The sequence below is a fragment of the Vigna unguiculata genome, chromosome 10, assembly GCF_004118075.2.
Source record: "Vigna unguiculata cultivar IT97K-499-35 chromosome 10, ASM411807v1, whole genome shotgun sequence".
Taxonomy (NCBI): Eukaryota; Viridiplantae; Streptophyta; class Magnoliopsida; order Fabales; family Fabaceae; genus Vigna; species Vigna unguiculata.
The window spans coordinates 23,759,632-23,831,720 of NC_040288.1; the positions used below are offsets into that span (position 1 = coordinate 23,759,632).

General features: G+C 31.9%; 3 protein-coding genes across 17 annotated transcripts; 1 reads left to right on the top strand and 2 right to left on the bottom strand.

The window, feature by feature from the left end:
- Positions 1-10,603: 10,603 nt before the first annotated feature.
- Positions 10,604-16,494, bottom strand: LOC114166913. Of its 15 annotated transcripts, none has more exons than XM_028051793.1 (12): positions 16,246-16,494; positions 16,028-16,093; positions 15,902-15,931; positions 15,402-15,440; positions 13,540-13,594; positions 13,335-13,442; positions 12,315-12,565; positions 11,936-12,157; positions 11,601-11,842; positions 11,316-11,522; positions 11,152-11,244; positions 10,604-11,066 (listed from the first exon to the last, which is right to left on the bottom strand). In XM_028051793.1, exons 6-12 carry the CDS (start codon positions 13,379-13,381, stop codon positions 11,007-11,009), a joined length of 1,122 nt encoding a protein of 373 aa, XP_027907594.1. In that variant the 5' UTR covers positions 13,382-13,442; positions 13,540-13,594; positions 15,402-15,440; positions 15,902-15,931; positions 16,028-16,093; positions 16,246-16,494; the 3' UTR covers positions 10,604-11,006. The 15 variants fall into 15 exon arrangements, with proteins under 15 accessions (XP_027907594.1, XP_027907590.1, XP_027907593.1 ...); XM_028051789.1 differs by having other exon boundaries at positions 13,540-13,674; XM_028051792.1 differs by having other exon boundaries at positions 14,963-15,440.
- A 9,882-nt stretch (positions 16,495-26,376) lies between these two features.
- Positions 26,377-29,893, top strand: LOC114166457 (receptor-like protein 7). Its single transcript, XM_028051194.1, has one exon. It carries the CDS (start codon positions 26,406-26,408, stop codon positions 29,601-29,603), a length of 3,198 nt encoding a protein of 1,065 aa, XP_027906995.1. The 5' UTR covers positions 26,377-26,405; the 3' UTR covers positions 29,604-29,893.
- A 20,591-nt stretch (positions 29,894-50,484) lies between these two features.
- Positions 50,485-54,311, bottom strand: LOC114167119 (receptor-like protein 7). Its single transcript, XM_028052080.1, has one exon. It carries the CDS (start codon positions 53,876-53,878, stop codon positions 50,513-50,515), a length of 3,366 nt encoding a protein of 1,121 aa, XP_027907881.1. The 5' UTR covers positions 53,879-54,311; the 3' UTR covers positions 50,485-50,512.
- Positions 54,312-72,089: the final 17,778 nt, after the last annotated feature.

The following is a 72,089-nucleotide window of genomic DNA, read 5'->3' on the forward strand; positions in this document are numbered from 1 at the left end:
CAAGACATCATCCTTGTGTGTTAGGTGTCCAGTGGAGGTAGAGCGATGCAGGTACAAAGTGAATCTGATCTGCCTACCTCTACAGGAGTTAGAGATGATCTTGGAGATGGATTGGCTCTCTACCAATCGCATTCTTATAGATTGCCGAGAGAAAAGGTTATTGTTTTCCTCATAGGAGCCTGAGTTGTTGACATCTCACGGGGTTATGAAGGAACTACAAGACGGTGCACAATGTTTCATGATCTTCACACATCTAGGGGTGGAGAGAGAAGGAGAGACATCAGTTATATCGGTAGTGCATGAATTTGAAGATGTGTTTCCGGAAGAAGTACCAGGGTTGCCTCCAAATAGAGAGGTGGAGTTCTCAATTGACCTGGTGCTTGGAACTAGTCCAGTGTCAATGGCTCCATATCATATGGCCCCGACAGAGTTGGTGGAACTCAAGAAGCAGATAGAGGAATTGTTGGGAAAGCAGTTCATACGACCCAACACTTTGCCTTGGGGAGCGCCAGTGTTGTTGGTGAAGAAGAAAGATGGAAGTTCACGTCTGTGTGTGGACTACAGACAGCTGAACAAGATGACAATCAATAACAAATATCCTTTCCCGAGAATAGATGACCTAATGGATCAGTTGCATGGGTCATCGATATTTTCGAAGATAGATTTACGGTCGAAATACCATCAGATATTGGTGAAGGCTGATGATGTACAGAAGACGACCTTCAAGTCCCGATATGGCCACTACGAGTATGTGGTTATGCCATTTGGTGTGACCAATGCTCCGGCTGTGTTCATGGACTACATGAACCGGATCTGCCAACCCTTCTTGGATAATTTTGTCGTAGTCTTCATAGACGACATACTTATCTATTCCAGAACTTAGGAGGAGCATGCCGAGCACCTGAGACTAGTGTTTGGTGTCCTGACGGAGAAGCAACCATATGCTAAATTGTCCAAGTGCAGTTTTGGATGGATGAAGTACAATTTTTGGGCCATGTGATATATGCACAGGGCATTGTAGTGGATCCAACAAAGGTTGAGGCAGTGGTTAAGTGGGAGAGTCCCAAGTCGGCAACAAAGATCAGAAGCTTCGTGGGTCTAGCTGGATACTATAGGAGATTCATAGAAGGATTCTCCAAGATAGTGGCACCTCTGACGCAGCTTACCTGGAAGGACCAACCCTTCACTTAGACGGATAAATGTGAGAAAAGCTTTCAAGACTTTAAGCGGAGGTTGACGAGTGCTCCTGTATTGGTTATCCCTGATGTGGGTAAACCTTTTGAAGTTTATTATGATGTCTCTCATCTAGGGTTGGGTTATGTGTTGATGCAAGAGAAGAAGGCAGTGGCATATGCTTCGAGGCAACTCAAAGTGCATGAGAGAAACTAGCCCACTCATGACTTGGAGTTGGCGGCTATTGTGTTTACCTTGAAGATCTGGAGGCACTATCTCTATAGTGCCCAGTTTCGTGTATTCAGTGATCACAAGAGTCTCAAGTATTCATTTGATGAGAAAGAGTTAAACATGAGATGGAGGAGATGGATGGAATTCTTAAAAGATTATGACTTTGAGCTACTATATCATCCGGGGAAGGTAAATGTGGTAGCAGATGCCTTAAGTAGGAAAACAATGCATACAACACATCTTATGATAAAGGAGGTGGAGCTACTAGAGCAGTTCAGGAATATGAAGCTATAAGTGGAGTTGGGATCCGAGTTCATTAGGTGTAGTACTTTGACTATATCTAGTGATTTCTTGGACTCAGTCAAGGAGAGGCAGTTGTTAGATGCCAGCTTGAATAGGGGGAGAGAACAACTTGGATTTGATGAAGCGGAGGATTTTGCTTTGGGTAATGATGGCATACTGAGGTTTCAAGGTAGGGTTTGTGTACCAGATGACGTAAGAGTAAAAAGGTTGATCCTTGAGGAAGGGCACAAGAGTCGTCTTAGCTTGCATCCTAGCATGACTAAGATGTATCAGGACCTCAAAGAGACCTTCTGGTGGCAGGGAATGAAGAAAGATGTAGCTTAGTTTGTATCATTCTGTTTGACATGTCAAAAGGCAAAGGTGGAGCATTAGAGACTCGGTGGAATCCTACAGCCCTTGGAAATACCAAGGTGGAAATAGGATAACATCTCGATGGATTTTGTGACCCATTTGCCATGAACTTTTAGGGGGCATGACACCATCTGGGTTATAGTGGATAGATTGACCAAGAGTGCTCATTTTTTGGCGATGAACTTGCGGATGCTCATGGCTAAGTTGGCCCAATTGTACATTAAGGAGATTGTGAGGCTGCATGGAGTGCCTTCGAGCATCGTTTCAAACAGAGATCCGCGGTTCACTTCCCAGTTTTGGCAGACGCTACAGAGTGCTTTGGGTAGCAAACTAACCATGAGTTCATCTTATCATCCCCAGACCGAAGGTCAGTTTGAGAGGACGATTCAGTCGCTTGAGGACTTGTTGAGGACGTGTGTATTAGATCATCTGGGTGCTTGGGATGAAGTTTTACCATTGATAGAATTCACCTACAAAAATAGCTTCCATGCGAGCATTGGTATGGCACCATACGAGGCTCTATATGGCAAGAAGTGTAGGACCCCTCTGTGTTGGTATCAAGATGGGGAAGCAGTGCTTGTCGGACCAGAGTTGTTAGAACAGACCACCGAGAAGGTGAGAATGGTGAGAGACAGAATGCAAGCTTCATAAAGTAGACAAAAGGCTTATGCAGACCGTAGAAGGAGACCCTTGGAATTCACAACTGGAGATCATGTATTCTTGAGGGTGACCCGAACCATTGGTGTGGGAAGGGCTCTCCTCTCAAGAAACCTCTCTCCTAAGTTCCTTGGCCCTTATCAGATCTCGAGGAGGATTGGGCCAGTGACTTATGAGATGGTCTTGCCTCCTTAGTTGGCAAATTTTCATTCGGTATTCCACGTGTCACAGCTGAGGAAGTACATGTTTGATCTGTCTCATGTGTTGGAAACAGAGGATGTACAGATCAGTGAGGATCTCACTATGGAAGTACCACACGTGGCTTTAAAGGATAGTCGAGTAGAGGAACGTCGAGGAAAAGTAGTTCGTCTTGTCAAGGTCATCTGGGATCGGAGGATAGGTGACTCTACTTAGGAGTTGGAAGAGGATATGAGGAAGTCACATCCGCATCTGTTTTCCTGGTAAGTTTTTATTTTCGAGGTCGAAAATTTTTCTTGTTGGGGGGAATGTAAGGCCTAGTTATTATATGCCTTATTTTAAAGGAGCTGCCCCAAATCAGTTGGGCCTAGGGTTGGCCCATAGGGAGTCAAACACCCTAATCTGCCCTAACCCACTCATTCATCTCACTTTCAGAAAAACATGTCTCTCTTACTCTTTTCCTTATAGCTGTTGTCTTTTCTCTACTATGGTTTGGTACCACCTTGGTCAAGCAAGTTCGAACTTAGTTCTTTCTCCACATAAATTGTCCCTCATCCCGTAGTTACCTATTTTCCAGCACTGTTGTATTGGTTCCAGTTATTGTTCGTCTTAGTAACTTCAGTTCCTACTGTTCCTTTAATTTTTCCAACTTCTTAAGTTGTTCCTTGAGCTGTCGTGCCCCACTGCTTAGAGTCGAGGCCCTTTTCTAGCTATTTCCAAGTAAGCGAAGCTAAGGTTCCTTGAGTTTTATAGCATACGGTTGATTTTATTGGTGAACCGTGTTTTAAATGTCTGATTGATGTTGTGTATATAAGAAATCTGAGTTGGGTATGTCTTTACTGTGTTTTTTGGAATGGTCCTCGCATGAAAAAGGGGAGAGACCTGTTAAACTCGCCTAGGCGAGTGCGTCTTTCTCCCAAACGAGGAGCTCTCGCCTAAGCGAGGAGCATCTCGCCTAAGCAAGGTTAACAATGGCTCGCCCTCTCCTCTATTTCGGGTTTTCACTTGAGCGAAGGCCTCTCGCATGAGCGAGAGCAATCTCGCCTAAGCGAGATGGGCTTGCTGGAGCGAGAGCTCGAGGTGCCCACTGCTCGAGAACTCGCCCAGGTGAGGGCTTTTAGCTTGAGCGAGGGATCTCTCTCGCCTGAGCAAGAGCATCTGGCTTGAGCGAGATTGACAGCAGTGAGTTTGGAGGATTGTATATTTCTATTGTTGCAGTTGTTGATTATATGATTTACTTCATTAGTTCCATTCAAAGTATGAAACATATGGATATGCATGAAATCTCTGATTGTATGGACTGGAGTAATAAATTTGGCATGATCTTGGCATGTAATGACTATAAAATGATTGGTTATAAGAGTGGCATGAAATTGGTATGGATGATTTTGTTATATAGGTTGTTGGAACAAGTTGTGGTTATGGTTAGGACGTAATTCCCTAATGGTGTCGTGGTGGTCCCTCATTGGTTAGGACGTAATTCCATGAACCTCTAGGTGATACTTCATGGTGGTGCCTCAGTTGGTCGGGACGTAATTCCATGACCCCTGTTAGTGGGAGTTCATGGTGCTGCCCCATCTATATAATTTATTAAGGATTCAAGGTAAGGTTTCATCCTGACACTCTAAGGAGTCAGTTAGTCTCACATAGAACGGACTGACTATTGTGGTAAGAGTAGCAGGAGGCTTGAAACCCACTAAGGGCTAACCTTGTGTGTGGGGGTTGAGACATTGTAACACTTAGCTCGGGACAGCAGCTCGGTAGAGCAGGGAAGTCCACCACAAGTGCAAGCATCCGCTGAATCTGACTAATTATATATATCTGGATGAATTGTGTCTCGAGTCTTAGTGTATTGTTTGGAAGGTCATAACATGATTGGATGATGTATGTATATTTGACTGTGAAAATGTATATGATCGTATGATAAATCCTTTTTCGCTCTAACTTAACCTTTTGTTTGGTGTATGTTATGTGGTGTGGTTTTTCTCTCTTTGCGATGATAATCAATTTATTGATGTGAGCATATGCGAGAAATACTCGTGGTCAACAGGGAGATGGTGGTTCTGTTGCATAGCTTGTCTAGGCTGGATTCTACTGTTTTGGGCTTTCTTATAGGGCTATGGCCCATGTATTGGCTAGTCTTTTAAAATCTCATTTTGATCACTATTGAACCTTGTATCTTGTCTTGTTTTGGCATCGTAGTGTGCCTTGGTTATTGTAAGAAGTAGTGTTTATACTTCAAGATTGTGCTACTATATTATTCTGTGTGACGCTTGCTTTAATTAGGATTATTAATTAAATGGGGTGTTACAACGGTGATGTATTGAATTGCAGCTATTTCTTTACATAGTTATATTTACAAAATTTTGAAAAGTAATTATTTAAATCTTTACTATATTAATATATATTTTATATTGAAATGAATGTTAATTAATTATGATTATTCTTTGTTAGGTATTAGGGAGTGTTTCTAATGAAGAAACAAATGATTCAGAAGAAGATTGATAATTGAAAAATATTATTAGACTTTCTTATATTTGACTTTATAACTATAAAAACAAAGATATTGTAGAATTTCACTAGTTCAAATATTTAAATTTTATTATTTACCTTGAAGTTATTGACAATATTCTTTGTTTTTATGAATTTTATATCTAGTTATAAATAAATGTCTAAATGTTAGAATTTTTGTTTTTTATATCACATGTTTTAGGAATTATATGCATTAAAAAATTTTAATAGATAAAATTAAGGGAATTTGAAACATAAGTAAAACATCAATAAATAATGAATTACATTGTAGGGATCAAAACATGGACAAGGGGATTTTAGTACTGTCATCGAGTATAAAGGATTTAAAATTGTTAACAACTAGTTGGGTTTGTAAAACCCTCCTCAAAGTACTTGGGGTTTCAGAACTATATGTAAATAAAGGCATATAAAACTGCTGGTTTAGGCGTTTCAAAATCATCGATAAATATCCGAGGTTCCAAAAACCATTGGTAAATACCAAGGGTTCCAAACCGCCACTAAATACCTGGGATTTTAAAACTGCAAGTAAGTATTGCTTTATCCAGGGTTAGTCAAAATTGCCGCTATATGGGTTTGTAGACCCCCAACTCACTCATGAAGGCAACAAGTTTGATGACATCCAATCATATGTGACCCGATGCTTTCAACGCGGAAAAGAATTTTCTTTTGTCCATTATGTTGCTGGGTAAGTCATTTTTGTTAACTTATGAATATAATCTGTCATTTTAATGCATAACAATGAATTTATTTTCTTCTCAAGCGTTATTGGCAGTTACTTGTGGTTTCCTTAAGGGAGAACCTTGTTGTGTGGTTTTGCTCTTTGCACCGCCCTCCCCCCAACCATCTTAGACAAGTGATAGATTGGTAAGAAACCTCAATCTCAATCTTATGAATATGACATGCTATATAAAAGTATCCTAACTTATTCCCTTTATCATAGTTCAATTGTTGGACATAACATGTTGTTAGGGAGATCAACAGCTAAGGCAAAATGTCTTGCATGGTATTCCCTCCAGGTTTTATATTTCTATCCATATATTTATAATTGTTTGATTTGATTTTCTTCCTTAATTAATTTTAATATTGTTGATGTAATGTAGTGTAATAGACAGACCGGCTCATATGAGTGCAGTCATTGACGGAACTACATGGTGACAGAGGGGAGCCACGGCTCCCCCAATTTTTTTTTTAAATTTTTTTTATATATATTTATATATTTTTAAAATTATATTTATATATTATTTATATTAAGTTTATATTATGAAAAATTATAATAAAAGATAAAATAAAAAAATTTAATGGAGACATTGATTTATAAAAGAGATTAGAATTTTTTTTTCTGGCTATAAGATTTTTCCACCATGTAAATTATCATGAAAGTGTGTGAAAATAAATAAATACAAAGAGATAGATTGGGAAATAGAGGTTGAGAAACACATATATTGATATTGAAGTATACATTTTGGCATGATCTCTCACATATCAAGGTTAATATCTTATTATGATTTATGTATATTAAATTTATGATTCTTTTTAGGATGTTTCTCCCAAATTAAGTTTATCTTAAATTAATATAAACCCTAATTATGATTTTAGGGATTCTTTTATGAAATTGGTACGAACCCTAATTATAATTTTTCCCAAATTATTATAACCCTTAATTATAAAATTTAAGGATTTTATGTTTTTTGTTGCCTATGGTAATTTTTTTTTAAGTTTTGAATTTATACAATGTTGCTTATTTAATTAAAGTGGTATGAATTTTGTTATGTTTTGCACTGTGATAATTGTGATTTGTGAATATAAATTTTATTTTTTCTAGATAGGCGAGAGGTGATAAATTTATATTAGAAAGATTATGATAAAAAGTAGAAAAATTGATTTTTTTTAAAGAGGAAGGTGATAAAGATGAAAAAAAAATGCATTTAGTTAACTAAACTTGAGAAAATTCATGAAAACCAAGAATTCAAGATAATAAAAAACAAATCACTAAAGTTCTTAAACTTACATTTAATTAATTTAAAAATTCATTAGAACACGAGCTGGGAAAAACAACCTCAAATTTGACAATACAACCAAATCAAATTGATGAAGTACAAAGGACTTATCTAGAATGGTATTCATGGTTTGGTATCATGATATAATAACGAGTGATAGTAATATTTTTTTGAATTTTACTATTATATGTGCTTGTTTTAAGTAGAGGAAATGAAGAGAAAAGATGAAGAGCTTTTTTTTTCTCAACTAAAAACAAATTATATATAACAAATCTAATTTGGCACCCCTACAATTTTTGTCCAAGTTCTGTCACTGCTTATATAAAATCTTTAAATAAATACACATTATAAAATATTTTTCTGAAAAAACTTATAACTTTTTTAAGATTTCGATGATACGGTCTTATTGTTGTAACTTATAATTTCTTTTAATTTATACACTTCTAAAAAAAGTGGGGTAATAAATAAATAATTTTTATTTTTATTAATTACCGAAAATATTAATAAATAAGAGATTAATCTAATGTGTTTTTAATGTTTAATATTAAGTACCAAAACAATGAGTATTAAGTACCACAACTGTCTGTTTTTAATATTCAGAAGAGGATATTTCAAAATAACTCAAAAAAAGACCGCAGACTTGATATTTGTTTATCTAAAATTTGGTCAATATTTATTAATTTTTTAATAACAACAACTGATTTAGTTACTAATTTTTTTGACTGACAATCTTATCACCACTAAATTGATCACTAAATTAAAAGAAATTGTAATGTTAAATATTTTAATACGAGAAACTTAACAAAAAGTCCACTACTATATCAATAAATCAATTGCTTATTAAAACTTCATCTTTTGATTCTAAATTTTTGAAAATTCATTAATAGTTCACCTCTCTCTTGAACATGACTATTCTTTCTAACAATAAAGCTTAATGCTGAAAATACGACATATTTGAACTCACTTATTTATATGTTAAACCCATCATTTTATATTTTGTAGTAGAAAAAATTATGATAATATGAATTGTTTATATATATAATCATAGTCCCAACAACCTATTTTTCTTTTGTTCTTTTAATGGTGTCTTGTTCTGTCCCAATATATTGTTATGCTATCATTGTATCTTATTTTATCACATCAGATCAAATCTATTAAATTAGTGATAAGTATTTAACAAGGGCAAGAGACATGTTTCCATATCTAAAACTTGTTGTCGTAAACAGTGACGGAACTAGGATTAAAATTGTAGGGGGCCAAATTAGATTTGTTATATATAATTTTTCTTTAGAAAAAAAACTATTCATTTTTTTCTCTTCATTTTCTCTCCTTAAAACAAACACATATAATAGTAGAATTCAAAAAAATATTACTATCATTCGCTATTATATCATGCTATTATATCATGATACCAATTCATGAATACTATTTTAGATAAGTCATTCGTATCTCATCAATTTGATTTGGTGGTATTGTAAAATTTGATGTCGTTTTTCCAGATCACGTTCTAATGAATTTTTAAATTCATTATATGTAACTCTGAGAACTTTAGAGATTTGTTTTATATTGTCTTAAATTCTTGGTTGTTATTAAATTTTTGGTTTAGTTAACGTAAATGCATCTCTTTTTCATCTTCATCACAAACCTTCCTCTTTGAACAAAAGGAATCATTTTTTTTACTTTTTATCATAATCTTTCTAATATAAATTTATCACCTCTCACCTATTTAGAAAAAATAAAATTTATATTCACAAATCACAATTATCACACTGCAAAACATAACAAAACTCATACTACTTTAATTAAATAAGCAATATTGTATAAATTCAAAACTTAAAAAAAAATTACCATAGGTCGCGAAAAACACAAAATCCCTAAATTTCATAATTAAGAGTTATAATAATTTAGGAAAAATTATAATTAGGGTTCATACCAATTTCATAAAAGAATCCCTAAAATCGTAATTAGGGTTTATATTAATTTGGAATAAACTTAATTTGGAAGAAACATCCTAAAAAGTATCATAAACTAACTAACATACATAAATCATAATAAGATACTAACCTTCATTTGTGAGAGATCATGCAAGAATGTATACATGAATCTCAATCTATGTGTTTTCAACCTCTATTTCCCAATCTATCTCTTTATATTTATCTCTCTTCACACACTTTCATGATAATTTACATGGTGGAAAGATCTTATAGTTAGAAAAAAAAAACCCTAATCTCTTTTATAAATTAATGTTTCTGTTAAAATTTTTTATTTTATCTTTTATTATAATTTTCCATAATATAATCTTAATATAAATAATATATAATATAATTTTAAAAAATATATAAATATATATAAAAAAAATTCAAAAAAAAAAATGGGGGAGCCGTGGCTCCCCCGTCATATCATAGTTCCGCCGGTGGTCGTAAATAAATACACATTTTACATGACAGCATATAACATTTAAATCAGTAACAAGGACACGAGATTTTAAATTATTATCCCATCACACTTTTCATATATATGATAAGTTTAAGTTTGAAATAATATACGGTCTTATCTACCATGAATTTGAATCTGTAATAGTGTAAATTTTTCCACAGTAATAACAGAAATGAAACTCATCCAAATTATAAATAGAAACCTTCTAATTTGTCACGCGTTGTGAAAATCACGTAATCATTCTTAAGACATTTTTTTCATGTTTTCACATTTAAGTTCAACCTAAGATTCTGTCCTTTGGGAAGACGATAAGTTTTGAAAAACTCTACATCAGAAAAATGAGACTTTTCACATTATTTTAAAGAAAAAGAGCCTTAATAAACAGGTTTAGTTATCATCCCATTGGCAAGGGAAAACCTTTAAAAATTAGATGAAACTAAACCAAACAAAAGAAAAACATTCAGACGTACAAAAACACTAAGTTAAATTTTGGGGAAATAATTTTTTGACTACTAAATTTTGACAACTTTGTCTTACAACCTTAAATGTCATCTTCTAAATAGTTTTTCATTTGTCATTTTTCTCATTTTCAATATTTTAAAATCACTTAAAAAATGATACTTCATGTTATAAAAAAAAGTTGTCAAAATTCAATAATCAAAATTCAGTAGTCAAAATATTATTGTCCTAAAAATTCTACATTCATATAATGATAATCCAGAAAGTGAGACTCAAACAGTGTGGTGACACTACAAAAATAATTGTTTTTAGCGGGGGTTATATATGGTGTTTCTGGGGGTTTTAACCCCCACTAATGGTTTTACCAGGGGTTTTAGATTCCCCTGGAAGTGCAAGCGTGGCTAACGGATTACCGGAGGTTTTTAGCAACCCCTGGAAGTAGCGCAATTTACTGGGGGTTTCGAAAACCCCCATTAATACTTGGGGTTTCGAAAACCCCCATTAATACTTGGGGTTTCGAAAACCCCCGTTAATGCTTGGGGTTCTGAAAACCCTCATTAATGCCTGGGGTTCTGAAAACCCCCAGTAATGCATGAGGTTCCAAAAACCCCCAGTAATACATGGGGTTTACAAAAACTCCAGTAATGCTTGGGGTTCCAAAAACCCCCATTAACCTTGTGTTGCTATCCATACCTCTCCTCTACTAACCTTGTGGCCACACTCTTTTTCCTATAAAATTAAAGAAAAAAAAATATAACACATAAAGCCAAAAATTGAAACAAAAAGTTCACATCAAGATATGTAGTATTATCACCATTTCATCTCTTTTCCTTGCAATGCTCTTAGATCCACATGTGTGAGCAATGGTTTGCTTTGCCCTATTATCTTTATTTTTCAGAGCATGCTCCTAATCATCAACGTATAAAAATTAATAATCATTAACTTGAACGATGTTGATGAAAAATAGTTTCAATATACCTTTGTTTTTGAATTTAGTCGATAATCCACAAAAGAAGCCCAATGATCTCTATCTATTCCTGCTGGAACCATTGTGATCAATTCATCTCTAGTACGTGTTCCATCATTTCTAAGTTGCCACAATTCCTGTCGGTGGTCTCTCCACTTTATGTTAAGTGATTTGAGGATGTGGCTTATATGAACATCAGAATGGACATCAAACTTAGCCTTCAAAACATAAAACAGTTAAAATTAACAAGAGTTATAGTATAATTAAATCATACATTAAGCTTTTACAATGCTGACCTGAATAGTATTCTTAACTACGTCTTCTTTATAATCTTTAGGAATCTTCTTCCAACTAGAATAACTAATAGGAAGAGAATTAGAGTTTCTTGCAATGCTACCCAAGAACCTATTCAATAATGCTCCACCATCTGCAATTGGTTGACCCTCATTATTCCACTGCACAACAATCCTTTCACTAGGAGGTAAATGCCACACATCATTGGTTCGTAGTTGTTTTGTAATTCTCTTTCCTTGATCATCTACGGAATGTGAGAAAATAATTGTTACTAATTTATTATAAATACAAATATATGTATAATATATTATGTAGTACTTTGTATATAGTTCCTTACCAATGACATTAACAAACCATGCTCTTTTTCGGGTTGCAGGCCTTTGTTCATCTACTTGCAACTCAGTCTCCTCATTTTCTTCCTCTTCATTTTCAGAATATGAATGTGATGTAGTTGGTATTGTTGGTTCAGATACAGGAAAAGATTGATGTGGTGGCTGAGAATTACATTGAGGTGCAATTGGGGGTTGGCTAGTTGAAGATATCCTCACTTTCAAGGTTCCTGAAAATACATTGGTTAGATATTTTTAAAAATGAAGATAAAATCAAATTGATATATACAGAATCTAATGTATAATAAAATATATACAAAATACATAATATAAAACAGAATATAGAATATATACAAAATATATATAGAATATGACAAAACAAATTACTTGGCTGAGGTGCAAATGGAGGTGGAGGACAAGCATACTTAGGACCTTGTTGAATACTTGCTTGAGATGCAGATGGAAGTGGAAGGGAAAATGAAAATGAAGGACCTTGTTGAATATTTGCTTGAGGTGTAATTGGGGTTGGAATTTGTACTTCAAGTCTTGGAGGTTGAGTACTACGAGGTGAAGAATGAGTACTCACTTCAGGTTTTGACTTAGACTTACTTGAGGTTGAAAAGTTTATCTTCAAGTCTCTTGAGAATGGATAAAAATTGATAAAGTTAGAAAAATCACAAAGCCATTCAGAAAAGAAAAGATTTCAGAGCAGCTAATTAGATTTTCAATATTCAAGCTTGTCTTAATACATTTAAGTTAATGTGTGATCAGTTATGGTTAACAAGAGGAAAAGTAAAAGACACATTTAAGTGTTTTGGGAAGCATGATAGAATCTTTCGTTTTCTTATTCTTCATATATTCTGGAAATTAAAACTAAATTATCATGGTGCAGTGTACATTTTGAAATCATAGGCTATGCAAGTGAGAAAGTCTTGCACAATTATCATCGTTGTTAATTTTCAAATGAAGTGGATAATAGTCTTAATCTACGAACATGGTTTTGGAAAGTGCATGATATGGAAATATGAATATAGTAGTAATGGTAATAGCTCCTGACAAAACTCAGCAATGGTTGAACCATGGTAATGACTTGAAATAAATAACAGTGTCGGTGATTTAGAAAGCAACAACACCACTTTGACTCAAGTAGAAGTTGAAATCAGCATGACATCAATCAACTGCTGCAAAATTTTCGTTGCAATATTTTTAAGTTTTATGTTTAATACAGAAAACTGAAAAAAAGAAGAACCGAGAAAGAAAAATAGAAGTTGAACCCCATTTTAGATCAATTAAACATTTTTTTTAAATGCGATTACAGAAACATTTAATTTGATTACACACCTAGTGAATGTAGAGGACCAAAAAACCATACATAGACTAAGCCTATTAAGGAAGTGACATAATTACCTGAATGAGATTGATGATGACCTGCAGGTGTAACTACATGTCCCCATGTAGAAGATTTATTGGTTGACATTTTCTTCTTGGTTGATATTTTCTTCATCTTTAGGTGGTCTACAAATAAGATAAACACATCAAATTAAACAATGAAGGATAATAATTTAAGATGAATCAGTAAAATGACTCAACAATTGAAAAAAGAAAAAAAAACCTTGCTAGTTGTATATTTCCATCCTCAAAACAGAGAAGAGAAGGAAAGAATTGGCCTTTAGGTGTTTGCAACAGGAAAGAGATATGAGACCATGCATGAATGCAACAGGAAAGAATTGGTGTCAATTATAAGCTTCTGTAAAACAAAGGCGACAATTTAAAAAAATTGACTGACTAAAGTAATATTAACAAAAAACAAATCATAACATACATTTTAAAAGGATAAATTTTAAAGAGAATTGTGAATCCTTAAAATGTCAGCATTTACAAATTTAAGATATTTGATTATAACCTAAAGTGATAAAGAAACCAAATTAGAGGAAATAAATAGATAATATGATAAAAATAATTAAAGCTTTTCTGATTCTCCCACCTTTTCATTTAATAGTCAAAATGAGACAACAGCCTCATTCGTAGGTCTGACCTCAACTACTTTTGAACTCCACATTTTCGTAGTATTCAAAGATGTTTATTTGGATAAAATTAATGTATTTGATCACAGCCAATAGAAGTATGAATGCATGTTCGAATCACTCAAGTGAAGATTAAGAATAGGTAATGCACCGAAGATGTTTAATGAAATATTTGAGAGCTGATATTTTACTGTATAATACATAAAAAAACAGACCAGATAAGTAACACTATAACAACATTTTTCAAATGTTATAATTTCACTCATAACTTAGGTTAACAAAGAATAAACATTCAATTTGTTATCCCATCATCACAGTGGTCCGAAACACAAATAGCATTTCAAAAAAAGGATTTGGGAATTTCAATCACCCCAATTTCATTAAAGTTTACCTAAATTATGCTTTGAACAGAACAATATAAGACCTGCTACATAACATTTGCAGCAAAACAGTTTGCAATGGCTTGTTTATTTATTGTACTTAATACTCAATAAACAATAAAAAAAATGTTTACAAAAACTAGAAAGGTGAAAAGATTAGTAGATCAGACAATTGCCACTGCTACAACCATTTCCAAAGAAATATCAGTCATATTGTCAGGATTCGTAATTGTGTTTTTCTTGTTAAATAAGATGAATATTAAATGTTCTTCCGAAATCATTAAACACTCTACCAGGAAAACATAGGTCTATCACACAATCCAAAACTTAAAACCAGTGAAAACATACATGCAAACATATCACCTGATTAAATCATTCAATCTTATTAATTCTTATTAAATCATTCGAATGGGGTCATCCCTGCATATTATTTCCCTACAGATTCAATCTTTCTAAACACAATTAAGTCTCCAATAGCATTAGGTTTGCAGAAGCCTATGTCCAAAAGAATCAAAGAGATCATGGATAAAGAAATGAAAGACTGTAAGGACAAATTAGTAAGTTGAAAACAGACAGAGAAATCTAAAGTCTGAAATGCTTTCATGATATTACTGTTGCTAGGTATACTAACAAGGCTTATGCTCAAGCTCAAGAATGTAAGCTTTGCAAGGACTCCAATAAAATCATTTTCTCCCTATTATCACCCTCTGCAATCAAAGTTATTAGTTAATATAAACTACTTGCCTATGACATAATTTAAAATATAAACTAAAACTAAAAGTAGAAACTAACCACCTAAAAAAGAACCTTCAAACCTCTATGTTTGTTTCGTCTGTCAAGAAGTTTTGTCCTAATTCAGAAAATATACAGTAAAATCTATAGCACGATCATAGAGTCAAATTAATACCAACGCAATTTTTTATGAAAAATATTCTATATTAGTCTTATAGTGAGCACAAAATAACTAAACTAAACAAAAAATATTCAATATCTAAAAACTCCTAGTGAGCACAAAAAAACAGAAGAATAAAGTGTTTGATCTGAACACAAAAAAAAAGGAAAGAATATACCTTGCAACATCCATGAAACCAAGTGATGTCATTTGTTATCTGCATTTCACAAGCTGATAAATAATGTTTTCAATCACCTGATCATTATGCAAGAGAACTACCCACTTTTCCATATCCACCTCATTCTAAACTAGCATACTAGATAGAATTCTTCTTTTGTTTACTTTTTGTTTACTTCCTTAGAATTTGAACTACTCCTAGCTTTAGAAATGCTTAGGGGCATATAGCCAACTCCATTCTACGCTAGTTATTAATGTGTTTTTTTGTGTCTGGATGATTTTGGTTTTTCTTCTAACTTCCTAATAAAAAGAACTAGTAATGCAGAATAATTTTTGAAATGAGTCAATTACTTAAACAAGAAGACCAATTTCGACTGATACAAGACAGTGATGAAACAAAATCAGGAAAGTCAAGAAAATCAGTAGAACTCCAAAACAATCAGATAACTATAAAACAAAATCAGGGAAGTTAGGGCAAAATCAAGAGATAAATAAATAAACCTGTTCGAGGTGAGAACGGTGAGAAACACGCTGAAATCAGAGAGACGAAATTGAACTGAGACGAAATCATGGAGATGAAATCGAAAGAATGACAAAATTGAAAGCATGGAAAACGATGTTTATTACCTGAACTGATTTCAAGGAGAAAGATAAAATCAAAAACGTCTTCCTCTGAAGGCTGAGCCACAATTCCTAGGGCACAATCGATGAAAGCAATGAGACGAAATTGAAAATTGAAATCGAAAGAGGTGAAATCAGAGAGATGAAGATGAAGTCGAAAGCCACCGAGTTGAAAATAAAAATGAAAGAAACGAAAATGATTGAATGAGAGGTAAACAATTTACCTTGAGTGAAGGAGTTTCATAATCCACCGCGACACCTTCTTCCTCCTCAGCGAAAGAGTTTCATGAGCCACAACGACACTTTTCTTCTTCCTCAACAAAAGAGTTTCAAGAGCATAGTCAAATTAAAATTTTAAAATATTATAAAATTTTTCTGGAGTTTCTTTCAAACCCCTGATACTTAAAAGGGGTTTATAAAACCTCTGTTATCTACATCTCTTAACAGAGGTTATTATAACCTCTACTAAAAAAACCCAACTATAATAATATATTCTTGTAGTGTGACTTTTCTGTCCCATCCACATTGCAAGACCAATAAGATGTAAGCCTAAAAAGAGAAACGCGTTCCGATGCACATTTTCATGGTTTCCATAGTCACAATATTTATTCCTAGCAACTTCTTAATTGACGTAATTCATAAGCACGCAGTTAAATTTATTTGAACAGTGCAAATTAAAGAATCTAGCTTCAAATTATAAATGTGTACTAACGTTTACATACTTTAAACTAAAGGCACCTAATACATGATTCCTAAACAAATGTAACAAAGGTAATTGAAAGAAACAATTAAAAAGGAATAATGACTACTTAGGACAGAATGCTTAAAAATGCTAGTATTGTTATCCGAACGTAGTCATTCATAGATTTAGGGTTAAATATGTTTTTTTTCCTCAAGTTTCAGTAAATTTTGGAATTAGTCTCTCTTCAAAATTTTATACCTATTTAGTCATACATCTTTAAAAATGTGTAAATTTAGTCTTTTTAACCAAATTTTGTCAAGTTTATATGTAATTTCAAGTGCATTTCATGATAGTATTTGAATTGTTTACACCGTTTTACATATTTTCGCTTTAATGTTGACTCAAATATTACGATAAAATACATTTAAAATGTCAAATAAACTTAAAAAAATTTGGTTAGAAGGACTAAATCTACGCATTTCTAAATATGAAAGACTAAATTGGTATAAAATTTTGAAGAGGGACTAATTCCAAAATTTACTAATTTTGAGAAATTAAAAACATATTTAACCCATAGATTTAAAAGTTAGTAAGTTCGTAATTTGTTTGATAAAAGAAACAGCCGAAGGTTTACTGTGAAGCCAACTTTTAAAATAAAATTACTCAAATCCCACAATATATTAATTAATAGTGAAAAGAAAATACTAAATATACAATTTGTTGAACATTGTCTAACATACTAAACAACTTAACATTACTTATTGTAACTTTTTCATCACATCTTCGTGCGTATAACAAATGATCTCTTATTAAAGAATATGAAAAATTAGTTGTCAAGTAACATTATTGTCTCCCTGTAATCATCACAGATATAAGAATCAACTTAATTAACTCTAACATAAAGTTATAATAAAATAATAATAAAATTACACCACACCAAATGAATCACACATGTATATAAAATTGTTGTCTAAACATAAAAAAAGCTACAAATATATATAATTGTGGTTTACAACTATTAAAGGCCACATTTTATAAACTGTTAATTATTTAGGAAACATTTTTTAAATGTTGCTCATAGAAAATGTGGACAAAACAATAAAATTGTGGTTTCTTCAATGTGTTGATTCCTTCTCAATTATACTATACAATATGAATCTTCTTCACACCTAAAGATTAGGTAACACTGACATGACAACAACTGAAAAACTATTGTGTAAAATAAGAAGCCATAGTTTTTTATTGTTGGTTATATAATGAGTATTATTTACCTTAAACCTAGAGGGCATACCCAAATTGTTGTTAGTTTGTTTTAAGCAATATGGTAGAAAACGTTGATAGTTAGAGGCAACATTTATTAAAATGTGGATAGTTTAGACCATATTTTTAAAATTATTGTAATTTAACTCTAAATATTTTTAAATTACCATCATGTGATCCAATAATAATTAAATTGTTGTAAGATGTATCAATTGTCTCGTGGTGGGGATAAGTGAGGTAAGTCACAATCAAATCATAACATTTTGGTTGCTACAATATTAATCAGAAAGAGTTACACATTAACTATTAGGTATAACTTTTGGTTTAATTAGTGGTAAGCACTCAATCCAACAATAGATATTAGAGCCAAAGTCATGTTCTAAACATAAAAGCAATAATTAAATAATCATTGCTTAAAGAATACACAACATTTTAAAATGTGTTGACTAAAAATTGTGGTCTATTATCTTTGAGTAATGGCCACAATTGAAAAATCGTGACAAAATCGTTGCTAAACTTAAGGCCACAATTATTTCAATTTAAACAACATTTTTAAGTTGTTTAGAAAAATGTTGCAGTGCTAATTTTATTTAATTTTAAATGTTAATTTAATCTATTTTTAACAACACAATCAACTCACACTCATGATTTTAGTGCTTATTGCTTATGCAAGAGAAATAAGCCATGAGTTAATCATGTAGGAGATAAACACCAAATTAAATTCAAAATTTTAATATAAGACTTTGTGAGTCTTCTTTATTATAGATTGTCTATCTCAGTCACCTCTATTTAATACTTCTTATCTACTATATATCTAAGAAAATGTTAGTATAATGAAGTTACTGAATTGGTCATTCCAATTCGTTGACACGTGTTCCAAATTAAGGGTTTTTTCATCTTTTCAATATTTAAGCTTTCCCGCTTCTCCCCTCCTTAATGGCCGACAACTTTTTTGAATGATTCCACATTTAATGCTTTGATTAAAATATTGATTAAATGTTGATTGACGTGTTGGTTGCGGTTACTATTCTTCTTCTTCTCCAAGAAAAAAACTATTTTCAATCTTCTTCTACAAAAGTTGACAGATCTAGAAGAAAACCCTTCGGCCTCAAGGTTGTCTCCTTCTTTTTCTTTTTCTTCTCCTGTTTGTGTCGCCATATCCAATTGAACGTAAGTTATAATAACTCAACTTTGTTTTCGAGTTCTCCTTCTCGGTCTTCATAAAAGGTTTTTTTACTTCTTCTCAAAACTTATCCTTCTTCATCTTAACATCGAATCAAACGTTAGACATTGTTCAATAGCTTGAGTTCTCCTTTTTCATTAGAGGTTCTTCTTCTACTTTTGTTTTAACCGAACTTTGTTTCTATTTCGTCTCTACAGGTCTTCTTCATCAAATGGTATTCTTCTACTTTTTATTTGGTGAATATATATCTAGACATCCTTGTTGTCGTTCTTAGATTTTGAGTCGACTTTCTTTTGGGTTTGCGGAAAACATTAAAGGATATATTTGTTGAATTTTTTTATTTATTTCTAATCGGGTTAGTTGGGTATATTTTTATATTTTTGTTCTATACTTAGGGGTTTGCTAAATTTTGTTGTAAAAAGCTTTGGTTTGTGTTTGCTATGGATTTTATTGATGAATTATTTATTTGCTTTGTATGACAGCCCAAAACAAGCATTATCTTTCAATCCTATTGATAACGTTGTCGTTGACGCGATCAAATTAATACTACTTATCTATAACAACTTCAGTATTGTTAAGAAAGTAGTCAACAAAATAGAAAGGGTAAAGTAACCTAAAGTCATCTCCCAACGAACACGAAATTGATTTTTAACTAGTTAGTTCTTATAAAATCTATACAAAACAGTTAGTCAAATAAAATAAAAAAAATATGGGAGGATTAAGATAAAAAGATAAAATAAGATAGAGAGTCAGTTAGTCTCATCTAGAGCAGACTGACTCCTGTGGTGAGAGTAGCAGGAGGCCTGAAATTCATTAAGGGCTAACCTTATGGTGAGGGAAATTGATTCATTGTAACACTTGTAACACATAGCTCGGGGGTGAGCAGAGGTATCCACTACAAGCGCAAGCATCCGCTGAATCCAACCAAGTTATACGTATCCGGATGAGTCGAGTCGTGTCGTAGTGTATTGTCTGAGAAGTCATAACATGCTTAGTTGATATGAGTGTATGAGATTGTGAAAATATAACTGAATGCATGGATGAAATCTTTTGTGCTCTAGCTTACCCTACTTTTATTTGTTGTGTGTTTTGTTGTGTGGTACTCTCTTTTGCGATGATCATCAACTTGTTGGTGTGAGCAGATGCGAGGAACACCCGCGGACAACAGGGAGGTGATGGTTCCGCCGCATCGTGATGTGCCTTGGGTTGTAAGGTGTTGAGTTTTAAACTCCAGGACTGCGCTAGTATGTTATCTCTATGTGACGCTTCCTTTAATTTCGTATATTAAATTAAATGTGGTGTTACAATATTTATTGAATAATAATTGAATTACTATTATTTGATTATTATTATTATTATTACTATTATTATTATTTTGTATTATTACATGTCACAATTTATTGCATCTTATATATATATATATATATATATATATATATATATATATATATATATATTGTAAGGCCTTTTACGTGACTCTGTCCTTAATTCTAAGGGCTGCCCTGCAACAGTGGACCTAAAGGTTGGCCCATGATATAAGAGCCCTTCGTGTTGCCTTAATTCCACATCTTTTGTTCACTTTCAGAATGTAGCCGTCACCTTCCTCAGTGCACCAAAAAAAAAATTCGTTCTGCTAGGGTTAGGTTCTTGCCATTATCGAGCTAGTTCGAAGTTGTCTCTTACTCCAGTTCCTCCGTTCGTTCCTTGAGCTGTTGTACTCGTGCGTTCAGTATCGAGGGCGTGTCGGGTTGTTTTGCAAGCTTATTCTAGGTAAGGGAAGCTAGACCCTCTTCGTGTGGTGTACTTTGTCTTGTATCGTTGTGGTTTGTGGTTTGCTTGAGTTTGTGTACTGCTATGGGGCGTTTTAACTGCTTGGAAATCTCTGTTGGGTGTGGGTATGCGTTGTGCAGGTGCGAACAGTGGCGAACACTGATAGACTCGCCCAGGCGAGCTTGACTCGCCCAAACGAGATGTGCAGAGGCTCGCCCAGAGCTTTCTACGCGAGTGGTCGCCCAGGCGACCAGAGTGTGTTTTGAGCGAGCACACAACTCGCCCAGGCGAGAGGGGTCTCACCTGAGCGAGATCCCGCGATGTTTTCTTGTTCCTGTTTGAGCCCTCGCCTAGGCGGAGGGGGATTCGCCTGAGCAAGATTGTCTCGCCTGAGCGAGACCCCTCAATCTGAGCGAGGTGCTGGGCGAGACAGCGCTGTGTTTGGATGTTTGTTTGTTCCTGAATGGTCTGTTCTGGTTGGGTATGAATGTATGATGAGTGATATGTATATAAGGGAGTATGAGGTATACGTAGTATAATTCCTGAATTACAAATGATGGGTTTGGTATGAAAGTTGGCCTGATCCCTACATGACTTGTATATAATGAGTTGGTTACATATGTATGTGTGTGGGGTCACAAACTTGGCATGAGTAATAATGAATCTTGGTGGTTGGTAAAGCTTTGGTATGGTTGGCATGAGAAGAAACACCTTACGCATGATTGAGAATAACGAGTTGGTAATGATTCAAACATATGAGAAATGGAGATTTGTTATGGGTTTTGGGTTGAAACCTCACGTGCAACGTATGTATAAATCCTTGGTTGTTTATGTATGCTGGTCCGTGTTAGTGCATAATTCCTTGGGGTCTCTAGGTGAGACTTTTAGGGTTGCGCTTCAGTGGTCGGGACGTAATTCCATGGCCACTATTAGTGGGTGTCCATGGTGGTGCCCCATCTGTATAACTAGGTAAGGATTCAAGGTAAGGACTGCATCCTGACACTCTAAGGGGCCAGTTAGTCTCACTTAGAGCGGACTGACTCCTGTGGTGAGAGTAGCAGGAGGCCTGAAATTCATTAAGGGCTAACCTTGTGGTGAGGGAGATTTGATTCATCGTAACACTTGTAACACATAGCTCGGAGATGAGCAGCTCAGAGTCGAGCAGAGGTATCCACCAGAAGTGCAAACATCCGCTGAATCCGACTAAGTTATACGTATCCGGATGAGTCGAGTCGAGTCGTAGTGTATTGAATGAAGAGTCACAACATGCTTGGTTGTTATATGGATATGGGATGATGATAGTGTACTTGACTGTGTGATGAATATGTGTTGGCTCTAGCTTACCCGTTTGTTTGTATGGTTGTATTGTATGTGGCTGTTCTTCTTGCGATGATCATCAATTTAATTGATGGGAGCAGATGGGCGAGGTTCCAAAGGTCAGCAAGGAAGTGGAGACTCTGCTGCATAGTCCGCGTGGACTAGTTGTTATTTCTGTATGAGTTCATTTAGGGTTGCGACCCATGTATCTGTTCGTCCTTAGTTTCATGCACTCTGGTTAACTTTTCCTCTAGTTAACTTTTCCTCTAGTTTCTTTTGGGCATCGTGGTGTGCCATGGGTTGTATGGAGTTGATCCCAGATCGCGATTTCATGTTATCTGTATCATGACATTCCTTTAATTTTCACGTACTTAATTAAATGGGGTGTTATATATATATATATATATATATATATATATATATATATATATATATATATATATATATTATTTCAAGTTTAATTTCATTCTTTTAATTTATATTTTTAAATATTGGTTTAAGTTGTTATATCTATACTTTTGTTAATAAATTTTAACATTAACTTTGTTTTGAATTTTGTTTCGTACGGGATCCACGGTGCACAATATTAATATTATTAGTGTTAACATAATTACTATTAGTATTATTATTAGTATAATTGGTATTACTTTTACAAATATTATCATTATAATTATTAACTATTTATATTATTATTATTATTATTATTATTATTATTATTATTATTATTATATATCTACAAGTGTTTCTATTTAAAAATCTTAACATCAATTTTATGTTGTATTTATTTTTATACGAGACCATATTACAGAATATGTCTATATTTTACTTCAACGACGATCTGTGCATACACCTCTCATCTTAATATAATATACATGTATTTCTATTTAAAAATTTTAACATCAATTTCATATTGTATTTATTTTATACAAAACCATATTATACAATATGTTTACATTTTACTTTAACAACGAACCTTGCATATGTATTTTATTTTAATGTAATATAATGTGTTTTTATATCTACATGTTTTTCTATTTAAAAATTTTAACATCAATTTCATGTTGTATTTATTTTATACGAGACCATATTACGCAATATACCTATACCTACATCTTACTTTAATAATGACATGTGGATACACATTTTATTTTAAATAATATACATATGTTTATATTTACATGTATTTTTATTTAAAAATTTTAACATCAATTTCATGTTGTATATATTTTGTACGAGATCATATCACACCATATGCATTCGTTTTACTTTAATAACGACCATTTGCATTTCATTTTAATATAATATACAAGTATTTATATCTACATGTATCTCTATTTAAAAATTGTAACATCAATCTCATGTTTTTAATTAATACAGGACCATATTATACAATATTTCTACATTTTACTGTGCATACACATCTCATTTTAACATAATATATATGTAAATATATCTACATGTTTATTTATATAAAATATTTAACATCAATTTCATGTTGTATTTATTTTGTAGATACCATATTACACAATATACTTATATTTTACTTAAACCACGACAACATGTCCTTATGTTTTTCATTTTAATATAATATATAACTTAAACTTGTAATTATAAATTTTAATCATGTAACAATATTATTTTACTATACATTATTTATCAATTAGTACCAATTTCATAATTTAAAACAAACAAATCCATATCTAGAGATGACAAATAAATCTGCCCCCGTGAGTATTGCCCGAATCTGTCCTTGTTTTGACGCGAAATCTCCGCATTGACTGGGTATTGGCATGGTATGAATATGGGGAATCCCTGACTTTTTCAATTGGGTATGGGAATGATTATGGGGATGTACATATCCCCACCATAATACTCGTCCCCATCATATCTCCATCATCATTTAAATTATTAAAATGTTCACAATTAACTAAGTAACCATATATATATATATATATTCCAATTTTTTATTTCTTCTAATTATTTGGTTTGTCATGAAACTCATTCGAATCTCCAATATATTTTTCATCTTATCATAACATTTATGTAATTATGATAAAATGATGTATGTCAATTAAAAAAATTTTATGTCTCATATTTGAATATTTATTGTATATTTTCTTTTCACAAGAGTATGTTTAATACACTCCATTTAAGTGTTTAATAGCGTAAGCCTTTCATTTACTAGGTAATCTAAAAAAATTCTTTACTTATTTTTATTAATTTTTGTTTCATTTGAAGAACTCTTTTGTTTTGCTAAAACAATTATTTCTCAACTATTGAGTATATATGTTGATATTTGAAAAGTGTTCTTAGATGTCTAAGGTATTTTTCATCTTATCATACCCTTAATTATACATTCATTTTTCTTTGTTTGATTTCTTTCAATAGTTTCTCAAATTGTTTCTAAGACATACATTTGTTAACTTTTTAATATTTTTATTTTTTGTTTATTTTCATCATGTAGAATACTATTTCAGTATATTTTATCTAATTATTTTTTTATTTTCTAACTCATTATATCAATCATCCTGTAATTTTTCACTATAATTGTATAAATAACTTTTATTTCCTACAATATCAAAATTTAATGTAATTGCCATGAATATTTTTTTATCACCATCCAACATATATTGGAGTTCAAAAGATACAATATCTATATTAAAATTTTATTATTTGTTATTTACGGCATTTTGATTAAGTGATGCATTATCATTTTTATTAGTGTATAAAAAATGAGATTCATTAGAATTTAAAAAATTGAAGTAAACAAACATTTAAAATATATTTTAAACATTTAAAATATATTTTATACATTTAAAATATATTTTAATTTGAATATTTGTTTTCCATTAAATTTTTTAAAATTTTATCAATTAGGTTTCATTAATGTTTGCAGTTTGCAAATTTAATATTCATGAAATTTTATTTGGTATTCTAATCTAAAATGTAAACAATTATAATTTATTTCAAAGTATTTGATATCGAAGAAACAACCATCCTCCTAATATTGAATATTTGATAATATTATGTTTCCTTTACCGTAATTTTTTTTTTATAAAAATTAATTAAAATTTATATTGTAATAGTAAGGAAACGGGTACGGGTATGAGTACAAGATTATATCCATTACCCGGTGGGGATGAGGATGGGATAAAACTGATACCCGTTGAATTTAGATTTGGATTTGGATTTGGATATGGGGATGAGATGAATTTCTTTTGCGGGGATGGGTATGAGATAGCGAAATCCGTCCCCGCACGACTCTGTTGCCATCTCTATCCATATCTAACTATTATGTTTTAATCTAATTATTATTAATAAGAATATTAGTATAATCTATTATTATTATTAATTTAACAATAATTACATTAATTATATAATAGTAAAATATAATATTATAATTAGAAATTTTATTAATATAATGAATATAGTATAATATGCACCAATATTAATAACATATTTAAATATTCATTATTTAATACTGTTATTACAACTATTTCTTTTATTAATTTAACAAATAAATTTATTATAACTATCAAACCAATCTTATAATAAAATAATAAATTAATTATTGTACATAATTAAATTAATAAAAATAAACAATTAAATTAATATTTCATTTATATATATATATATATATATATATATATATATATATATATAATAGCAAAAAAATCAAAAACCACGACCCGTGCGTATGCACGGGTCTCTTACTAGTGAAATGTAAAAAACCAAATGAGTGGGTAATTCATTAAATTCTATTAATGCTATCTTAAAGTTTTCACTATAGTAAAAAGCGTAATCCCACTTGTATGGGACACGATTAATCGCAACCTTGGTAAGTTGAGGCTCAACAACCTCCAAATCTTCTTCAATTTTATTCAGCTTCTCGAGGCTAAGGTATGCCCAGTTTAGAAAGAAATGTATTATTTATATTTTTTAGTTATTCTATCTTTCTATGAAGTGGTGTTATTTGCATACACGAAAATTCAAAAGCTGAAACTGGGACATTCCGTCAAAGTGAGGATGGGTGGGTCCCTAGTGAAAGCCAGCATTGACCATAGACTTTCCCATGGAAGTTGCGAGTTTTTAAACATAACAAACAACCTTTAAACACAATTAAAACTTCTGTCTGTGGCCTAGGTGTGTCATTATCATAGTTATCATCTTCAATGAGAACTGTGCTAGTCTCACCAGTTCTGGCGATGCCATTGTTTTGGCTGTGCCTCTGTCACAACCTCTTTCCGGTTTCTGGCCTTTGTTCTGATGATCAGAGGTCATTGCTGCTCCAACTCAAGAACAACCTCACTTTCACCTTTCAAAGGAGCACCAAACTGAAGTCATGGGATCCAAGTAATGATTGCTGCAGATGGATAGGGGTATCTTGTGACAAGAAGGGACATGTTACTGCTCTTGACCTCAGTGGAGAATCAATCACTGGTGGTATTGACGATTCAAGCAGCCTTTTCAGTCTTCAATATCTCCAAAAATTGAATTTGGCTGAAAATGATTTCTACTCTGTCATTCCCTCTGCATTCAATAGATTGGAAAATTTGACTTATCTCAATTTGTCATATGCGGGCTTTGTGGGTCAGATTCCAATAGAGATTTCTCAAATGACAAGGTTGGTTACTCTTGATCTCTCTTGTTTTTCCTTTTTAACTGGGCATGCACTGAAGCTTGAGAACCCAAATCTAAGAAAGCTTGTCCAAAATCTCACAAGTATTAGGCAACTGTATTTAGATGGTGTAAGTATATCAGCTGCAGGACATGAATGGTCTAGTGCCTTGATGTCACTACATGACCTGCAAGAAGTTCGCATGTCATACTGCAATCTCTCAGGACCCCTGGATCCTTCCCTGGCAAGCCTTGAGAATCTCTCAGTCATTTTTCTTGATGCCAACAATTTATCTTCCGAAGTTCCAGAAACATTTGCCAATTTGAAATTTCTGACCATCCTAAGTCTTTCTTCTTGTCAGTTGACTGGAACATTTCCACAGAACATCTTCAACATTGTAACATTGTCAATTGTTGACGTGTCTTTCAACAACAATCTCCAAGGTTTCTTTCCAGACTTCCCACCCGGATCCCTTCAGACCTTAAGAGTAAGTAACACAAGCTTCTCTGGAGCATTTCCAAACTCTATTGGGAACATGAGGAACTTAACTGAATTGGATTTTTCTTATTGTCGATTTAACGGAACGCTTCCCAATTCATTGTCAAACCTCACAGAACTCATTTACCTAGACTTGTCATATAACAACTTCACAGGTCGAATTCCATCATTTGACATGGCCAAAAAGCTTGCCTACTTAGACCTTTCTAATAATGGTTTGAGTGGTGCACTTTTATCATCTTCTCACTTTGAAGGACAGAACAATCTTGTTAGCATTAACCTGCGATATAACTCGATTAGTGGGATCATTCCTTCAACCCTTTTTACACTCCCACAGCTGCAAAAAATTATGCTTTCCCATAATCACTTTGGTCAACTAGATGAGTTCACCAATGTGTCTTCTTCTAAATTAATAATCCTCGACCTAAGTAGCAATAATCTATCAGGGTCTTTTCCATCATCCATATGCCAACTCAGTAGACTCTCTATCCTCATACTTTCTTCAAACAAGTTAAATGGGACAATGCATCTAAATAAGCTTTGGGATCTTAGAAATTTAACTACACTTGATCTTTCAAACAACAACTTATCAGTCGATGTGAATGTTGCAAATACTGACCCATCTTACTTTCCCTACATAAAAAGTCTAAGGTTGGCATCCTGCAACTTGAAAACATTCCCTGGTTTCTTGAGAAATCACTCCACAATAGTTTCTCTAGATCTTTCGGATAACCATATCCAAGGAATGGTGCCCAACTGGATTTGGAAACTACAGAATCTTGAAAGGCTTAATATTTCTCATAATTTGTTGACTCATTTGGAAGGACCTTTGAAGAATTTACCTTCCAAGTTGGTTGGCCTTGATCTTCATCATAATAAAATTCAAGGGCCATTACCTGTTATTCCTGAAAATGCGCTCTATTTGGATTTCTCAAGCAACAAATTTAACTCTGTTATCCCACAAGACATTGGTAATTACCTGCCTTTCACATTTTTTCTCTCTCTCTCAAACAATACTTTGAGTGGCAGTATCCCTGATTCCCTCTGCAATGCTACATATCTTCAAGTGCTTGATCTTTCCAATAATAATATTTCTGGAACAATTCCCTCATGTTTAATGGCAATGAATAAGAACCTTGGGGTATTAAATCTGAGAAAGAACATACTCACGGGCTCTGTCCCAAATATGTTTTCAGCTGCTTGTTCTCTAAGGACTCTAGATCTTCATAACAACAAATTAGATGGAAAGATTCCAAATTCTCTTTCAAATTGTACTTCATTAGAAGTGTTGGACCTTGGAAACAACAAGATTATGGATCTCTTTCCGTGTTTGTTGAAGAACATATCCACACTCCGGGTATTGGTCTTACGAAACAATAATTTCCATGGTCACATTGGATGTCCAAAGACAACCGGCACATGGCATATGCTTCAAATAGTGGATCTGGCCATCAACAATTTCACTGGCAAGCTACCTGGAAACTCCTTTAGAAGGTGGGAGGCAATGATGTCTGATGAAAACCAAGCTGAATCCAAGGTAAAACATATCCAATATCAGTTTCTTCAATATGGTAACCAAATATATTATCGTGATTCAGTAACAGTTACAATAAAAGGTCAACGGATGGATCTGATTAAGATTCTAACTGCCTTCACTTCGATCGACTTCTCATCCAACCATTTTGAAGGGGAGATACCAAATGAGCTATTTGATTTTAAGTCACTCTTTGCACTTAACTTGTCAAATAATGCCTTCTCTGGTCAAATTCCACAATCAATTAGAAATATGAAGGAGCTTGAGTCCTTAGACTTATCAAACAATTCACTGGGAGGAAACATTCCCACAGAACTAGGAACTTTATTCTTCCTATCAGTCCTGAACCTCTCCTTTAATGATTTAGTGGGAAAGATACCAACAGGTACCCAACTTCAGTCATTTCCAGCTTCTTCCTTTCAAGGAAATGATGGCCTCTACGGTCCTCCATTGACTAAAGAACTGGATCCCAGACAGCCACGGGTGGTACAAGAACATGAAACATTAGTTTCTACAATTGAGTGGAATTTTATTAGTGTGGAAGTGGGACTCATATTTGGCCATGGAATGATTTTTGGTCCACTCTCGTTTTGGAAGCAATGGAGGATATGGTATTGGAAACTTATTAACAAAATTCTGTGTTGGATCTTTCCTCAACTGTACTTTGAATATGCAACCAAGAGAGGTCAAACCTATGCAACTCTAAGATGGCAGCATTAGCTATTAATAAGTGAGCAAGTAAGTAAAAGTCACTGGCATTCATTAATAAATGCTACCATCTTTCTTCTTTTTTACTTCTCCAAATTTAATGAGACACAAAATAATTATTATTAGGATATACATATGTTTATTTTTGTGTCTCAAGTTTAGTAGGAAAAAAAATTGACATGCCGAATAAAAGGCATTTTTAAAAGTTTCTTTTACACTCTTTTTAAGAGAAATTTTGTATCAGTTACTTTTGTGAGGAGTGGGAACTGTGTTGCTTACATATCAGTTACTTTTTCTTTTAATTTGTGTGTCACATCTAAGCCTTTTCACATTTGTATTTTAATACTTTTCAAATTTTGTAAATAGTTTGATATATTGTTTAAATATTGTAATTTAAAAGTTATTGAAATTATTTTCTTAAAAACATATTTGATTTGTTTCACCGAAGTTTTATACATAAGAGATACTGAAAAACGGTAGGAAAGTCAATTATTGAATAACTTATGTATTTTGTATTTTACATATGTGCATTCGACATAAGATATATTATAAATAAAAATTGAATGTAGCGACAGTAAGAAAACTAGAAATGATATTCACTACAAGAAAGGTCACGGCATCTTCAGAATTCCATGCGAATTGGGGAAAGGACGCATTACTGTCAGCTTTGTGTGGGAGTTTGACCCACCCTCTAACTGGGTTGGCTAATGAATTTACCAGATTTGGAAAATCTACTAGTAATGTTAGTCATATCAACGATAAAACGATTTCTATATTAGTTAATAATTGACATATAACATGGATCAAGTGATGACATAGTCCTCACTCATTATTTTATTTTAAAATAAATGTCATAGTTAGTGAGACCTTACTTAATACTATTTTTAATATATATCATAATTAGATACAAGTTATGATTTATAAGTAACTGAGCATTTAAACTAAAACCAATATTTTTGATGATTTTCATCTAATGTTATCAGGAAATAAAAATTTACTAATATTTGTGTAATGTTCGTTAAGAACAAACGAACAGAAATAAAAACTTGAAATAGTTAAAATTCATGTCGACAGTATATATCAAGTATATATGGTGGAATTTAAAATTTAGTTGTTAAAAAATTATTTTCTTTTAAAATTTACAAGGAACTATCTCCAAACCAGATTCAATCATGTCAAAGATTATTGTACAGAGGGTGCCTACCTACTTCATTTCCATCTACAATTACAATAGCTAAATTAAGTTACTAGAGAAAGCACGTCAATAGAAAATTTATTTTCTATTTATAGAAAAAGTGAAGAATGTCGATATATAATATTTATATTTGTTACATAAACTTAGACAAGAATAGTTGGAAGAACGTAAAAGATTGGAGTGCTTATTAATAATAATTATGGAGTTCATTAAATTGTACTTTCATAGTAGTTGGATAGTTGTGTTTAAAACTAGAAGTTCGTTAATAGTATTTTGATAATAGTTAGATAGTTATGTATTAATGGTATTTTGGTACTAATTGTATTAAATGTATGTGGTTGAAAGACTAAATTAAAGGGTCTATAAATAGTGCTTGTACTATTCAAAGTTTCACACAAGTCCTAATATACAGTGTTTATCTAGAAAGACTTGTTTGTCAACAAGTTGGCATCAGAGCTAGAGAGCCTAAGTGTTTGAATGCTTAAGAAAGAGTGTTTGAGAACCAAAGAATTTGAGCGAGATGGTCAACCTTGCAAATAGTATGCCCCTGCCTAAGCTAACAAAAGTCATTTGTCAACTGACAATTGGAGTCTACATATGAAGGTCGTCCTTGGTTCTCAAGAAGTATGGGAACTAGTTGAAAATGGGCACCAAATGGGTATTGCTAGTAGATAAACCAGTCCCTTGCTCGACCTTGTAAGGACATTGGGAAGGCCCTCATAATCACAACTTCCTTTGGAACTCCAATAGGCTACATGGAGGAACATATCCGGTTGAACTCTTTGATGTGCTTATAAGGGTCTTCATGCACTAGCTCATGGAACTTTGGTAGCAACTTCACTAATTTAGGCTTCAACTCAAAGCTTGGTGTCCCTTGGAATTTTGGCATTTGAATGCAAGGAAGTTGGAAGCCCATCTCATGGTTGTCCAGCTCCTTCATTGATATTTCCATTGACAAAGTTCTGTTATCTCAACCAGGTTCTCAAACAAAGGGGTTATATCCAACAAAATCGTGATACTACAAAACAAAAGTGAAACCAAATGATAGCATTTAAGGAACTTAATAGATAGAAAAATAAATAGAAGAAAAACATAAAACTATGCATATGGATTCAAGACTAAACCATGCAAGCTAAAACTTAAGTCGTCATTTCCCCAGCAACGACACTATTTTGTTAACTCGTTTTTAAGTCGCGCTTAAAGTAACAAAAACCAAAATCCCCTTAATGAAATATAAGGAAACCCTAGGTATCAAATCCAAGGAAATGGTACTTATTAAGCTTAGCGTAATTTAATCTCATAAAATTAAAATAAAAGAAAACAAAGGGGAAAAATAAAATTAAAGACAAATTAAGAAAGAAGATTAGAATTTATTCAATTAAAATCTAAAGTAAATGCATGATGTAAACAAAATTAAGAGATGCATGAATGTAATGCATCAATTACTTCTATATAAATGATGATGGGCATTATCTAAAATGGAACGAAAAAGCGACTTAAAATGGAATAAAGAAGATCCTAAATGAGGGATATGATTCAATGAATGCTAATTTATAATGCTAAAAGTTGGAGTATAAACAACCACTACAGTGAAAGCGTGAAATACACTAATCCAACATATACAAAGCTTATATAAATGTAGAGTTTCTAAAGAATGCATGAATCCTAGATGAAAGCTACTATATGGAAGTGCAAAACCTAATTAAGCATGTGACTAATGCAATAGAGAAACAAAACATGCCTACAAAGATTTGACGGTAAAACAGTGTGCACTAATCCAAATCTACTTGGGATGATCAAATCAGATTTATATGCATTATAACCCATAGACAGAATTGAATTCAACATAACTAATAATGCAATGAAAGGGTGAAATTTAACTACATATGCATGTTCAGGACCTGCTTCAGAATGTGACTAATGCTAAATGTTCCTATCGTGATGAGCACTATGCTAAAATGCTAGCAAAACATGGGACAACAACCAAACCAACATAAAATGATAGGACTCCAAATAAGGGTCATACAGTGAGAAAGGAGCATGGGCCTGTTACTCAACAAGGCACAATTATTAACGGTAGGCCCAAGATATGGAATGTTTATACCAGAAGAAAGAAAGTGGGGCCAAGTCGGAAAGGAGTGAGAAATTAGTTAGAAAGCAGGGCTGACATGTAAGAGATTCTATTTTGGTGGGTTTGGGTATATGGGAGAGAGGAGAGTGGTGGAGGGGAGTTAGTTAGTCTTTTGGGTGAAAGGAGAGGTATTCTCTGGAGGAGTCTATGACTCTGGAATTATTCTTTTGCTGCAGAATTATAGCCCATTATTGTTTTACTGCATAAATTGATGAATAATACATACCTATCTTTTTCAGTTTTCCCTAGTTTCTATCATTGGTCCGACCTGCCGGATAACGAGGGGAGCTAGTATTGTTGTCCATGCCACAAAAAATGTTTGACCGAGTCGAAGCATTGGAGGAGAAAATGGTAGCAATGGAAGTATCAGTACGTCAGTCATTGGCAGAATTTCGCCAATCCATTTGGGAGGAGTTTGCTAAGTTGCATACAGAACGCTGTGAGGATCGTCAAACATCTCCATTTTTGGGAATGGAGTCTGGAGCAGAGTATAAGATGTCGGCGAAGAAGGTTGAGTTGCCATCTTTTGACGGCACTGACCCTGTGGGGTGGTGACATATTTTGAGGTGCAAGGCTCAACCGAGGAGGTGAAAGTTCGTTTAGCCAAGTTGAGCATGGAAGGTGCAACCATTCATTGGTTCAACCTTCTACAAGAATCTGAGAAGGACTTGTCGTGGGCCTAGCTGAGACGAGAGTTGATAGGTCATTATGGGGTCGTACCAGTAATAATCCTTTTGAGGAATTAAAAGATTTGTTACAGATGGGTAGCGTAGAAGAATATTTGGCAGAGTTCGAATACATATCATCTCAAGTATCGCGGCTACCAGAGGAGCAATACCTAGGCTATTTTATTGGAGGACTACGATCAGAGATTCGACGGAGGGTTCGCACTTTCAACCCTGTGAACCGTCTACAAGCCATGTGTCTGGCTAGAGATGTGAAATCGAATTACAGGGTGATGGATTTCAAAGAAGAGGAGGAGCACGTGTTTGGAAAAGTAATCGGGATTGGGGTACGGGTCAAGTCGACAAGTTTGGATCTGGGTCAGGCTAAGGCCCATATCCAATGAGGTTAGGAGTTGGACCAGACCCAACACAAGGGACAAAATCCAAATCATTTTCGGTGAGTAGTTCGGGTCCCCACGAATCAAGATCTGTGACACCGCAGGGTAGTCGTGTATCTGCAGACCGTACTCCGACCACCAATCGCAATCGTGGTACGAAGCATTTACCGTATTCTAAGCTGATGAACAGGAAGGCTCAGGGGCTTTGTTTCCAATGTGGTGAGAAATACCACCCTTTACACCAGTGTACGGAGCGCCAATTGAGATTGGTGGTGTTAGTAGATGACGAAACAATTAATGAAGAGGGGGAGGTTATCGCGATTGAGCTGCGAGAGGAGGAAGTTGATCGTACCTTGGAATGTGGGTCTATGGGGCTGTTTGCGGAGGTCGAAATATCATGTGGGGGTCGGAATCATCCTTCAACCTTGCGTTTAGAGGGTCATCTCCATGGAGTAGCTTTGGGGTTGTTGATTGACAATGGTGCTAGCCACAATTTTATTTCTCCTCATGTGGTGGTTGCAATGGAGTTGAAAGTCGACAAAGGGAAATCGATGGGGGTGCGTTTGGGAGATGGGCACAAGGTGTCAACTGTGGGAAAATGTAAAGAGCTGGAAATTCAATTAGGAGAATTCTCTACTGTAGTAACGCCATATGTGTTAGAGTTGGGAGATGTAGACATGATTTTAGGAGTTGCTTAGTTGTAGAGATTTGGGAAGGTCACTTTCGATTGGGAGGAGATGACTTTGAGTTTTGTTTGGCATGGCAAACAAATAGAGTTACACGGTCAGAAACATAGGAAATCTGGACAACAAGGGCAAACAGTGACTTCCCTCCAGAGTTTGGTTAAAGGGAACAGTCTTGATGAAAAGTCCAATTTGAAACAAGGGTTGTTTGATAAATAAGTTGGAGATATTCGACAAATTTTAGCAAATTTTGCGGTTGTCTTCTAGGAGCCACAAGGACTACCACCATGCAGGGTTGTTACTCATTCCATTGAATTGCAGCCTACAACGGGGTCGGTTAGTGTGCATCCTTACCGATACCCATATCACCATAAGGAGGAGATTGAAAAACAGGTAGGGGAGATGTTGAAGCAGGGAATTATTAGACATAGTTCAAGTGCGTTTTCCAGCCCTGTCATTCTTGTTAAGAAGAAGGACGGATCTTGGCGCATGTATCTGGATTATAGGGAATTGAATAGGGTTACAATTCCTAATAAATATCCCATTCTAGTTGTAGAGGAGTTATTAGATGAGTTACATGGAGCGATTTATTTCTCAAAACTAGACTTGAAATCGGGATATCATCAAATACGTATGACGAAGGAAAACGTTCATAAAACGGCTTTTAGGACACATGAGGGTCACTACGAATTTTTGGTGATGCCTTTTGGGCTGACTAATGCCCCTGCAACTTTTCAATCAACCATGAATAATATTTTCAAGGCATATTTACGAAAGTTTGTTCTAGTATTCTTTGATGATATACTAGTGTACAACAAAGGATGGGAGGAGCATTTGAAACACGCAGCTATAGTGTTGGAGTTGCTGCGTGAACAATACTTTAAGGTAAATAGAAAGAAGTGTGTTTTTGGGAGTAGGCAGTGGACCCAAAAAAATTAAAAGTGTGTTGAATTGGCCTATTCCTCATAATGTAAAGGGTGTAAGAGGTTTTTTGGGCTTGACGGGGTACTACCGAAAATTTATTGCGAATTATGGTAAGATTGCTAGACCTCTCACGGGATTGACAAAGAAGGACGGGTTTCATTGGGGTCCTGCGGCAGAGTTGGCTTTTGAAGAATTAAAAAAAGTAATGACTCACGCTCCTCTATTGACCTTGCATAATTTTTCCAAGCCATTTGCAATTGAGTGTGATGCCTCTAGAGTAGGGATAGGGGCAGTGTTGATGCAAGACGATCACCCAATAGCTTATTTCAGTAAAGCTTTGTCACCTAACAATTTAAATAAATCAGCCTATGAAAAAGAGTTAATAGCGTTAGTCTTAGCTGTCCAACATTGGAGACCGTATCTGATTGGAAGAAGTTTCAAGGTGTATTCTGACCAGAAAAGCTTGGGACACCTTTTACATCAAAGGATCACCACTATAGCTCAAGAAAATTGGTTGGCAAAGCTGTTGGGATATCAGTTTGAGGTGATTTACAAACCTGGTCCGGATAACAAGGCTGCTGACTCACTGTCAAGAATGTTTGAAGATGGTGAATTGAAGGAGATTCAATCTTTTCCAATATGGCTGCAGGAACAACATGTCCAAAACGAAGTTAAATTGGACCCTTTCTTGCAACAAGTGGTGCAGAAGTTGCAGCAAGGGGACTCATCAGTTGCGTGTTTCAGCATACATCGAGGGGTGTTATTTTACAAAAACAGATTGGTGTTATCCACAAAGTCATCTTTAATTCCAACCATTTTAACTGAGTTTCATTCGTCACCAACAGGTGGTCACTCGGGTTTTCTAAGAACCTATAAACGTATTGCAGGAAATGTCTATTGGAATGGTATGAAGGGGATGGTTCAAGAATTTGTTAAGGCATGTGAGGTCTACCAACGCCAGAAGTATGAGGCAACTTCTCCAGCAGGATTACTTCAACCCTTACCTATTCTGGATAGGATTTGGGAAGATGTTTCCCTAGATTTCATTATAGGATTGCCCAAATCAAAAGGGTTTCAGGCGATATTGGTGGTGGTGGACCGGTTGTCTAAATATGGTCATTTCATTTTGCTGAAACATCCTTAAACTGCAAGGGAGATTGCTGAACTGTTTGCTAAAGAGATTGTGAGACTTCATGGTATTCCACAAAGAATTATTTCGGTTGCAGGGAACAACATTGAAAATGAGTTCAGCTTACCATCCAGAGACTGATGGTCAAACAGAAGTAGTTAATCGATGTTTAGAAGCTTATTTGCGGTGTTTTGTGTCAGAACAACCTAAGAATTGGTCATATTGGGTACCTTGGGCAGAGCTATGGTATAATACTACGTTTCATGGATCTACTAGCAAAACTCCTTTTGAAGTGGTTTATGGGAGAACACCACCTCTATTAGTGTGTTTTACACAAGGGGAAACACGAGTGGAAACAGTAGCAGCTGACTTGGTTGATAGAGATGAGGCCATTCGACAATTGAAATATCAGTTGTTGCGAGCTCAACATCAGATGAAGAAATTTGCAGACAAAAAACGTAGGTTCATGCAATTGGAGGTGGGAGAGTGGGTGTTTGTCAAATTGTGGCCACATAGGAAGCAGACCATAGCTCGACGTATTAATCAAAAGTTGGCACCTAGGTATTATGGACCTTTCCCAATAATTCAAAAAACTGGAGCAGTGTCTTATAAGATGCAGCTGCTAGAATTAGCCATAGTACACCCAATTTTTCACATTTCTCAACTGAAGAAGGCGATTGGGAACCATGTGGTGGAATCTGTTTTGCCACCAGAATTGGGCATAGAGGAAGAATTGATGGAAGAGCCCGAGGCAGTGTTAGCAGTTCGGGAAATTTCTAAGGAGGGTACCATTATTAACCAATGGTTGGTGAATTGGAAGGGAAGAACCGAGGAAGAGACAACATAGGAAGATGAAGTGCTATTGCAAAGTCAATTTCCTTTATTCAGCCTTGAGGACAAGGTTGTAGTTGCAGAGGGGGGTAATGATAGGACTCCAAATAAGGGTCATATAGTGAGAAAGGAGCATGGGCCTGTTATTCAACAAGGCACAATTATTGATGGTAGGCCCAAGATATGGAATGTTTATACCAGAAGAAAGAAAGTAGGGCCAAGTGGGGAAGGAGTGAGAAATTAGTTAGGAAGTAGGGCTGACGTGTAAGAGATTCTATTTTAGTGGGTTTGGGTATATGGGAGAGAGGAGAGTAGTGAGGGGGAGTCAGTTAGTCTTTTGGGTGGGAGGAGAGGTATTCTCTGGAGGAGTCTATGACTCTAGAATTATTCTTTTGCTGCAGAATTATAGCCCATTACTATTTTACTGCATAAATTGCTGAATAATACATACCTATCTTTTTCAGTTTTCCCTAGTTTCTATATAAAACAGTAGCAGACCAAAACCACATAACAGTAACAACACACCCACACTAACTCACTCAAATGCATATCCATAATTATATCAATATGCTATACAAATGCTAAGTGTAGATTCAAGACCAGCTCATAATACCAAAATTACCATTTGAAGGCAGCCCCGTTGGATAGGTGATTTAATCACAATGCAAACATACTCTATGCAGAAGAAACCAACGAGATTGATGCTAATAAAGGCATAAATTACAAGAACCTAATACAAACTATTGTAGAGAAGTAAACTGATGCAGTGTGGTGGAATTAACTAAGAAAATGCATGACACTGTATTGAAACATTAAAGCAGAAGCATAGTAGTGAGTTCAGCTGACAATGTTGAATACTCAATCATGCCAACTACTAGATGTAGATGTAGGTGTATAAACTTAAAATGCATGAGATAAAAGTCCCTACCACTAATACTAATAGAAACCATATGATCATATAAACTAAATTCTGCAAGAATTTTAAATCTGAGAAAAGGAAAGTAAATTGTACAAAATCATAAATCATAAATCAATAAATTGTACAAAATAACAAATTGAAAAAGAGTACATGATATTATCATGGATTCCTCTGCACTCAAGAAGACATCTAGATAATTTGTGCCTACTTTGGGATCACTTAATTTGCAAGAGGAAACATAATTGTGTGCAGATATTGAACCCACTCTCAACCACTAAATCAAGAATGAGAAACTGAATTGAAAACTTATAAAGTAGTAAAAGAAAGTAAACTGGTTCAGAATGTGAAGACTAAAAAGCATAAAATGTTGGCACAGATTAAACAATCAGAAAATGGCAACCGGATTTAAAACTGACTCAATATAGTTCATTCAAAATTAGGAGTTACACGAGATTAAGAGAATGCTGAAATTTAAATGGTGAAAGAAATCTCACTCGGCACAATAACGGCCACTTTGTGCTCGTGATGGACCAAGTGAAACCACCTAGACATTAGAGGAAACCCAATCCCGCGAGCCACTTTGTGCTCGTCGGAGAATAGGAAACCCCCTTATAGTTGACTCTCTCTTCCTCACCACAACACCCTACGAACCCTAGCTCTCAATATTTCTCACTCTCTCTTCCTCCCCCTATAAAAACCTCATTTTCCCCTTAAAAACCCTTTACAAAACAAAAGAAGATCACGAAAAACTAACCTATTTTGCTTCCTCAACCCAAATCCGAACCTGAATTGTGGATCTCGCACCAAATTTTCTTTGCACCCTTGATCTCACTTTGATATTCTCTCGTTCATCCATCTCGAATCTGACACGATCTCATCACGCATCAAGCTTGAATCGCCTCCATCAGATTCTCTCACGCATTGAGTTCTTCTGGTTCGCGTTCATCAGGCTCATTCTTTATTGTGCATCAAGTTTTTGTTCTTGAGGGAGTGCTCCTCATGCCTTCGTTTATCAGAAGCAAATGATTGATCAACCACATTAAATGAAATGCATGTTTTGATGGAAAGCCTTGGTCAAAATCTTTAGTTGACTCACCATCATCAGGGTTGATCTGAAAAACAAAAGTAAGGGTAAGGGGTTTAAAACTTAAAATAGCAAAAAGAAAGGAGGTTCCTAGCAAAATAATTTATTATAAAAAGTGAAATTCTAAAAGAACAAAACTAATATAAATAAAGGACTACTAAAACATTATTTTTACTATATTTTTATGAAAACTGATTTTTTTCGAAACAAACAACAAAAGCTAATTAATTAAAGCACAAACTTATTTATTTAAACTAAAAAGAAATATTTAGCAAGGAAAAAACATGAAAATTGGAGTACTAACTGTACCAAAACATACAAGAAATAACGTGAAAAGTCTAGATACCATTTTTCTAAAAGACTTGTGTAACACTTGACAACTCTTGCAATTCACACTCATTTAGACAAAAAAGTTCACAAAAAACACAAAGAAACTCCTTTTTTGTATTTTTATCAAATAGTTGGTGTGCAACAGAAATTGAACATACAATATTTACAATTGTTAAAACTAGATTTCATTCAGTTCATTCTCATTCATTTATAAATATTTGAATTCCAATTCCATGTTAAAATCAACTTATAAATATACTCAAATCCTATCCTTAGAGACTTTCGACCTATGATAACTCATCAAAATTCAATCTCTTGGATCATCAAAATGAAATCATGTATTAAGTTCAAGAGTCTTATGATTACTAGTGAAGAAAGTTCTATACCTATATACAATTTCCATTAGGTACTTAATTTTAGTTTTAGGTTCAAGAGAGATTTTCAAACAACTCTACAATCACAATCAAGCCATAGGTGTTCAAGCCACAACAGGCATTAAGCATAAAAATCAAATCTTAACATTGAATTGGAAAAGAGCATACTTATTAACCTCACAAAATACTTAAGAAATTAGTTTATTACACATAATATCAACAAATAGGTTTAGCTCTCCATGGTGGAGAACCTAGGGTTTATAAAATTGAAGAATAGGGAAGAAGTTGAAACCATAGATTAGAATCAAGGCCTCTCCCAAGAATTATGGTAGTTGTTCCATGCTCCGATGATGCCTACCATTCTCATCTCCACCTCTAATTTCGAGACTCATCTTCCTTATTAACCCAAAAGGGACAAAACCTCTATAGATGAAGATTAAAACCCAAGTAGGACAACGAAGAAATTCCCAACAACCTAGATAGCTTCCAATAGCCTCTCTCTCCAACACCCTAGGGATTTCTAGTTGTGAAAACGTGCAAGATGATGAAACCCTCGTGAAAACATGTTTAAATACCTAATTTCACAATGCGAACTTGTTGGGTGAATTGGGCCAAACTAACTATGGCTGGAAAATGTATTTAAATGAATTTAACTACATGATAATCCTTGATATATTCTTCAATCTTCTGGATTTTCACTTATCTATGAAATATTTCTGAAATAAAACCTAAATATTTATCTTTTCCAAAATTATCTAACAAAATCTTAATTATCTAAAAATAAATAAAATACTTATCTTTTCTAAAATTATTGGATAAACCTTTAATTGTTTCAAAAGATAATAGTAAAAATACCAATTAAAGATAAAATAAACATAATAAAAAACAATGACAATGTCGATTATCAATCATTATAACATCATGATGCAAAAAATTCCGACCTTTGACTTTTGAATAAAAAAAAATTGATAGCACAACATAGTACAAAGGGAAAATTAGTCCTTATGAATATTTTTCTTCCTTATATAGTCATTGTCAATCTTTTGTTTACTTTGTCTATTTAAAAGGCTCAATGCAAAACTCATTATATTTAACAAGACAAAGTCTAATGTAGACACTCAACTACATTACTAATGTATAAGAATAAGAAAAGCTTTACTCATTTCCCCACTACATGAGACAAGTTACCTTGATCATAATAAATCACTTGCCTAAACAAAAGACTAAAACTTGGAATTAAATTACAAAGTTCTTTTTTTTAAATGAGAGACTAAACGACAATTTTTTTTATCATTAGACTGAGTAATAACATATCTAAGGGTTTAAGGAATACAATTATGACAAATCACCTTCAAAGAAAAAAATGCAAGTGTTGTGCCACATTCAGACATCTAGCTTTTGCAGAAAATTTCCATCTTCATAGGGTTCATTTCGTACTAGTAATGAAAAAATAAATGAGATTTATCATAATTTTCAGAAAACTAACAAAAGAAGGTAAGCCCTCATAGAGATTGTTTGCCAAAAGTAGAAAAGGCTTACTTCCTCAGTTTTGATCCTCATAGAATATTGTAATATTCTAATTATTCATTATTGATCTCATAGCAAGATTGAGAAGGATACTTGAAAAGGTTGATACTGGATGGAGCTTGAAGATGTTTGTACTAAACAAATGTGTTGATTAATTGAATTTCTCAAGTAGATTGCTTAAGACATTGGACGTAGCTTCAAGTGGAGGTGAACTAGTATAAATCTATTATGTGCATATTCTCTACCTCTATGCTTTTTATTTAATTAGTTAATTTGTTTGCATTTGTATATTTGTTCATCTAATTTTTGAATTTGTCTTTTAGGCTCTATTCACCCCCTTCTAGAGCCACGTCACACCAACATAACAATCACATGAATCAAAGAGTTCTGAATTTTAATTGAGAGTGTACTTTGATTAAAGTTAGAAGTTTTCATGTGATTGGATGGGTTTTTGCAAATAATTAAGAATGTACTTTGATTAAAAGTGAAAACTTTAACAAGAATTATTGAAGAATGTACTTTGCTTAATTAGCTTTTTACTTGATAAAAGAGAAAAAATAATGAACATGATTAGACATGGTAATATTTGATTGATAATGTACTTTGGTTGAATTTACTATGAATAATCTAGAAAGTTGCTGCTTCTAATTGATAATGTACTTTGGCTAATAATGAGAATGCCAACAAATTAATTGAGAATTTACATTGATTAATTTGAAATCTAAGACAAAAGTCAATTCAATAAAAATACTTAGAAAACCAATGGAGTCCTAATTTGGAAAAATAGTGAAATCAACCTATTTCTTTATTATTGTTTTATCTTTTTACAATTTTTTTTCATTTATTATTTTATTATCTAACCTTTTTTTTATCTTAATCTTCTTATATTATCTTTATTTTATTTAACTAATGCTTTAGTATAGACTTTATAAGAACTTATTTGATAGAAATGAATTTCGTGTTCATTGGTGTTATCCTAAAGAGTCATGAAGAATGAAGATTTGATGTATCCTTAAAGCTTGAAGATTTATGGTTCATCTTTGCTTGGCCTAGAAGTTTAGTGGTCTGGTGTGTGAATGTCCTGTACTTATTTAGACAGTTAAAAAATGTATTCAATAGTTTAAATAGCTTGTGCATATAGATATGTGATAAACATATCAAAATGGCTGAAGTAACAATCAATCAACTAATTTTACTTATGATAAGTGTCTAGAATATGTAAAATTTCCATATGAACTTGATACTTATTATGCTTTAATTGATCATATTTTGTAAGTAAATGTTAAGACTCTAGCAAGCGTACTAGGTCGCGCAACTAGTAACCGGTAAGACCGAGATATCATTTCCCAAGTGATGAGTTATTATTTTTCTCCATTCCACTAGCCTTTGTGTACCCATTTGACAGTTGTTTAGTGCTTAATTGTTTATCTTTAATGTGTTTTCATCTGTTGGGCTTTAGTGGGCCACTATTCCGAATTTGGGTTAATTTCACATTATTTGGCCTAATTTTTGTTTTTAATTATTTTTAGGTATCTGGGTGAAGCAATTTTGGAGTTTGAATATTAATCTTCAGATGAAGAGAGTTGCAATGCCATTTTCACGTCATATAAGTGAATGAGCCAACATTTGAGGTCCAGTAGTGTCATTTTTGTAATTCTGCGTGGCAGAATGACATTTTTGTAAATATGAGTGGCAGATTTGATGTCACCACGTTTTAGGTCTTCTCCTTCATGGGTAGCCATCACTCTCTCCCCATTCTCAATTTTTAGGTTTTTGAGAGAACACCAATTTGGGGGGTTTCGTTTTCACTTGTTTCCCACACGTTTTGGAGCATTTTTTGAGCAATTTGCACACTATTGCAGTCCATTTTCTACATAATGGTGGTGTATTTTTGTTTACCTTTGCTTTGTAATTCGAATTTCATGGCTTTCTAACTTAATGTATTGACTACTTGAAGGAGATGCAATTGAACTTTGAGGTTTTGTTTTGAATTCGTGTTTTCCCTCTCTTCATCTTGATTTTGTAATGAATGGTTACTTTTATTCTGTTAATGCTTAATTATAGATTGGGTTGGCTGTTCATGGTTGATTTCGTTCATGCTTAATGAATTGGGTTAACTGTCACAGATGAATGGATGTATGCATTGCTTAATTGCATATTGAAACACATTTTTAACCCTCACTTAGTGGGTCTGAACGAGTGGATTGGGTGAGACCGAAACCCTAATAGCGTGACCTGTGATGAGTAACATTGCATTCAAATTCAAGGATGTCAATACTGCTTTTAATATGTTTTATTAACATTTGCAAAACTGTTTAAATATATTTTCGTAATTCTAAAATCTGAATTTGCCAACCCCCTTCCCCCTTGTGTTATAGGTTTGTGTTTGTTTGGAAAATGAAGCTTTGAACAAGAACATTGGTCGTTGGGAGACGACTTGGTTCAACTTTCAGATACTGCATTTAATCTGTTTTAATTTGGTGGGGTACGACCTCTATCACCAAGAGACTCATGTAAGACCATATTTTTGATTTTCATGTAAGAAAGTAAATTTGTGCATGAATGATTAAATATGAACTTTGGAAGTTAAAGGCACTTAGTGAATGGAAGAGATTAGAAATCATATGAATTGATATTGTCGGGCTTAGAATTCACCTACTTCGCTCTCATGTAGATACAATTTTACATCCTCTACATGAATATGCTAATGTCAACCCACAAATCTACTCAAACCCTAATTTCTTAGTGGAATGAGCCTAAATTTCCTTATTAAGAGTCAATCCCTTCAACTCTTAATAAACAAACCCACTTTATGCACTAGGGTTTAAGACAACCAATGGGACAAGCCCCATTCCTAGATACAAGCTTCATTGAGTTTTCTTATTCCAAATCAAGGTTTCAATAGATATTTCCACACCCAATGAACCAAATATCATGCAAATGGATGGCAAAATCAATGAAGGCATTAAGTGAAGAAACAAGAAGACTTGCATTTAATGAAAGATACATATATATATATATATATATATATATATATATATATATTCAAAACATTTGCATTTACACAAGAGTTTAAAGGTTACAGCTAACCCCAACAAAAATGGGTTTAGCTCTCCATTGCCATAGAGAGCTTAAGCTTACAAATGGAAGAACGAAAGAGAAAGGAGATACAAAGAGGAAGAAAGAGTTGTTCCCACGAGCCCTAGTAGATCTCCAAGCTTTCCAAAATGTGTTCTTCGTGCCTCCCACTTCCAAAGATGCCTTCCACTCGAGAAATCCAAAAGAAATAGGTTAAATTTGCCACATCAGTGTCCAACTTTATGAGCCAATAAACACTCAATGCTAAATTCTAGTGCTTAGTGCCAAAAAATGAGAACCAAATGGTGCTAAGCGCCCAAAAAATGTGAACCAACTGATGCTCAATGTTGAAAAATGCGAGAAGAATGGTGTTGAGCCTTGACTTCTAGCGTTCACCACAAGCTAGGTTGAAAATGAGTGAACCCAACCCGGCTCACTTTATGGTGAGCCAGAAATTTTGCAACCCGGCTCAACCCACCACGAGTTGGTGGGTTAAGAGGTTGGTTCACCAACCCACATAAAAAAATTATCTATTTATTTATTTTTAAGTATTCAAATATTTAAATAATTTTTTAAACAACCCATGAGATGATAATCATAGTAAAATAAAGAACCAATGTCTTCATAATGCTTACCACCAAAATATGATGAATTGTTTCCAAGAAAATGTCCATACAGTCCAATAAAACACGATTAATAATACACATTTTCTGTTATGTTGTCCATCAAAATATAAATAAAAATGCACATTTTTGTCATGCTAATTTAGACAAAAACAATTATAAGACGATTGCTTGAATAATTTACTATAACGATTATAGTTAAGGATTAAAGTATCAACGTATCTTACTTGACAGTCAAATTAATTAAACATTTAAACTATTCAAATATTTTTGAGCAACATTCTAGCATTTAAGAATATGAAATTGTGAACCTATATAATAAGGAGTAGTAAATAATTATTAAAAAAAATTATTAAAAATTATAAAAAAATGTTGGTGGGTTAAGTGGGTCAATCCACCTTCAACCTGGTTTGAACCCATTTAACCCGTGGGTTAAGAGAGCCAGGTTGAGTTCAACCCACCTTTGAATATTTTGAATTTTTCTCAACCTAACCCGGCTCGAACCTGTGGTGAGCCAGGTTTGCTCACAAGTTGAAACCCATTTTGACATCTCTAGATTTATGTAATCCATATTGTATTTATTCACAAAAGCAAAGTAAAAGTGAGGATTAAGTGGGTTAAAAGCTTAAGAAGAGTTGATTATGTTAACAAAAGATATATAAGATAATGGTAAAAATCTACATTATCAGTAAACAACTCATTTTACCTTATAATTACATAACGAGGTACTAAAAAGAAAAAGTAAGAAATTAATGATTTTTTGATGATTTTGTAGCAATTTCATGAAGAATTGAAAATGATGCAACTAAGCCAAAACATTCACGGTTAAGCTCCAATAAAGCGATGCAAGAAGGATCTAGATTATGATTTTTGGAGCTGAGCCATAACAAAATGGTTCTTAGCACTCAAGGCGGTGCATGACTGAGCCACGAGAGATGTGCTTAGCACTTAAGATGGTGCATGGCTGAGCCATAAGAGAATGTGCTCAAAATTTAAGGAGGTGCATGGTTGAGCCACAAGAGAATGTGTTTAACACTTAAGGGGTGCATGGTTGAGCCACAAGAAAATGTGATTAGCACTTAAGGCGGTGTATGGCTGAGGGCCAAAAGTTAGGCTGAGCATCACCCAAAAATTTTTGTAAATAAAAACCTTAGGTCTTGATTAGAAGTATTGAGTGATGGCTGAAAAATGTAGCAGTAGTATAGAATAAAGTATGTGAGGCACGAGAGAGGTGCTCTTAGCGTAAATTTTATGTGTAGATGTTGTTGGAATTGCATGGTAATATTCTATGAGTAGATGAAGTCCCTCGTGCACAGGTTTGATGTAATCAATTTTGATTCTATATACTCTTACTTCTTGGGTATTTATCTTTGTTTTCATTCAATTGTTTGTGGTTTGATTTATGCTTAATGAAGACTTGATCACTCATTTATTTAACTGGTTTGGATTGAGTAGGGAAACCGGTCTCAAACTATGGTCCAATCAAATCATCATACTTGTAAGACCCATGAAATTTAAATAATTATTTAATAATTACGAGTAGTAGAGCTTTTATGGCATTTAATTCTGACATGTATGATATGGAAAAAAACTAGCTTAAATGGTTGAGAGTACTTAATTGTGTAAGAGGACTTGGGTTCAAGTCTTGTGTATGCCATTTATGTGCTATTTAATTTATTATTATTTTAAATATGTACTGGATCATGATGAGTGATAATATAATCATAGAATTATATAAATTATCATGAAACATGAATTGGTTGAATGGTTATACATTGATTTGACAATTAGCATGGTATGGGTTTGAACCTTGGTGAACCTAAACTAAACTTTCTTTTTGCCAAAATTTTGTTTGGCATGAAGGTGGAATGGCAAAGGAAACCCTAGCAGCCAAGAGGAACCGCTTGGCGGTAAGCTCCTAGGCGACACATAGTTATTTAACCCACTTTTCTGGGTTTTGATGAAGGGCCTGGTGGTGGTGATTGACCAGCCAGGCGACGCAAGCCCTATGGTTCGATTTTGATGTTTTGGATGTTTTGAGATGTTTCTAATCAGAAAAAAAAATGCTATTATAAATGCGTGAGAATTATTATATGTCGTATTTCATTGGATTATACATGGTTGGGGTCAAATTGGAAGAAAATCTCATAGACGTTGTAAGAGCCGCAAAATTTAAATAATTAAATAAATAATTATTTAATAAATGCGGGTAGTGTGAGTCCTATGTATAACATTTATTGGTTGTGACGTGGAAAAGTACTAGCTCAAGTGGTTGAGAGTACTTGGTTGTGTGAGAGGACTAGGGTTCGAGTCCTATTTATGACATTTATGTGTTGCCAAGATCAAGCCTTCTTCTCCAAGCTAGCATCAAGTGGTTGAGCGTAAACACCATAATAAGTCTTCCGATGTGTCTTCCCTCGCCACAAAGATGTAATCTTTATAAGAACCAAAGGCCTAAGCCAAGAACAATTTTAAAAAGAATATATCCTCAAATTCGTCTCACTTGAAGATTCCTTATCAACAACGAACTCACACCCACTTCGGAGCCTCCAAATCACACTTCGCCAAGCCAGAACGTGAATGAGAAAACGCGCACCTAAGAAAGAAGAAGAAAAGTGATTCACGAGGCAGAAAATAGTTTTTGGCACCGATCCAATTCCACTTGAGGCCAAATATCACTGTCCCAATGGCATTTTTGAAATATTTGCCAACTTTTAGGCTTCGGGTCTTCACCAAGCCATTTTATGCTTCGATTAAGTGATAACCAAGGCCTATAACACGAGTTAAAATGGCAAAACTTCACTAGTGGTTGCAATTTTCAAATCGCAAGCCCATTTTGGCGGACCAAAGGCGAGACAGCCCACCCCTAGACCGTTGGTTCGTTTTGCTTTTTTATTTTTTCTTTTCTAAATTTAAAATTAAAATATACATAATTAAAATGATTAATTTCTATATTATATTTTTGTGAATATTTAAATATGTAATATTAATATAATTTAAATCATTAACACTCACAAATTAAGTTTCAACTATTAGTTTAATAGAGTAATTTAACATGTAAATTTAATGATTATTTTAATTTATCTATTTAAAATATTAAGTAATCAATTCAAAGCTTATAAAATATTTATATGATTAAATATATTTTAAATATTTATTTATAAATATAAACACAAAATAAATTTCGAAAAATTAAAATTAAAAAATAGATTGTCCATCATTAGCCCACCTTGTGGTGGGGTGGGTTGCATTTTCGACCCATTTTTTGGTGGCGGGTCAACCCGATCCAACCCTTTATGACAGATCAAGGGTGGATCGGACCAAAATGGATCGAAATGACCATTTTGTGACCCCTACATTTAACCTGTCGTTATCGCTAAATGTGAAATCATATTTTTTGTACTAGTACTACTAGCTTGGCAATACTCAAGTTGCTATAATTTATTGCTAATTTGATAGCATCAACAATAACACAATATCGTTATCTCTTTGTTGTCAACCTGAATTTGTCACCGTTGTCAGCCATGAAGTCATCATCACAAGTAGGGATGTCAAAAAAATTCGTATCGGCAAGTATCCGCGGATAAAACCTACAATGAGTAGGAGATGGATATTGAAAATAGATACCTACAAGTAACTCGTACAAGTATTTTTTTATACCTGCATGTTAACGAGGTGTTTACAGGTATCATTGTATCCGTATCCGTGGATACCCATACCCACATATACCCGTATCCTCTATACTCTAATTGAAATTAAAAATAAATTATTAAATATTAATACATTGATTTTCAATGAGTTATTTTTTATTAATTGATTTTAAAAAATCTCCATTTATTTGTAAATTGTCATTCAACACTATTTAAATGAGTTATTTTCACTTTGTTTGAGATTTATAAAAGTTATGCATTGTATTTTTATTTGAATTTATGGTTAAATATTTTTATTAAATACTAAATTTTTCTTTTTGTAAATACTAGTGGGTACCCGTAGATATCCGTAGATATTAAAAAAATATGTGGGTACTCACATAGCGAATACTCGCACAAATATAGGTATGGATACATGATGGATATTTATCCAGCAGGTAGGGTCTCTACTACCCGTACCATAACTGTTCCGTTGACATCCCTAATCACAAGAGGTTAGTAACACTTCGTTTGTTTATATATTTTTTAATTTTTGTTTTTATGTATGAAGTAGGAATATTTTTAATTAGTTTTTATCAAAATTAGATTATGATTAAAATATCGTTACAATTAAGATTTAAATTAATTTAAGTTGAATAATTATAATTAACACTAGTAAAGTTAAAATTAAAAGTAAGATTAAAATTAGAATTATAATCAATATTAGACGATGTGTTTTTCCTAGTTACTTTATTTTTCCTTTATTACTATTACATATGATTTATAAGATAATTTTGTGTATTTAAGTAAACGTTGATGATTAAGTAAAATTTCAATATTTATTAGTTTGTACCAACATTGGATAAATTTTGAGGGACCCTTCACCTCCATGTAAACATTCGCCACTGGATTAATAACCCTTTCCAAAGAAACCGAACGCCGACACAAAATGTGCCCGCGTCTTAGGTTGTGATTTACTAAATCCAAGTCTGCAGTATAAACCTGAGCTTTCCTTTAAGTAAACAGTAATTCAGTGTTAAATAATTTATACCAACTATTCTGAAAAATGAAATTATTGTTGTGCATTGTGCAACGTAGACATTGGAGTGATTGAGCTCTGGATTGGTTGTCTCCCACGTGTTCGTTGAAAATCCTGATTGAGCATCGGCTATATTCTGTAAGTTTATTTATTTGTCTATTTATCTTGGTTATGACCGATTGGTACATAAGTTTCCTTCTGAAAAATCAGAGCTGTCATTATTATTTCTTTCTCATTATTGCTTGCCACTCTATATAACTTTGATGTGTATTATGTACAGCATATACATATATGTTTTCAAAAGGAAAAAAATGAAGACAGCAAGGAAAGAACAAATCAGAAAATGATCACCTTGTGTGTTATTAAGGGGAATATGATTTTGATGAATGAGTAGAATTTGAAGCTGATGATGAGGGGTAACATGTGCAACTGGGGTCATGAATGACCCTCTTCATAGATATGTCAAGTTTCGAACAGAAAACACAGTACCTTCCTTTGAAGCTTGGATAGTCCCAATCATCTTCTTCACTAGAATCATCTTCCAGGTCTTCTGCATCATCACCCCCTTCGTCATCCTCAATGGGGATATAAGCTAACCCGAACAGTGAAAAAACTCGCATAAGAAAATTATCAATGGTATTATTGCTCCATTTCCTTCCTCTCTCCCATATCATCAATATCGGAAGAAATACTCCGGCTCCAACCCCAAAACCAACTCCAGTGACTATGTACTGCCAATCAAAGTCTTTGGCTGTTTTTGTAGTTTCAGGACTGGCATTGGCACTGCAGTTTGTATTCAAAGGCGGGCCACACAATCCTTTGTTACCAATAAACGAAGTTTCTGGAAATGATTGAATTTGGGTGCCTGTGGGGATTCGCCCAAAGAGATTATTGAAAGAGAGGTCAAGGACTGATAGGAAGGATAAAGTTGCAAGTTCCGTGGGAATATTTCCTTCCAGTAAGTTCTTTGATAAGTCTAAGGACTCAAGCTCCTTCAGATTTCTAATTGATTGTGGAATTTTGCCAGAAAAGGCATTTTTTGACAAGTTAAGGGTATAGAGTGCCTTAAAGTCAAATAGCTCATTTGGTATTTCCCCTTCAAAATGGTTGGATGAGAAATCGATCGAAGTGAAGACAGTTAGAATCTTAATCAGATCCATCCGTTGACCTTTTATTGTAACTGTCACTGAATCACGATAATATATTTGGTTACCATATTGAAGAAACTGATATTGGATATGTTTTACCTTGGATTCAGCTTGGTTTTCATCAGACATCATTGCCTCCCACCTTGTGAAGCAGTTTCCAGGTAGCTTGCCAGTGAAATTGTTGAAGGCCAGATCCACTATTTGAAGCATATGCCATGTTCCGTTGGTCTTTGGACATCCAATTTGACCATGCAAATTATTTTTTCGTAAGACTAAGACCCGGAGTGTGGATATGTTTTTCAACAAGCAGGGAAAGACATCCATAATCTTGTTTTTTCCAAGGTCCAACACTTCTAATGAAGTACAATTTGAAAGAGATTTTGGAATCTTTCCATCTAATATGTTGTTATGGAGATCCAGAGTCCTTAGAGAACAAGCAGCTGAAAACATATCTGGCACAGGACCCGTGAGATTGTTCTTTCTCAGATTTAATACCCCAAGGTTCTCATTCATTGCCATTAAACATGAGGGAATGGCTCCAGAAATGTTATTATTGGAAAGATCAAGCACTTGAAGATATGTAGCATTGCAGAGGGAATCCGGGATACTGCCACTCAAAGTATTGTTTGAGAGAGAGAGAAAAAATGTGAAAGGCATGTAATTACCAATGTCTTGTGGGATAACAGAGTTAAATTTGTTGCTTGAGAAATCCAAATAGAGCGTATTTTCAGGAATAACAGGTAATGGCCCCTGAAGTTTATTATGATGAAGATCAAGGACAACCAACTTGGAAGATAAATTCTTCAAAGGTCCTTCCAAATGAGTCAACAAATTATGAGAAATATTAAGCCTTTCAAGATTCTGTAGTTTCCATATCCAGTTGGGCACCATTCCTTGGATATGGTTATCTGAAAGATCTAGAGAAGCTATTCTGGAGTGATTTCTCAAGAAACCAGGGAAAGTTTTCAAGTTGCAGGATGCCAACCTTAGATTGCTGATGCTGGGAAAGTAAGATTGGTCAGCATTTGTGTCATTCACATCGACTGATAAGTTGTTGTATGAAAGATCTAATGTAGTTAAATTTCTGAGTTCGGAAAGCTTATCTAGATTTATTTTCCCGTTTAACTTGTTTGAAGAAAGTGTGAGGACAGAGAGTCTACTGAGTTGGTATATAGATGTTGGAAAAGACCCTGATAGATTATTGCTACTTAAGTCGAGGATTATTAATTTAGAAGAAGACACATTTGTGAATTCATCTAGTTGACCAAACTGATTATGGGAAAGCATAATTTTTTGCAGGTGTGGAAGTGTAAAAAGGGATGAAGGAATGCTCCCACCAATCGCGTTATAACCCAGGTCAATGCTAATGAGATTCTTCTGTCCTTCAAAGTGAGAAGAAGACGAAACTGCACCACTCAAACCATTATTAGAAAGGTCTAAGTAGGTAAGTTTTTTGGCCATGTCAAACGATGCAATTCGACCTGTAAAGTTGTTATATGACAAGTCCAGGTAACTGAGTTCTGTGAGGTTTGACAATGAATTGGGAAGCGTTCCGTTAAATCGACAATAAGAAAAATCCAATTCAGTTAAGTTCCTCATGTTCCCAATAGAGTTTGGAAATGCTCCAGAGAAGCTTGTGTTACTTACTCTTAAGGTCTGAAGAGATCCTGGTGGGAAGTCTGGAAAGAAACCTTGGAGATTGTTGTTGAAAGATACGTCAACAATTGACAATGTTACAATGTTGAAGATCTTCTGTGGAAATGTTCCAGTCAACTGACAAGAAGGAAGACTTAGGATGGTCAGAAATTTCAAATTGGCAAATGTTTCTGGAACTTCGGAAGATAAATTGTTGGCATCAAGAACAATGACTGATAGATTCTCAAGGCTTGCCAGGGAAGGCTCCAGGGGTCCTGAAAGATTGCACTGTGACATGCGAACTTCTTGTAGGTCACGCAGTGGCATCAAAGCACTGGACCATTCATGTCCTGCATCTGATATACTTACACCATCCAAATACAGTTGCCTAATACTTGTGAGATTTTGGACAAGCTTTCTTAGATTTGGGTTCTCAAGCTTTAGTCCATGCCCAGTTAAAGAGGAAAAAGAAGAGAGATCAAGAGTAACCAACCTTGTCATTTGAGAAATCTCTACCGGAATCTGACCCTCAAAGCCCGACCATGACAAATTGAGATATGTCAAATTTTCCAACTTGTTAAATCCAGATGGAATGGCAGAACTGAAATTATTACCGGCCAAATTCAATTTCTGGAGATGTTGAAGACTGAAAACAACACTCGAATCATCAAATCCACCACCGATCAATTCTCCACTCAGGTCAATGCCAGTGACACGTCCCTCCTCGTCACAAGTTACACCACTCCAATTGCAGCAATCGATGCTTTGATTCCACAACTTCAGTTTGCTGGAATTTTCAGGCTCAAATGTGAGGTTGTTCCTCAGTTGAATCAGCAATGATTGTTGATCCTCTAGACATTTGCCACTGGCGGCAGAGAAGTAGATACTGAGAAATATCAAGTAGCAGAGAAAGAAAGAAAGCAATGAAACTAATGTGATTCTCATTGGTGTCAACTAAGAGGGACAGTCACCCAACACAACACTGAAAAAGGGAAGGAACATATGATTGTTTCATAAAGTTTAAGACCCATGAACAAGACCCTCGTGCCCCGTGTTCCCCACTCTACATATTCTTAAACTCCTCTAAATTTTGCAAGGAATCTAGGCCAAAAGTGTGCAAGTTGTGTTGAAGACGGGTAGAGTGCAGAGAAGGTTAAGTGAAATAGATTAGAATGAGCTATTTTGAAAACAGAATGCTGACAATAGATTGGTCAGAGATAGCAGCTTAAAGCCGCTTGCACCGTTCAAAGTAAACTTAGTCATGAGCTATAAGTTGATTTTGTAAAATGCTGGTTTGCTACAAATGATGAAAAGTTAGGCTACGTTAGTGTGAAGACTAAGATTTTTTTTATTGCATTTTACGCGTTTTGATGTCGACCCATCCATTCATGTATTGACTTTTTTTGGTAGCTTCCGATGTGAAACTATGCAAATTTAGATTATTCAAAACAATGACCCTACCCTTCATAGAATACTGATATAAATCATTGCACTTTTGACAGCATTATTATGACGACAATTTCCATTCAGTGGATGAACCACAACGGTAGGTATTATTTCATTATGCGCAATCTTACCGTTGAGGTAGCTTTTCATCTACGGGAAATTATTTTATTTATATTTAACTTTTTCTGAGACTGACATTTAAACATTTTGGGTCATTTTGTTTATGAGAGTTTATAAAAATGAATTTAGTTATTGGTTCAAACATTGTTTCAGTTGTTTAAATTTAAGTTAACTATGTACACTGTAATTGGAAAAACCTCTTGATTTAGTCTCTTAATGGATTTGTCTTGCATTGAAATACAAGATTGAGTATTTGATAATAAGAATGTAAAACTGAAATAAATTTTTATCTTAAATACGGTTTGTGAATGATAGATATATTAAAATAAATAGGTTTTTTTAAATTAAATGAATTGAAAGATTAATTTTAAATGTTGGAAAATAAATTTACTCCAAATTCGTCAAAACTGAAAATTTATTTAATTTTTTTCAATTTCTAGAGTAATGTAATTACCGTTTATTTCCAAATGATTTTCACAAAAATTTTAGTTCTACTTACGAAGATCAGAAAAATTCATTTATAAACATTGATTAAAATATTTTATTCTTAAAAATATATTATAAATCTCTTTTATCAAACATAGATGCGTTTATTTCCAAATGATTTTCACAAAAATATTTAAACATTTCTGATACCAAACCTTACCTAAACGAAGATAAAATATATGAATATTACCGTTTTTCTTGTTTCCGTGCTTGTTTTGTCTTCTGTTGTTGAACTAAAAGCGACGTTACCAACCTAAATTTATTGGATTATAATATAAATATAAAAAGTTGTTTAGATTCATGTGGTATTAACTAATACAATTTTAGATAAATATTTATACATTTGGTTTTGCATTTAAAAATTAAGTGATGACTCCAAAATTGATTTAGAATTAAAATGGTTTAATTTGACAAAATCAATTTTATCCAAAATCAGTTTTGCAATGCTCTATCACCCAAACACAGAGAATTGGCAAATCTATGGATGATGATGTAGATTGATGCAAATCACGTATTATTTTATCAATTAATGTAACCAAAGGCAAAATATGTTATTACAAGAGTCGAACTGAACATGGCTGCATGGGAGTCACGTGGATTTATTTATTGTTAAATTAGTTCTGCTATGCAACGGACCTACAAGAAATTTCATTTTCGAATATTATGCCAAAATATATAAAAACCTCTTGGACTTTTCAGATATTTCTAGTTGTAGCTAGCTGGCATATAAAAAAAAATTCCCGTATATATCGGCCAACCTAAAAGAGCGAAACATTTGTTTATTTATTTATTCCAAATGAGTATGCTTCTTCACTTATTTTATTTTACTAATTTATTTAGATTAGACGAGGTAGGATAACAAATAAATATGTCCGGAAGGATTTTTGAGGGAGAATTTGTTAGAGAAATTGAATAATAATAATAATAATAATAATAATAATAATAATAATAATAATAATAATAATAATACATGAGTTATAATTTAGATATGATTATTTTTAATTAAAAAATTTAAGACAGTAAATTTAAGGGTATTTTTTTTCATATAATATTTAACTTTCTCAAATATACTTAATTTAGTACTTAGAATCATAATTGGATTTTCAACCTGTCTTTCGTATATCATTTGAATTTAATTTGATTTTAATAGAGAATTTCAATATTTATTAGATATATATAAATATAGGTAATATTTAATTCTTTTAAATTGGGTAGGAAGACAAGAATGCATATGTACGTATTCGTTTATTTATTTTTATCCATTTACGTGTCCACATCCACGTATACTTGTTCATGTTTTAAATTATTAAAATAAACACTCATTATTTAATAGGTAATTTAAAAATTTTATTTTTTATGAAATGTATTTATTGAGTTTTTTTGTTTATTTAGAAAATCTTTCTCTCTTTCTTTTCTTTTTTTACATAACTTTTAATCATCTCTCTTGATGGTTCTACTTGTTCAATATTTTTAAGATATTTTTTCTCTTTTCACAATTTTGATTACAATTTTTTTTAAGTTTTCTTCAAACTTCAAATGATGGTATACCATAACTCAGGAAACATAAACCTCAACTTAATTGAATATAATTTTTAGGATTCATTTGATTATTTTTACACCTTCTATATATTTCTATTTCTGTTTATTTTTTATATGAAAATGTTTGATTCCAAATTTAAAACATATTAAATCTTTCCGTATTTTGATTTGACATTTTTGCAATTAATTTTTTGCTTGATGTTTTATATTAAAGAAAACCAAGATGTATCCTTCTTACATTGAATATTTGTGGGTTAAATATGTTTTATGTTTCTTAACTTTAAGTGAAAATTGGAATTAGTCTCAATTTGAAACTTGAACTAATTTAGTCTCCCATCTTAGTAGGAATGGCAACGGGGCGGGGCGGGAACGGGTTTCACTATCTCATACCCATCCCCGTAAAAAAAATTCATCCCTATACCCAAACTCAATGGGTATCAAACTTTTGTCTCATCCCCATCCCCACCGGGTAACGGGTATAATCTCGTACTCATACCCGTACCCGTTTTCTTACTACTATAATATTAATTTTAACTAACTTTTATAAAATAATAAAAATTACGGTAAAGGAAACATAATATTATCAAATATTCAATATTAGGAGTATAGTTGTTTCTTTGATATCAAATACTTTGAAATAAATTATAATTGTTTACATTTTAGATTAGTATACCAAATAAAATTTAATGAGAACCAAAACATTTATTAAATTTGAAAACATTAACGAAACCTAGTTGATAAACTTTAAAAATATTTTTTTAAAAAACTATAAAAGGAAAAAATATTTTTAAAAAAATATAAAAGGAAAAAAATATTTAAATTAAAATATATTTTAAATGTTTGTTTACTTCAATTTTTTAAATTATAATGAATCTATATTTTATACGCTAATAAAAATTATAATACATTACTTGATCAAAATGACGCAAAGAACAAATAATAAACATAATAATAAAATTTTAACATAGATCTTGTATCTTTTGAACCACAATATATGTTGGATGGTGGTAAAAAAATATTCATGGCAATTACATTAAATTTTTATATTGTAGTAAATAAAAATTATTTATACAATTATAGTGAAAAAATTAAAGTAATATTGTAATGAGTTAAAAAATAAAAAATAAAAAATAATTAGATAAAATTTTCTACATGATGAAAATAAACAAAAAATAAAAATATTAAAAAATTATCAAATGTGTGTCTTATAAACAATTTGGAGACTATTGGAAGGAATCACACAAAAGAAAACAAATATATAATTAAGGGTATGATAAGATGAAAAATATCTTAGAGATCTAAGAAAACTTTTCAAATATCAACATATATACTCGATGGTTGATAAAAGAATGACGCAAAGAACAAATAATAAACATAATAAAATAAAATTTTATCATAGATCTTGTATCTTTTAAACTCCAATATATGTTGGATGGTGATAAAAAATATTCATGACAATTACATTAAATTTTTATACTGTAGTAAATAAAAATTATTTATACAATTATAGTGAAAAACTTAAAGTATGATTGTAATGAGTTAGAAAATAAAAAATAATTAGATAAAATTTATCGAAATAATATTCTACATGATGAAAATAAACAAAAAAAATATTAAAAAATTAACAAATGTGTGTTTTATAAACAATTTGGAGACTATTGGAAGGAATCACACAAAAGAAAACAAATATATAATTAAGGGTATGATAAGATGAAAAATATCTTAAAGATCTAAGAAAACTTTTCAAATATCAACATATATATTCAATGGTTGATAAAAAAATGACGCAAAGAACAAATAATAAACATAATAAAATAAAATCATAGATTTTGTATATTTTAAACTCCAATATATGTTGGATGGTGATAAAAAAATATTTATGACAATTACATTAAATTTTTATATTGTAGTAAATAAAAATTATTTATATAATTATAGTGAAAAAATTAAAGTATGATTGTAATGAGTTAGAAAATAAAAAATAGTTAGATAAAAATTATCGAAATAGTATTATACATGATGAAAATAAACAAAAATAAAAATATTAAAAAATTAAAAAATGTGTGTCTTATAAACAATTTGGAGACTATTGGAAGGAATTGCACAAAGAAAAATAAATGTATAATTAAGCGTATGATAAGACGAAAAATATCTTAGAAATCTAAGAAAACTTTTCAAATATCAACATATATACTCAATAGTTGAGAAATAACAAAAATTGTTTTAGCGAAATAAAAGAGTTCTTGAAATAAAATAAAAATTAATAATAATAAGTAAAGATTGTTTTTTACATTACCAAGTAAATGAAATATTTATGCTATTAAACACTTAAATTAAGAGTATTAAACATTCTCATGTGAAAGGAAAATATACAATAAATAAAAATATTAAAAAATAATAGAAATATTCAAATGTTAGACATAATTTTTTTTAATTGACATACATCATTTTAACATAATTACATAAAGATTATGATAAAAAAATATATATTGGAGATGCGAATGAGTTTCATGACAAACCAAATATTTAGAAGAAATAAAAAATTAAAAAAAAAAAATATATATATATATATATATATATAGGGTTACTTAATTAATTGTGAATATTTTAATAATTTAAACAAGGATGGAGATATGGCGGGGATATATTCATCCCCATCCCCATCCCCATCCCCATCCCCATACCCAATTGAAAAAATCAGGGATTCCCCATACCCATACCTATATCCAGTCAATGCGGGGATTCCCCGTCAAAACGGGGACGGGTTCGGGCAATACCCACGGGGACAAGTTTATTTGCCATCTCTACATCTTAGAAATGCATGGACTTAGTCTTTTTTAACCAATTTTTGTTAAATTTATTTGACGTTTCTAACGTGTTTTTGAGCTAATGGTATAAAAAACTCAAATATTATTATGAAACGTGTTTGAAACGTCAAATCAACTTAATAAAAATTGGTTAAAAAGACTAAATTCACATCTTTCTTAAGCTGGGGACTAATTTGGACCAAAGTTTCGAAAACAATAATTCCAATTTCATTAAAATTTAAGGGGCAAAAAACACATTTAACCCAATATTTGTTAACATCAAGTATCCTTAACCATATAGTGTTTTTTGCATAAAAATATTTAATTAAGATTTGCAACAATAAAAGGGATGGGTCCAAATATACTCATAACCTGATCGTATAAGACAAAAATGTTATACTCGTTAGTATATAAATGGAAATGACGATAATTTTTTACTTCCAAGACAGGGATAGTTAAATTCTTATCCATCCCAACTATTACCATTCTTAGAAAAGGAATTCCCTGCTAAAGCAATTTTTCAAACACTATTGTTTGTTATTATTTAAGAATTTGGATTTAGAACTTCTTTTGGAAGATATAGAAATGTCTTGCCTTATTGAAAATGATTAAGTTGCTTCCCTTATTTTATTTTATTTTATTAATTTATTTAATTTAGAAAATATTATTACTCTTTATTAGGAAGAAGGCAAGGAGGACAAATAAATACATTTTTGTGGTCACTAGACAAAGATGTCTTAATTTCAATAGGGAATCTTCACGATTTGATATAGATATGATATAAATAATATCTGATTTCTTAATTTGAGTATGAAAATGTTATGAATATATACATATTGTTCACTCATTTCGCTCATACATGTTCTTATATCCATCTTTGTCCTCATGTTGTCCTTGTTTTAAATTATTAAAACACTCATAATTTATTAGGTAACCTAAAAAATGTATCTTAATGTTATCTTTATAGCCATTGGTTTCTTCTCAATAGGAAAACTCTTCTTTCTTTCTTTTACTATTCAACTTTTTATTTTCTATCTAATTATTTAATGTATTCAATATCCATAAAGTTTAGTAAGATCCTCAATGTACTTTTTTTCTAAACATAACTTTGGTTACAAACCTCAAACTTTATTAATGAATGGATCTAGTCTTGGTGATTAACGACGTTAAACATTTGCAAATGTGACTACCAATGTTGCCATGTGTGTGTGACTATATGTTGATGATTAAAAGTTTAAAACAGAAGCAAAATTTAATTTTATAATAAAAGTTGAGGGATTAAAAACATATTTAAACTTTTAAAACTAAAAGAGAATATGTCTTTTACATATTTTGACGAGGGAGCAAAATAAAATAAAGAAAAAGAAAATAAATAAATACATAATATTTTAAATAAGAATAAAATTTTATTATTTTCTATTATAATTTTATTTCATTTAATTTTACTACTTGTATTTCTCAATTTTTACTATTAAAAAATAAAGATTTAAAAAAAATATGGAACCACCTGCTAGATATTTTAATCAGATATTGTAGTCATGACAATGAAAAATAGTTATAGGTCCATTATTTTGGCGGCCTTTATCTTCATTTCTGAAGTAACCGAATGGATAGATTTAGTTGAACTTCAATGAAAAATAATATCAGTCTAGGAACTAATTTTATAATTAACTAATAAAATTTTATTTTACAATCAACTAGTATAATTATATCAATTAATACTTTATATATATATATATATATATATATATATATATTTACACCATTATATTTTGTTATTAAATTAAAATTTAATTCTTTTAATAATTTTTATTATTTTACATATGTATATTACTTATTGTTTTATTTGAATTTAAATTATTATTTGAAACATTTCAACTTAAATTATGTTTATTGGAGCAAATTTTTGATAATTATTTTTAAAAGAAGAAGGCATATTATTTTCTATGTATGTTAAAAAGTAAAATGTTTATAACTTTTTTAAGATGTTAAATATGTTTTTAATTTTTTAACTTTTATATTAAATTGAATTTAAACATCTCTTAAACTTTAAATTATTTTTATTGCCAAACTTTACTAATAAATAGATTTAATTCTCCTTATCTAAAGATATTAAAATTTTGCTTATGTGACAAAAACGTTATTCACACGAGATGTAAAATGGTGACCATACATATCACTTAGCTTTATTTTCCAGCTACTTGCGCTTGTTTTTCTTATTACGACAAATATCTTGTTGAAGTGTAAGATCCCTGGCCACCCCTTCTCGGGTCCCAGAGGTTGAGGTTACTACAGCAGCCCAATACACCCCAACCCCTCACCTTTTCTCCGTCTATTCATACTAAGGTGGGTTGTTGCCAGACGGGATCGAACCCCAGACCTGACCTTTAACACCCTCTCAACGAGACAGCACAGCTGGTAACATGCTCTCGAGGAGAGAGATATTACATGAAGCATAACTAATTTTTTCGATAATCATTCTTTAAAATATTATATTATCAACCTTATGAATCTTTGATATTTTTTATTATTTATGTTCTGGTTCTAAATTGTTTTAGTTACAACTTCTTTTCTTCTTCGTCTATTCTTGTACGGCACAACGTTTTGTGTATGTCATGGTATTTTTTATCAATGAAATATCTATTGATGTAAACAATTTAATTAGGTAGGCCTTTCTGATTGTACCTTTTATAAATGTATAGAAAAAGATTTATCAATTATTATAGAAAATTTATAACATGATCAATGAGCTGCAATCGAGATGAGTAAATCTTGATCATCCTTCAAGAGAAAATGAGGGTGCTACTATGGTAGAACACAAGGTTTGTTTTATTTTCTTTTTCAATGGTTTCCATCACTTATTATGAAATCATGTGTGAAAAGTTTCAGATATGCTTGACTAAACATAGTTTATAAATGAATTGTCACGTCTCAACAATCAAATCAGTCACTTCTAATTTCATGTGATTCACAACACAAGCTGTTGTTCATCTGTCACCCAATGTGTATGCATCATATGCAACTTTTTGTTTATGCATTATGCCCCTTAATTTTTTATTTATTTATTTGTGATTCAATAATAACTAAATATTGAATTGTCCATAATCAACGATATGAGAAAATTATTTATTTTTATATTTGATTACTAGGTAAAGATTAAGTCGCGTCTTAAAGTTGATCGCAGTTTAATTTAGTTTATATTTTATTTTGAGTACTTCATTATGATATGACTATTTTCATATTGTGCATTTAAAGATTAGTTTTAAAAGTTACTAAAAAATTTTCAAATTTAAGAAATATGATTTTGTAAGTATTAACTAAAAATAATTATTTTTAGATAGATTAAATAATACATTTTGAAAGAGGAAGATTTACGTGTATGATATATGTTTGTTTTTAACAAAACGTAATTATGAATAAAATTTAGATAAATACAAAGTCTTTTTTAATTACGAGTGGATAAGAGAATTACAGAGTTTCTAGAATTTGTTAAAAGAAATGTTGTTGTTAATATTATTTGAAAAGAAAGTTTATTTTATTGGAGAGTTTCAATTAATCTTAAAATAATTTGAATTTTTTTAGTTAGCATATATCATATAAGGGTTATCTAATGATTTTATAAATAATTTCATAGGGCTTACAAATTTTTCTTTTAAGACGTAAGTTTTGAAAGCTTGTGCAATTGAAGAAAGAAAAAGTAATTTGCATTATGATTTATAACGGTAAAAATAAATCTTTTAAGCCTTGACATATTCCAGATCACTTAACTAGATAAGTTTTACTGGAACCTCTGATTTGTTGAATTTTATTAGACGATATAATAGTTGCCTATGAGATGAATATTTTATGATAAGTGATTTTTATGTTTGAATTCACACATGTTTTTTAAACATTCTAATACGTGTTTTTGTTTTTTGTTTTTTATGTACAATAACAAATATGAATTGATAAAGAGACAATAGATTATCCTAACCCTTATACAAAAAAATGGAGAAAGACTCAAACAATTATTTATAAAACAAAAACACAAAAGAAAGGATAAAGGTCTACACCCTAATAGATTTTGACAACCATGAAAGCAATCAAATCGAAAATCTTAACAAAATAACAAGGACCTTCCCCATCAAATCTTCCACTGTATCGACTTTCAAAACTAAAATCTTAAGAGCATGATTGTTGGCATATACATGAAACTTTGGTAATACATTATAGTTTTGAGCATATTCCTTCAATATGTGGCATAACATCCTCCCTTCCACTTTCACTAACAAACTTGCATTAGAAAACTCAAAACCACTTGACAAATATGATGCTTTGTATCAATCCTTATGTGTTAAACAAACCAAGAAACTTAGAGCATCATTCACCCAATTAAAGAAGGAGTACACATGTGGTTGGGCATAAATACTCATAAGAATAAAAGAAAACAGCAATTGAATACTTATTTGTGATCCATGTCCAAACTCTAGTTTGTGCTAACATATAAACTTCCTCATCGTCTACTTTTGCATTTCTAAAATTGACATTATTTCTATGATTCCAAATGCTCCAAAGAATAGTCGACCACATACATCGCCACACTTGACTACCTTTATTGCTAAGCCCAATGAGTTCAAACTGGCTAAAGTGTATTCCTACACTATTGTGGTAAATAGAGGATCTTCCTATCCAAGAATCATAGAGTTGACATATTCGTGCTGCCACCTTACAAGTAAAAAACAAATGACTCATATTCTCAACGATGATATCATGCAAAACACATGTCTTGCTTTCTAATTGTACTCCCTTATTGTTTAGATTATCATGTGTCAACACCTTATTAATAAGCACGCTCCATTCCATGCAAAAGATTGAGCTGATAAAAAACCTTTAATTTCTTGGTGTAATTGAGAAATAAGTGAAAAGTTAGAAATGCGCGTTGACTTTTTTTTTCATGTTATAGACTACTTTTAAACTTTATTGATGTCAATAGACCATTAGTTTTTTTTTTCAAACTAGACCCTTCTATCATTCAAGTAGATTTTTTTTTTTTGTGAAAGACTAAATTCTCATCATGCTTTTCCTAATTTTGCGTGTTGTTAGCGGTTAGAATTCTGTTTTTTTTAATAAATGAATTCCTAACAATTTATAATTGTTTATAAACTCATGTGAATATAAATTTAAAAAGTATATTTATTTAATATTATAAATTAATTGAGAATAGAAAATTTTGGAGAATGATTATAATAAATTAGATAATTTAAATATGTTGTAAATGTGGTAATAGAAAAATTATCATATTAAAATATTGTAATTATGATTTTTTTTGGTAAAATTAGTTTCATTAAATGTATATTTATTTGGTTTAAATAATTTATGCAATATCGTTTTTTAATAAGTTAGAAAAATTAAATTAAACAATAATATGATGATTGTAGGTGGAAATATTTGAAAAGAAATTTGTAAAGTTACAAATTTATAATATGAATGCAAAATATTTAGGTTCATTTATAAAAAAAAAGACTATTAAAAAAGTAAAGATTTTGTTTTTAAAAAAAAGTTATTTAGAAAAAATATAAATTTAAAATATAGCAAAGTATAAAAATTCTAAATAGAATGTTCTAAGTATTTTAAAATACAAAAGATATAAAATTTAAAAATTCAAATTTATATTCCAATTTGATAATTATTTGTTGAAGTTATGAGATATTTAAATTAATGTTAATACTTAAAAAATAATTTTTTAATTAATTAAATTATTCATTTTTAACTTTATATTAAATTATTTTTCAAATATTTCTGTCTATAATCATATTATTATTTTATTTTACTTTTTTAACTTATCACGAAAAAAAATTATTACATAAATTATTTTAATAAAATAAATGTTAAAATATCTTTTTGGTCCCAATTTTCGTCAAGTTTTTTCAAATAAGTCCTAATTTTGGTTTTGTGTTCAAATAGGTCCTAATTTTCGTCAATTTTGTTCAATTGGTCCTAATTTTCGTCAATTTTGTTCAATTGGGTCCTTTTTAGCTAACACCGTTTAAATCATTAATAGCCATACATGTCCTTTCATGATTTTTTTGATTGTTTTTTCTTTTGATTTTTGATTTTTTTTTTAATTTTTTAAAAAATATTTTTTAAATGTACATGTGTCAACACAGTAGCGTGTCACGTGTCACTTCGTGGTTTTTTTGAATTTCTTTTTAAATTTTTTTTCAATGTCCACGTGTCAACCCAGTAGCGTGCCACGTGTCAAAGTCAATGTTCTATATTTAATTTGGTCCCTATATTTGTTATTTTTGTTCAATTTAGTCTCAATTTTTGTTAACATCAACCAATTTGGTCTCTCTCCAAATTGAAACCAAATTTAATTTTTATATTAAAATTCACATTTTTTATTAAATATTTTTATATAATATATTAAAATTCACATTATTATAACTTTAATGTAAAAATTAAATTTGATCACATCTTGATAGGGACCAAATTGGTTAATTTTAACAAAAATTGGGACTAAATTGAACATAAATAACAAATATAGGGACCAAATTGAATATAGAACATTGAGTTTGACACGTGTTACGCTACTGGGTTGACACGTGGACATTTAAAAATTTTTAAAAAAATTCAAAAAATATTCAAAAAGAATTAAAAAAAACCATGAAGTTACACGTGGCACGCTACTAGGTTGACATATGTACACTTAAAAAAATTAAAAACAATTCAAAAAAACCACAAAGTGACACGTGACAGTCACTATTCGTGGTCGTTAATGATTTAAATGGTGTTAGCTAAAAAGGACCCAATTGAACAAAATTGACGAAAATTAGGACCTATTTGAACACAAAACCAAAATTAGGACTTATTTGAAAAAACTTGACGAAAATTGGGACAAAAAAGATATTTTAACCTAAAATAAATATACATTTATCAAAATTAATTTTACAAAAAAAAATTGTAATTATTATATTTTATTATGGAAAATTTTCTATTACCAGAATTACAATATAGTTCAATTATCTTATTTATTATAATCGTTTTTCAAATTTTTTATTCCCAATTAATTTATAAATATTAAATTAAATATTTTTTTAAATTTATATTCATAAGTTTAGAAAAAATTATAAATTTATAATAAAATAATTTATTATAAATGAATATATAAATCTATAAAATTAGAAAAAATATTGTTAAGAATTCATTCATCAAAAAAGAAATCTTAAAAGTGTAAAAAAACATGATGAGAATTTAGTCTTACGTCAAAAGAAATTGTATTGGAACAACTCTTAATTGTATATATCTACATATATACTTTTGATTTATTTTCTTTAGGAGTTTCGGAGATAAATATGCTATGAAAAACGAATAATATCTTGCCATAAAAGGCATCTTAAACAAAAGAGAAAAATATATGTTTTTAAAGCTTATTTGCAATTTAGACTTGGTTTTTACAAAGCTTTAACGATCATCTTTTTAAGAATCTATTTAAAGAGTTCAAGTCAAAGATGAAGAACATCAGAACCCAACACAAAATCAAGATTTATTTTTGTACCTTAAAAATTATATATATTACTTGTCTAGTTGATTCAAAAGAAGGAGTGTGAAAGTCATTATAATATTTTTCACCTTGTGAAGTTTTTCACTTTAAGTTGAATAAGTGTTCTCATTGAGAGTATTTCTCTACTATTGAGAGTTCTTAATCTTAAGGAGAGATAAAAAAGGGATAACATGAAAATGTTTGTGTACTTAGTATAATGTGAAGAGATTTGTGTACTTAGTGTTGTTAGGAATCCAAGTGTGAGTCTAAGTCCCACATTGACCAGTATTGAGAAAGTAGAGCACCATATAAGGATCAAGGCCCATAAACCCATTGCCTTAAGGTTTTGGGTTGAGAGTGGTGTCAGTGTCTTATGTGGTTAGGCTCAGATCTCATTGGTGTGTTGTATCTCCCCAGTGAAACCCCCTCTGTAAAACCTAACAAGTGTAACTTAGAGAGGTTTGTGTACTCATTGTAATTATTTAATTTGATTAGTGGAACCTCTTAAGCATAATGTTTAAGGGAGGACTAGGTGTAACCTAAGGTTTGGGGTGAACTAGTATAAAAATTCTTTGTATGCTTAATTTTTCTAGTTCTAGACCATCTAGTCTATTGTTTTGCGAAAAAGAGTTTAAACTCTATTCATCCTCCCCCAAAAAAGCATTCAATAAAAATTATATACATATACATACTACGACGTCTAATAAAATTTAATTTATTGCTTTATCTAATGGGAATCCTCAAAAGGAAATCCAAAGATTCATCAATAAGGAATGACCCAACTTTGTGTGGGTACCTAAAAAGAAAATAATTCCTCTTACATTTATTCGCAATGGTAGCAAGAAAATCCTAATATTGGTACTTGGACAATGGATGCTCATGTCATATGATAAGAATTGAGGAATAAACAAGGAGGTAATGTCATATTTGGAGAAAACAATACAAGATAAATAGAGTTAGTCAAATAACTAAAAGTGACCTTTTATTATAACATGATTTATTAGTTGATAGTTTGAAATATAACCTTCTTAGCATAAGTCAGTTGTATGAAAATGTGTGATGTTGTTTTAACAAAGACAATGTATAATAAAAAATTGTGATAGGACCAAATTATTTACAGTAATAAACAATGAAATATTTAAAAAATTGATATGTACGAGTTGTTGGTTTTCAATTTCGTTTTGAAATCAAAGGAACTAAGTTTTCTCTAAACATTTGCAATATAAAACATAATCTAGGACGACTATTAAAGGATACTTAGAAAGGTTAAACTCGTGATATTTGGAGAGATTAATACTCCATAAATCCCTTTCAATAGACCCTAAACTCAACTAAGTGAAATACTTCCTTCCCGAGAAGCCATTACACTCTCATTAACCTAGATAATTTCATACAACATATTTCTTAAATCACAAAATAAAAAATTATTTATACATATAGAAAATTATTTCCTTCATAATTCACATATCAAACCACTCATCATCACATATATTCAATCTAAAGTATTTTAATATTACTCATTCAAACAATTCGTACATTAGATTACCCTTCTCAACCATTATTCAATAAATACATACAAATGTAAACATGTTAATTAATATAAACATGTTAATAAGATTGAGTTTAGACACAAAGAGTCTGGGCAGGGGTGGACCTTATCCCTGAACTGATCTCTAACAATTAATGTTTAATATTAATTTTTACGAAAATATATTTTTAATTTTTTAATATATGTTATTATGAGTTACATTCAATTTAAAGTGGTTATGACACGTCTTTTCATATAGAATACCGTGGTCAAATGGTCAACAAGATATAAATGGTAGCGGTTAACCTTCCAACAAAAAATGTTTCAATAACGTTTGAAAATCAATAGAGGATACAATGAGCCACGACTACACTAGTAATTTTGACTTTGTGACCACTAGAAAAAAGATGTCTATTGATAGTACACGATAATATCGGTGGAATTTGTGAATTGCTATTACTGTTGCTGTGAGTCGCAAGAAAATCGAGTCTCCATGTGTAAGAAATTGACAGCTTACCAATAACCACGATATTGCTCAACTGAAGACAGTCTAATCATAGATTAAGAAAATTGATACTTTAACCAACCATACATTAGAAATATATTAGAAAGAGATAAGAGTTGAAAAAAAATATTACCATAATTAAGATTTATTGTTAACTAAGGAAAGATTATTCATCTTAAATTATTAATTTAAATATACATATTAAAAAATTTGACGAGAAACTAGAACAAAATTCTCCCAAAAAGTATTACACTAAAAAGTTACAGAATATCTATTTATATTATGCATTTAAGATGATTCATTAAGCTATCTAGTAGTTGTAAGACTCTTAAAAAACAACTATATAGCCTTTCAAAATACAAAGTAAGCATACAAAATATATTTATATAAATACAGATGCTAAAAAAATAAACTTCAATCTTTAAGCATATTTCTCTTTCACGAGTACTTATATTTATTTGTGTACATAGTGCGGCTTAGGTCACAACACAAAACAACACATAATATATATATATATATATATATATATATATATATATATATATATATATATATATATATATATATATATATATATATAACATTGTTATTATAGAACATAAAAAGTAATCCAATTCCGTAAAAATACCTATATAAAAAATCATAAAGAACCCATGGATCTACAGTAAAGGTCATCAATATATAATGGAATATCAATTGACATCTTCTAAAAAGGTCATCAATATATAATGGAATATCAATTGACATCTTCTAAAAGGTTCATATTAAGTATATATTACCAAAGAGTGCATATAAGAGAATGGATAAGGATAAAGTTCATTACAATTCACCATAATATAATATCTTAGTTTATGTGACTTAGATAATTAATTAAGCAAAGAGGTCTATGTTACAAGATAGCACTGAATACTTAATATATGAATCAAAAAATAATTCACATATCATTCTAAATGTGCGACCGCTAATTGATACAAGTTTTATTATTCTCAATAAGCATTTTCATACCATGTAATTTACTTAAACAAAGTGAAAAGTTAATTAAATATGAAAAGTAAATTTAATTTACATTTATAATAAACATTCAAATATAATTCATCAAAGGTATAAGAAGAGAGAAAAATAATAAAAACAATTCAATTTTGTTTAGCTTGAGCAAAGTTGGCTCACTTGAGCGAAAATTTCATCCTTTGAGCGAAAATTTTGCCAAGTTAGGGTTCAAGAATGATGTTACATTTGATGATTATTTTGTTGTTTTTTATAAGCCCATGTTCTTACTAAAGTACCAAATATCAATGTTGAATGATGTAATCAAAGTAATTCAATCAAGTACCTATTAATATATCAACAAAAGATATGACATGGTAACAATTGTTATTGTTCTTAATGACACTTAATTCTACTCATTAAATTATCTTATAGATGAGATTCTACAATACTTAGATCATAGATATATGTCCCCATTTGAGTTATTTTGGCATTTGTTTTCCATATTCGTGGAAAAAATCTAGTAGTATAACGACTTTCTTCCATATATGAGAGAATGTTGTATATTTTAAAGATGAAGGTGACATTTATGACATAATTTGTAAAGTAAGTGTTTCATAATCCATATTCACAATAAAATGCAACAAAAAATTCCAAGAGGCTAGAAGTTTAACCTATGGACAATTTGTTTCATTTTTTTTATGTAAATAAGAATAGATGTTGGAAACCTAAAGAAAAGAGGAAATACTATTGAAAAACTTATTTGCATTCCACCGAGTACCGAAGAACTTTTTAATTTATGGAGAATGTTAATAGTTGCAAAGGGACCTTTTACTATGAAGACAAAATGGTTGATAATGTAACATATGCCACACTTAGAGAAGCATACTTTGCATAACGATTTTTAGAATATGACACAAAAATATATATCAAGCCCGAATTGATCAAAACAATTTGAACATTGAAATTAATGATCAAATCAAATAAGAGAATTGCACAACAAGGCTCAATATTATTTGAAGATATAATTTGAAAAATATCACATATGATTGAACATCTGATTGAACATACATAAAAGGAAATATTCTATAATTGAATATTATTAATGTTGTCATATATTTATAAAAAAATCACAAGAAAGAAAAAAAAAACTTTGTAGATAAAAAACTACAAGAGAATCTCTAGCAGATTAAAGCCACAACTCATTATATTTGAAATTCAAATTGTTGAATGACTGAAAAAGAAAAAAAGTGATAATTCACAGGAAGTAATATACTCTAAAGACAATACCGAGAACATGTAGATGAAGAGAGAAAAAGATATTGTAGATATGAAGAATTGAGTTTGCATCGGTGGTCAATATCATAATGAGATTATAAATATTAAGACCTAGATGATGAAGACAAGAAAAATGTGAAAGAATATACATTAGTGTGGAAACATTGTGATATCAAGAGAAAGAAAAAGAGAGAATACTCTGAGAGCATACTCTAAAGACAATACCGAGAACATGTAGATGAAGAGAGAAAAAGATATTGTAGATATGAAGAATTGAGTTTGCATCGGTGGTCAATATCATAATGAGATTATAAATATTAAGACCTAGATGATGAAGACAAGAAAAATGTGAAAGAATATACATTAGTGTGGAAACATTGTGATATCAAGAGAAAGAAAAAGAGAGAATACTCTGAGAGCATAAAGTCAAATCTATTTTGTAGAGTGATATTTGGTTGAATGATAAACATTGTAATATCCTTCACATAGTGAAGTATACTCTGTGAGTATGATTATACTCTCCCACGTGAAAGATTATTTTGTTCATTGTAATTGCGAGTTCTCTATCTCAAGGAGAGATTGAGAAGGATATCTGAAAAGATTTATACTAATGTTACTTGAAAATGGTTAAACTCGTGATACCTGGGCAAAACGATCTCAAAATGTCTCCATCTTCCTTCTAGAGCTACCTTACACCAACAATATTAACAAGTTATAAAATATGATTTTTCCAAATTGTATAGTTAGACAATTTAAGATTTAATACAAATGGTTAATGTTAATCATTTGCATTATCTCTCAAAAATGAACCGAGGTTTGCTCAATCTCTACATCTAAATTTAAAATTTAAAAACCTAAAAAATATTAATATATATTAATTAATTAATTTTGACTATGTTTTCTATTAATTTTTAGAAAGTAATAAACCTAAATGTATATTA

Bases quoted from the DNA above. Each gene is read 5' to 3' on its own strand.
- LOC114166913 (XM_028051795.1), bottom strand. From the start codon at position 13,381: ATGGGGACATGTAGTTACACCTGCAGGTCATCATCAATCTCATTCAG. The intron at 12,566-13,334 runs GTAATTATGTCA...TCCATTCTCAAG, and splicing joins TCATCATCAATCTCATTCAG to AGACTTGAAGATAAACTTTT. The intron at 12,158-12,314 runs GTAATTTGTTTT...ATGTATTTTCAG, and splicing joins TCCATTTGCACCTCAGCCAA to GAACCTTGAAAGTGAGGATA.
- LOC114166457 (XM_028051194.1), top strand. From the start codon at position 26,406: ATGAGAACTGTGCTAGTCTCACCAGTTCTGGCGATGCCATTGTTTTGG.
- LOC114167119 (XM_028052080.1), bottom strand. From the start codon at position 53,878: ATGAGAATCACATTAGTTTCATTGCTTTCTTTCTTTCTCTGCTACTTG.